Below are 55,496 nucleotides of genomic sequence, written 5' to 3' on the forward strand. Positions count from 1 at the left end.
TGGCGGAATGATAGAGAGGAAGCGGAAGTACCTAGCAACGTCTGATTTGTCTACCACAAATTCCAACACGATTTGAGCAGAGATCGAACCCGGACTTCCTGGATGGAAGATTAACCTCTACCCTTAAGCTACAGACGCTACAATCGTCGCCATTTAAACAGAATCCCAAATTAATGGAGGTGGTGACAGATTGGCCGGAGAAGCACAGATACTTGCTGACAATTCACAGCTACTAGCAAGTGACTGCCCTTCCAGTTTGCTGAATATAGTCCCATTCTGTAGAATAAGTGGTCTTCCTGAGTGAGGTTTATTTCAAGTTTAGGTCCCCATCACTGTATCGTTTGGAGAAAACCGCGATCAGATCGCATGCTGGATAAAGCGGTTTCTTATAGCTGGGGGCAGAAGGCTCTCGAAGGAAATAAAAGAGACCTTTGCCCAGCGGTGGGACAACGGCTGATAATGAGGGATAACAAAAGACAGCATCACGGCATGCATACGATTTCCAATCGCTTTCTACGAAACGTCTCGTCTGTATGTGTTCCGAGACAAGCGTTGACTTTATTGCACAGATAAACAACAGGCCTAACAAATGTTTTGCTCTTTGGGATCAATGGTGGAACAAAACGGAACGTCAAATTTAGAAATAAAAAATAGGACAAATAATAGATGGGAAGTAATTGGAATGCTCAATTTTGTTTTATAAAGCAGTATTATTTTTCGAAGAGGTGGAAAAATACAAATATCTTGGAGTAATAATAACAAATACAGGGATATCATTTTATTTTACTTCAATTTTTATTGTACCTGCGTTTCTAAATGTACTTGACTCCCACCCCTTCTACTAATGTCCTTGCTAACGTCAGTCACACAAACTTACGGCCGCTGCTGCTAGCAGCGAAATAAACAGTACAGAGTACAGTGTGTTTCAGAAATATGTTGCATTTTGTATAGAAGAAAGAGTTTATACTATTGAAGTTTATTTTCACACAAGTATGGTGTGTAGCATAACTGAATTTATCTGTGTGGACTGAGCACAAGTGAAGATTAGAGTTACCGAAAGTACGGTACCCTATAATATAGTACGGTACTTAACAGCATTATTTAAACAAGAGTTTTGTTTTACTGTTTGTAGGTATGAAGGACGACGATGGAAACTGGAATTACAATATAACCGAATGTGAACAACAGTTTTTCTTTTTTTTTTTTTTCCACAATTTCCTGATTATATCATTACGGAATATTTTCGTAGAAATGTCATTAATCTGGTAGATAAATTTAGAGCAACAGAATGTACAGAAAGGAAGAAAAGTGTAAGATGGCCAACAAAGGTGACAGAAGATGTTGTAGAAGATGTTAGAGAAAGGATGCAGCGAGGTCCTAATAAGTCGGTCAAGAAGTTAGCTGTAGAAATTGGGGTTTCTTACGGAAGTGCTCACAAAATTCTCAGGAATAAATTAGGTTAGTAATATGCTGAATAAAGTAGACATTACATAATGAATATAACCGCCTGAAGACTTGAGTTTGAGAAAAAAAAAATTGTTACTATTCTACTGTTTTTTGATAAAATACTGTAAAGTAATGACCAAACTGAAAATCGTAATACTATATTTCCCTGTAACATAAATGGATACACTACTTTTCTCTCCTCCTATAGCTAGTAAAATGATTTGTTTACATATTGCACTAGCAACTCCGAACTCCTGTAATGGAAGGGGGTAACAGTGTTTCCGAGTATAGCCAGGTTAATGTTAAAAATGTTAGTAAAAATAAAGTGATCTCTCTGTATAAATGACACTCGGGAGGAAATTAAACGCAGAATAAATATGGGAAATGCGTGTTATTATTCGGTTGAGAAGCTTTTGTCATCTAGTCTGCTGTCAAAAATCTGAAAGTTAGAATTTGTAAAACAGTTATATTACCGGTTGTTCTGTATTTGTGAAACTTGGACTCTCACTTTGAGAGAGAAACAGAGATTAAGGGTGTTTGAGAATAAGGTTCTTACGAAAATATTTGGGGCTAAAAAGGATGAAGTTACAGGAGAATGGAGAAAGTTACACAACACAGAACTGCTCGCATTGTATTCTTCACCTGACATGATTAGGAACATTACATCCAGACGTTTGAGATGGGCAGGGCATGTAGCACGTATGGGCGAATCAAGAAATGTATATAGAGTGTTAGTTGGGAGGCCGGGGGGAAAAAAGACCTTTGGGGAGCGGAGACATAGATGGGAGGATAATATTAAAATGGATTTGAGGGAGGTGGGATATGATGATAGAGAGTGGGTTAATCTTGCACAGGACAGAGACCGATGGCGGGCTTATGTGAGGACGGCAATGAACCTGCGGGTTCCTGAAAAGCCATTTGTAACTAAGTAAGTAAGAGCAGTATTATTTTAGTCGAAACATAACTATCATTTTAGATCAATAATGCAGATCATGATCTTATGTGGGGCGGAATTGCATGCCACCATCAAGAACATTTTTGTGAAATGCCTATCTAAGTGTTCAGTTATTTACTTTAATATCACCTAACGTTCCACTTTACCAGTGTTAACCCGACGGGAACGTGGCTCGATGCGACCTTATATTATGCTCAGCGTCTGCAAGTGATTGGAGACGTGATAGTTGGCGTTAGAGATTTTCTTCAGCTTCCTACTGATATCTTAATTAAGTCATGGTGTTCTTATTAATGAAAGTAAAGTGACAGATCTTAAATTTAGCTTAGATAGAAAAAGTGATGCTTTTCATAATAACATCAAATGTTTGGGTATTTATATTGAAGGCGGTCTGGCTGGGATAGCCATGTCAATATGATTTCGGGTAAGATATCTAAAGGAATATTTATGTTAAGATGTTTGTCCAAAACTGTGGACACAAAAGTGCTATTAACAGTATATTTTTCATATATTCATAGCCATCTTCAATATGGTGTTTTATTATGGGGGAATCATAGTTCATCTTTTAATATTTTTAAATTGCAGAAGAAAGCAGTGAGAATTGGACCAAAAGAACATTGTAAACCTTTATTTCAATCCTGTAAAATTCTCACTCTTGCATCGCTATATGTATTGCAGTGTTTGTTATATACCAAAGTGAATATAGATAATTTTCCTTTGAACTTGCATTTTCACGAACACCATACGAGAAGTTGTAAATATATAAGACTTGATTTATGCAGATACAAGACTACACAAAGCAGTTTTTATTATATGTCTCTGAAGTTTTATAATAGCTTACCAAATTCAACTAAAAATTTAAATTACGATTCATTCAAATCGTTAATTAAAAGAAAATTATATGAACACAGTTTGTATAGCATTAACGAATATTTTAACTTGGCAAAGAATTTTGTATGATTTTATTTAGGGGCCTATATTGACATTGCAAATGCATAATGTAGGCTATTTATGTCCAAGCAATAAAGTAGCTATCTACCTAAGTTATCTATCTATGTACTCCTTTAAGTTTATTCATTTTTATTCATTCATTTATTCGCTTATTTATTTATTTATTTATTTATTTATTTATTTATGTATTTATTTATTCATTCGTTTTATTAATTTATTCGTTTATTTATTTATTCATTTTTATTAATTCATTTATTCGCTTATTTATTTATTTATTCAGTCGGCCTCGGTAGTGTACTTGGTATAGCGCTGGCCTTCTATGCTCGAGGTTGCGGGTTCGATCCCGGCCCAGGTCGATGGCATTTAAGTGTGTTTAAATGCGACAGGCTCATGTCAGTAGATTTACTGGCATGTAGGCTACAAGAACTCCTGCGGGACAAAATTCCGGCACACAGGCGACGCTGATATAATCTCTGCAGGTGCGAGCGTCGTTAAATAAACCATTTATTTATTTATTTATTTATTTATTTATTTATTCATTTATTTATTTATTCATTTATTTATTCGTTTATTTATTTATTTATTTATTTATTTATTTATTTATTCACTTTTATTCATTCATTTATTTATTCATATATTCGTTTATTTATTTGTTCATTTTTATTCATTCTCTTATTTACTCATTTATTCGTTTATTTATTTTACTCATTTATTTTATTTATTTATTTATTTATTCACTTTTATTCATTCATTTATTTATTCATATATTCGTTTATTTGTTCATTTTTATTCATTCTCTTATTTACTCATTTATTCGTTTATTTATTTTACTCATTTATTTTATTTATTTATCTATTTATTTATTCTTTCCTTTAATTGTTTGCTTATTTATTCATTCATTCATTTATTTATTTACTCATTTATTCGTTTATTTATTTTACTCATTTATTTATTTATTTATTTATTCATTCTTTCCTTTATTTATTTCCTTATTTATTCATTCATTTATTTATTCGTTTATATATTTATTCATTCATCCGTTTATTTATTTCCTCATTTATTCGTTTATTTATTTTACTCATTTATTTATTTATTTATTCATTCTTTCCTTTATTTATTTCCTTATTTATTCATTCATTTATTTATTCGTTTATTTATTTATTCATTCATTCGTTTATTTATTTACTCATTTATTCGTTTATTTATTTAATTTATTTATTCATTCTTTCCTTTATTTATTTGCTTATTTATTCATTCATTTATTTATTCGTTTATTTATTTATTTATTCATTTATTTATCTATTTATTCACTTTTATTCATTCATTTATTTATTCATATATTCGTTTATTTATTTGTTCATTTTTATTCATTCTGTTAATTGTTCATTCATTCGTTTATTTATTTACTCATTTATTCGTTTATTTATTTATCTGTCTGACTGTATGTTTATTTATTTATTTATTTATTTATTTATTTATTTATTCATTCATTCATTCAATCTTTCCTTTATTTATTTGCTTATTCATTCATTCATTCATACATACTTTCTAATGGTTTCTTCACAAGCTGCGTTTCTAAGTAGAGAAATAACAGATTTGCTCAAAGACACGAAACAATAGGCCTAGTATAAAAAACAATTTTGCGGTTAAAAATTTAATTTACACTAAAAAGTTTCCCAGTCTTTCGGCATAATCGATCAAAAACATTGAGCACTATGAGCAGTGGTTGCTCGTGAATTTCAGACATGAAGGTCTGTTGTGAAAAATCAGAATGTCAAATAAAAATGTCGAAAATTTACAATGACAAATTATGCATATAGCAACTCAAGTAATATCATGAAATTCGTCAGGTAAACAACAAGAAAAATATAAGTAGTTTAATTATTTTTACCGAGAGGGTGACGCACCAGATGAGTGTGGTTTGTATAGCCTACCTACTGTTGCTAATTGACGGAACATTATTCATTTCGAGTTGGAACTGCAGTATTAATATCCGTTGATATAAAGCACATTCGCGTATTTGCGTACGGGTACAAATCTACCAAACAACTGATATTAATGGAAATGGACAGCGATGTTGAACACCACGAGGGGGATTACTGTACAACAATAACAGCTTACAATATGAACAGGTAATACCAAACTGAGAAATAGGGCAAATGCGACACTTGGATTTAACATTGGACATATTCAGCACAAATAATCTAAACCAGCGGGTGGCGAAAATGCTATCGTGCGCCGAGCCACTGTGTAAGCTGCAACGTGCATAGCACCTATGGAGGGAGGCGGACACCCGAAGGGGAATTGAAGCAACTGTCTGACATTAACGGTTTTTCATTTTCCTTACGTCAAGCACTTAAATAAAATTATATACAGTACATGGTTACAAACTAATGTTTAGTATGTGTAACGAAGAAAGAAATGAACAAAAAAACATAGGACACATTATCACAACCTAAAATTAATTGTCTTCAGAATGTCTCTGCGGCAGAGTTTCAAAATCAGGAATTATGTCACTTACTGCCAGTCATAGCTGATCACGAAGGTATTTGTCAGTCGTGATCTAAATTTGATTTTTACTATTTTCATTGTTGAAAATAATTTTTCACAAACGTAAGTTGTAGCGAACATGGCTTCAACAGAGCAAGCGAAAGAATGAAGCTTCAAATATTTATTTTTTGCCAAAGATTTGAAAAGTTCAACATTTGTCAAGTCCTTACATCTAGCTTTCTTTTAACATCACATTGTAAATATGTGAATTTAAATTGAAGATCTAACCGCATTATTCGTACATCTGCTGAAAAAAGGATCGACGTACAGCGATGATGATGATAATAATGATAATAATAATAACAACAACAACACTTAACCTTTTAATGTTTCATCAGTAACATGTAGTAACTTATAATGCCGTTTTATGTTATACAACCGTTTTCCTAGTAATATTTGTGAATAAATCATACATTTAATATTTTCATCATATTGTCAGCTAAAAATGAATCCTCCCATCCTACTTGAAACTTTCGTTTTTATAGAGGTACATGGTTTCGAAAGAGACATTGCGACGATACGCCACTCGCAGGTAAGAGACAAATACAAATAGAACGGAGTTTGACTCCAGTGAGTGAGAGGGTGGGGGTTGTAGGTAGAAAGCAAGGGAAATGCACTGCGAGCCACAATGTGCTCGTGAGTCGCATTTTCGCCGCGGCTGATCTAAACTGTAGCTATCCACTTCGTGCAAGACATGAGACACGGTTACGGATAAGGGAGGACGACTTACATTGACTGGGCACGAGATGGACTTGACAGCGTCAAACTGGGCTGCTAGGGGGCGAGTGATATACCCACAGGGGTGAGTCGTGAATAAAATAGACCAGGGACGCTTCGTGAACGTTTATTATTATTATTATTATTATTATTATTATTATTATTATTATTATTATTATTATCCGCTGCTATAGGCGACATACTACTAATCCATAGTTATAAAATACAAAACTGAGTAAGATTCAAGTAACACAATTTTATTATTATTTTAAAAAGTAGAAATAAAGAAGCAGGGCGCTCGCAGATTGCAGAAAAAGTACCGGGACGGCGTCCTGGCACAACTACGCCCTTCCATACCCACCACCTGTTTCATGTCATTGTAAACAATAACAATACGCAATCATGTACGTCGTCCACGCTACACGTGTTCCAAGATGATAAAAATGATTCATATTGTATTGTATTTATTAACATTCCATGGTATTCATACATTGCTTACAGCTAGAATATGGAACAAGTAAAAAAACTGAATACTATTATAAAGTTTTAATTTATAGTCACAGTCTAGATGAAATATATACAGACGAGATTTACAATATAGTCTGCTAGTACAACACAAAGTTTTAGTATCAATTTCATGAAGTGTTATTGAATGTCATGAATTCGCCTACAGAATAGAAGGCGTGAGAAATTAGGTACTTCTTTAATTTGGCCGTAAATAACCTTATGTTTTGAGTTTCATTTTTTATATCGATAGGGAAGCTATTAAAAAATTTTACTGCCATATAACACACTCCTTTTTGATAGCACGATAGACTTGCCGATGGAGTATGAAAGTCATTTTTTGACGTGTATTTATACTATGAACTGTTGAATTAGTTACAAAGTTTTCACGATTACATATGACGAAGATTATTAATGAAAAAATATACTGACAAGCCATGGGCATTATTTGTAGTTTTTTTCAAAATGGTTCTACACGATTCCCTAGATTTGGCACCTACTATTATTCTAATTACTCTTTTTTGTAATAGGAATATATTGTTACTATCTGTGGAATTTCCCCAGAATATTATTCCAGAACTCGTTACCGAGTGGAAGTATGCAAAGTATATTGCTTTTACTATCTTTTGCATAGATGTAATAGCAAAACATGCTGAATTTAGTTTGGGGGTAATTTCTTTAATATGATTTTTCCATTTTAACACATTATCTATTTTTAAGCCAAGAAATTTCGCTGTTGTTGTTGTTGTTTCTAATAGGGACCTATTGTTAATTATTGCGCTTCAAATTTGCGACGTTTAATTTGGACAGGATTTAAATTTAATTATGTTAGTTTTGTTACAATTTTTATACTAATTTATTAATATTTAATATTTATTAATATTTATCGCACGCTAGAGACTCCACAGAATACGAATAGGTAAACTTAAATTTATCAAATTCCTTGCAGACGAAGATTATGACTGACGGAGGACTCTATCGTGCAACAATTCAATGAATGGGCTATTCCATACGAAATCGATCAATAAAAAACCTCGCATTTTTTAATACTCTAATTTTTTCCCTATTTACACAAGGTGCTGAGGACAGTGCATTTTCAAAAATATATTATCGAAAGTCAAACGGTTTTCGTACTATTGAGCGACAAATTTAGCGTATTTTATAAAAACAAGCCTCTTTCAGCACTCAGAACTCTGGAACCATTTACTGCAGAACATTGAACGGGAGCTCATTTTGAAGCTGACATTTGGTAGGTTATGTTAAGAAGTAATCCTTATTTTTATTGTATACAGAGAGACAGATAATCTGATTTTACTTACTTTTAGGCTTTTTGCCCATTTGTAAAAATGTAAAAAATATTGAGAAAAAACCTTGCATTATTAACAGGGATTTCGGCATTGTTTGCTTAGTGGCTCGACAATAAGTTTCGAGGGTATTAAATAAATTATTTTTACACGCCTAGACTTGAACGACGCAGTACCGCACGCAGTGGCCGAGAGCTGAAGATAAGCGAGCACTGGGCATCATTGTACTCCTGTGTTTATGAAAACTTGTGATAAAGCTAGCCCAGCTATGCGCTACTACAATAGACGAAACATCACGTGTTTATGTCTTCTGGCCTTGTTTGTCTCGGCTAGCTCCCGCCTCACAGTCAGCAGGTTAATTCACGCGCGTACCATTTATTTTCTTTATTTGACATTTTCAATATTTTCTTATCAACGGTGCACCAGTAAAAAATATATGTTTATTTGTACTTTCAATGCAGAATGTAACCATATATTTTAAAAATATATTTTCGTGGCCAAAGGCGTCTTAATGAAGAAAAATCTAAATTTCTCCATTTCCATGAAAAGTAAGAAAAATTGTTTACATGTCAATATAAACTTTAACTTCTCAGCATCAAAATAAATCACGATTTTGATCACTGGGTGAAAGGGTTTCGGAGCCACAACCAGGGACGTCGCTAGGGGGGTGCGAAAGGGTGCGCAAGCACCCCATTAAAAAAATCGGAGCACCCCTTTTTGCACCCCAAAGGGCAATTTATTAACAAAATACTAGGCATAAATTATTTTGAAGAACAAACAAAAACAAACAATTTCTTGGATGTGAAAAAATAACTACGTCCCATAGTGTATCGTAATGGATGTGATGAGCAATAATAATAATAATAATAATAATAATAATAGTAATAATAATAATAATAAACAGATGCATAGTATGCGCTCAAGTGCATGAAAGAACATTTTGGATTTTTATGTGCCACATTTTTACAGCTCGCACCCCATCCGCACCCCCCTTGCTCTGATCCTGGCGACGTCATTGGCCACAACAGTTTAAAGTTACTAATTTTATGAAAATACGATAAATTTAAATATTTTAAATTTAAACACTATGAAGTTCTGATGCCTCAAACTTTGCACAAAGCATTCTATCACAGTTGTCAACCGACAGAAAAAGTTTCATTGTATTTAAAACTAGCCGTACCCATGCGCTCCGCTGCACCTGTTAGAAATAAATATAAAGTAATTACATAATTAAAATAGGACGTTTGATCCAGGGAACAACTTTTACAACAGCGCAAGATAATCTGCTTCGCTCATTACCCAATTTTTTTGCATTGCATTTATTGCATATATATTTTATGTATTTTAACACGATTCAATTGACCATAGTTAAAATTTGAATTATAAAATAATGGATTGCTAAGCTAACGTACTATTACTGCATACTAAATCAATACACTCTCGTTGTTCGTTAATTCTCTCAGATTAAAATGACTGTACATAAATATTATTTTAAGAAATACAGAAAACGAATGTACAAAATAGCCTATCAAATTTTCTGTGCATAAGAAGCTATTTTAATCTTACCTGTCCTCGATTTACTTAGACGTTACTGTAATAACATTATAGCATTATATTCATCTAGAGAAACTACACTTTCCAATGGTGAAATAATAATTAATTATACAAATCGGTTCATTTAGCTTCTGATATTACTTCATAAAAACACAGAAACATTCTCTGTAGACTATGTTTAATAGCTTTCGATTGTTGATGTCCAAGGCCCCTTATAGACGAAGTCATTTGTTCTTAATTAATTGCACCGTCTTAGATGGCGTTATTTTAATTTTAAAACTCATTTATCTCATTAAATATCAGTCCTATCAAAATTTTGTAAAGAATAAAACTTATCGGAAATCATTTTTAAAGAAACTTTTGTTATGTAACATTTTTCACAAAACTCAATAATAAGCGAGATATTTCGATTTATTTAATTCAGACCCCCTTATAACCCCCCTTTTAAACAAAGTATTTTGAATGCCATACAGCCTAAAATCTAAGTTAACTTAATTTATGTTCCAATTTTCATATAAATCGGTTCAGCCATTATCGCGTGAAAAGGTAACAAACATACAGACAGACATACAAACAAAAATTTCAAAAATGCGATTTTCGGTTTCAGGGTGGTTAATTATATATGTTAGGACCAATTATTTTTGGAAAATCGAAAATTACCAGAAAAATTTCGGCTACAGATTTATTATTAGTATAAATTGCAAGGTCAATTTTCTCTATATTTCGGTCGATTTGAGATGGAATAGCCCGAATGCATAACAGTGAGCCAGTCAGAGGCTTGTTTGTGTGTTAATAACTGCCGTCATCTATACTGAAAGACTGTTTCTAGTCGCCACTGAAGCTAAACCGATGTCATACGGCTGTTGCATTGTTGCAGACATGTGTACCTGTTGCCGTGGCGCGAGTCTGGAGGAGGACACAGTCTGGTACAACAGGAGGGTGCTGTACGCTGCCGCCGCCACCAACGTGAGGCCCTGCACCAGCCTCTTGAGTCTTGCTACACTCACCATCGTCACAAACACCATCACAACACTCGAACACGCATGTTACATAGCACCAGGACCCCGCGGACCAGCAACGAACCCTTCATCGCTACTGCCGACGGACGACTGACGACAACACAGAGCCATCGACACTCCGTCGCCATCTTGTAAAAACTGCTGTTGTAGTAAACCAACCCCCCTCTCTCTGTCGCGCGGTCTGCGGGCCGTATACATCTATCTCACTCACTTCTTTTCTGCTCTCTTCCTGTATCGGCCGTCTCTTTCTCCGGAGGACGTGAGCAACAGTTGGTTGGGAGAAGCGCGCTGCCTCGCGGCGCGGCAGCACACTAAGCGTGGTATGCATTTGCGCGCGCGAGGTTTTGAAAGAAGACCAGCCTACTCGCAGACCGCTGATCCTCGAACCGTACGAGCTATTCCATCTCAAATCGACCGAAATATAAGAGAAAATTGACCTTACAATTTCTAAATACAATAAAACCTTTTTTGTACGTATAGAACTGTAATAACATCAGTTATTCATAGATTTCAAAAAGGCGTATGACTCGGTTAAGAGAGAAGTTTTATATAATATTCTTATTGAAATTGGTATACCCCAGAAACTAGTTCGATTAATTAAAATGTGTCTTAGTGAAACTTACAGCAGAGTCCGTATAGGTCAGTTTCTATCTGATGCTTTTCCAATTCACTGCGGGCTAAAGCAGGGAGATGCACTATCACCTTTACTTTTTAACTTCGCTCTAGAATATGCCATTAGGAAAGTTCAGGATAACAGACAGGGTTTGGAGTTGAACGGGTTACATCAGCTTCTTGTCTATGCGGATGACGTGAATATGTTAGGAGAAAATTCACAAATGATTAGGAGAAACGCGGAAATTCTAGTTGAAGCAAGTAAAGCGATAGGGTTGGAAGTAAATCCCGAAAAGACTAAGTATATGATTATGTCTCGTGACCAGAATATTGTACGAAATGGAAATATAAAAATTGGAGGTTTATCCTTCGAAGAGGTGGAAAAATTCAAATATCTTGGAGCAACAGTAACAAATATAAATGACACTCAGGAGGAAATTAAACGCAGAATAAATATGGGAAATGCCTGTTATTATTCGGTTCAGAAACTTTTGTCATCTAGTCTGCTGTCAAAAAATCTGAAAGTTAGAATTTATAAAACAGTTATATTACCGGTTGTTCTATATGGCTGTGAAGCTTGGACTCTCACTTTGAGAGAGGAACAGAGTGTTTGAGAATAAGGTTCTTAGGAAAATATTTGGGGCTAAGAGGGATGAAGTTACAGAAGAATGGAGAAAGTTACACAACGCAGAGCTGCATGCATTGTATTCTTCACCTGACATAATTAGGAACATTAAATCCAGACGCTTGAGATGGGCAGGGCATGTAGCACTTATGGGCGAATTCAGAAATGCATATAGAGTGTTAGTTGGGAGGCCGGCGGGAAAAAGACCTTTGGGGAGGCCGAGACGTAGATGGGAAGATAATATTAAAATGGATTTGAGGGAGGTGGGATGTGATGGTAGAGACTGGATTAATCTTGCTCAGGATAGGGACCAATGGCGGGCTTATGTGAGGGCGGCAATGAACCTCCGGGTTCCTTAAAAACCAATAAGTAAGTAAGTAAGACAACTGTGATACAATGCTTTGTGCAAAGTTTGAGGCATCAGAACTTCATAGTGTTTAAATTAAAAATATTTTAATTTATCGTATTTTCATAAAATTAGCAACTTTAAACTGTTGTAGCTCCGAAACCCTTTCGCCCAATGAACAAAATCATGATTTATTTTGATGCTGAGAAATTAACGTTTATATTGACATATAAACAGATTTTCTTACTTTTTATAGAAATGGAGAAATTGAGATTTTTCCTCATTAAGACGCCTTTGCCAAGGAAATAGTAATATGCGTTACAAGAGCGGTATGTTGATGTTTTGATGTTCGAGGAAAAGATTGAAAAAGCGAAACGTAGCTCGTTTATCGTACATTATTTTGTGCGAAGATCGTTTATTACATACCTGAAAGACGAATTTCTAATTAGTTGCAATGAAATCTCCATCTTGGTTTCTGTTCAATGACGGCAACTTTTAAAAACTAAAATATCTATATTCAACATTGTTGCTATAAAATGTTTTCTGTGTTTACTATATTCCAGCAGGCCGTGATATACGTCTGTCTTTTTTTTCCCCCAATCTATAAATGCGAACTTAAAACAAACGGTAGGGTTATGTAATGATTAATTTTTCATTTTAATATTTTAACAATATTATTTATATAACATATTGCAGTAATAACATCGGCATCTGGAATCTTGTTGATTTTTTCACGGCTTCCTTAATGTTACTTGCATTACAAATGCAGTAACTTTTGTGGTGTTGTAGAGTTTACTTAATTTTTGCAAATATTTAAAAACAATAATTAACAGTGCAATTTAGGTGAAATTGCAGTGGTAAGTTTCCAATTTATAATTATTACTATGTTAAACGTCTCTAAAAATAATATGTTAAAAGCCTAAAGCAGTAAAATGAATATGGCGCTTAAGCGGTAAGAAGAGGGAAATTGTTATGTGTGTTATGTTGGGAATACTGAATGTGGTATTTCACACTTACCGCATATTGGTTTTGTGCGGAAAGCAAGCAAATACGCACGATCTCGCACAAAAGTATTTTAAAAATATATAGTTAGATTCCGCATTGAAAGTACAAATAAATATTTTTACTGATGGCACGTTGATAAGAAAGTATTGAAAATATCAAATAAAGAGTCCACATCTGTGGAGTAACGGCTAGAGCGTCTGGCCGCGAAACCAGGTGGCCCAGGTTCGATTCCCGGTCGGGGCAAGTTACCTAGTTGAGGTTTTTTCCGGGGTATTCCCTCAATCCAAAATGAGCTAATGCTAGGTAACTTCGGTGCTGGACCCCGGACTCATTTCACCGGCATTATCACCTTCATCTTATTCAGACGCTAAACAACCTAAGCTGTTGATAAAGCATCGTAAAATAACCTACTTAAAAAAAATAAAAATAAAATAAAATAACTCAACTAAAGAAAATAAATAGTACGCGCGTGAACTAACCAGCTGACTGTGAGACGGGAGCTAGCCGAGACAAGCAAGGCCAGGAGACATAAACACGTGATGTTTCGTCTAGTAGCGCATAGCTGGGCTAGCTTTATCACAAGTTTTCATAAACACAGGAGTAAAATGACACCCAACGCTCGCTTATCTTCAGCTCTCGGCCACTGCGTGCGGTACTGCGTCGTTCAAGTCTAGGCATGTAAAAATAATTTATGTAATACCCTCGAAACTTATTGCCGTACCACTAAGCAAACAATGCCGAAATCCCTCTTAATAATGCAAGGTTTTTTCTCAATATTTTTTTACATTTTTACAAATGAGCAAAAAGCCTAAAAGTAGGTAAAATCAGATTATCTCTCTGTATACAATAAAAAATAAGGATTACTTCTTATCATAACCTACCAAATGTCAGCTTCAAAATGAGCTCCCGTTCAATGTTCTGCAGTAAATGGTTCCAGAGTTCTGAGCGCTGAAAGAGGTTTGTTTTTATAAAATACGATAATTTGTCGTTCAATAGTTCTAAAACCGTTAGACTTTCGATAGTATATTTTTGAAAATGCACTCTCCTCAGCACCTTGTATAAATAGGGAAAAAAATTAGAGTATAAAAAAATGCGAGGTTTTTTACTGATCGATTTCATATGGAATAGCCCATACAGACTACAGTCCGTCAGCCACCTATATGAGTGCATTTTACGTGAAATAGACTGAGAAGGGCAGCTCATGAGAAGTCACTTGAAGAAGGGACGAATCAAGAATGGTATGGGACCACCAGCAAAAGAAACAATTGGGCCGCTTGATTTAAAAATAAAAATTAATAATACAGATGATACTGTACTAACAATTAATGGGGAAAACTAGGATAACACTTATTTAAATGATAGCAATGGAATTAAAGTAGTAAAAAATTTTCTTGACTCTAATCTCCTGTCCTTACACAATAATAAAACTACCTATATTACATTTTCTTTAACAACGAAAGGTTTACCTCCACCTATGAATAATTATCACTTAGTAATACATAATATTTCATGTAATGAATTAACAAATAATTAATATGTAATTGTCCACATCTAACACCTTCCGTACAAGTCAAATATTTAGGAATTGAAGAGTCCACTGCAAGAATGATGGATGTCACTTTCTTGTCGAAAATGAACCGAGACTGTCAATGCATAGCTTAAGACATATAGAATGTACATACAGAGTTATATGACATTAACACTGATAGTCATTGTCCAGTAATGATCGGAAAATCACAGTTAAGCTTTGAGCGCTAAGCATTTCAAACTTTCAATTGCTTCTCCTGCAAAATGTATTCCAAATTACATCCATCATTCTTGCAATGAACTCTTCAATTATTATGGATCAGCATTTACGTTGGGATAAACAAACTGATTTCATGTGTACAAGTATAAGAAAGACAATTTATAAATTCATAATACTTCGAAATTTTATCACCAAGGAGGCATTGAGAATAATATTTTTAGCTTTGGTACATTCATTAATACAATATGGTATAATAAATTGGGGTGGAGTAGCATCATCTCTATTTAATCCATTAATTTTATTACACAGAAGATTAATCAAAATTTGTCTGTCAAAAATATGGATTACCCAACAAATTTAATTTATACAGATTTTAAAGTATTAACTATTGAAAAAAATTATAAATGTGCTTTACTAACTTACTACCACAGAAATCAAATGAAACATAGTAAATCTAATCGACATGAATATCGTACTCGAAGACAAAAGTAGGTATGCTTTCCCATTAATTGAGCCTAAATGTCATACAAGTGCAGCTCTTAAACATGGTGCTAGTTTCGGCCCAAGACTTCCAAATTTGAAATATTTTAAAATTGAAGCTTTTAAAAAAGAAATTTATAAAATTATAATATTAACAAATGTATTTTTTTACCTTTTATTTCTGTCGACTATATTCATGTTCTGTCTGATTGTCAATTTATATTAAATGTGATTTCTTTTTTGTGTGTGTGTGTTATTTATTGGTTTGAATTAAGTTACTTACTGTATTTAGTAAACTGTCCTTGTAAATGTTATGTTATATTATTGGCTAAGACCACACCGTACACGAGCCTGGCTCTTACGGTAGTGGCTAGAAACATTTTTGTTTTATAAATTTAATTTGTATTCACTAGCTAGCTGGCTAGTTAAATAAAACAAAAACATAATAAAATAATAATACTTACTTACTCACTTACAAATGGCTTTTAAGAAACCCGCAGGTTCATTGTCGCCTTCACATAAGCCCGCCATCGGTCCCTATCCTGTGCAAGATTAATCCAGTCTCTATCATCATATCCCACCTCCCTCAAATACATTTTAATATTATCCTCCCATCTACGTCTCGGCATCCCCAAAGGTCTTTTTCTCTTCGGCCTCCCAACTAACACTCTATATGCATTTCTTGATTCGTCCATATGTGCTACATGCACTGTCCATCTCAAACGTCTGGATTCATTGTTCCTAATTATGTCAGATGAATACAATGCGTGCAGTTCTGCGTTGGGTAACAATTAATAGGAAGAATAATGGTAACAACATGTGTCAGAGTAAGAAGACTTACATATTTGTAAACATCTTAAGCCTCATTAAACAATGTGTACAATAGAGGGAGAAGGGAACTGGTCACCCTCGCATTATCTTCTGGCTTAGTTGTCTATGAGAAATGACTTATTGGTGTCACGAGATTCCAACTGTCTTCAAACAGTTGACTAAACAACAAACAATGATAACAGCAATATTACTGTAATAATAATAATAATAATAATAATAATAATAATAATAATAACTAATCTCTTTGATATTGAACACAGGGACCAATTTCACTAACAGTCACACATTTATTAACTCTTATATGTATGTTAGACTCTTAGAAAGGAGAAATTTTCGGTACTTTGAGGAGACAAAATATTGAACTGTGTCTTCATAATCAATCTCCTCCGAATTTCATGTTCAATATTGATAAAACTTAAATTATTTAAGTCTTGTTGTGACATGTGATTTCTTAATTCATCTTTTATTAATTTTAGCTTGGAAAATTAGCGTTCTCCAGATGCGTTGACCACAAATAATGTCAAAAATATTCTCATAGAAATTTGCATGTTAGAGAATGCTGACAAAATATTTTCATTTGTCACATTGTAGCCTAACCGTATAGGTTTTCAATATTGAGATCTTTATAATCCTGATCGTCTCCAGCATATTCTTGCAAAGATTTCATACGGTATTCACTTTCAGAGATGCAGAAAAATGGTGATATTCAAATATCAGCTCAGCAGAAATAACATCTCCATTATAAAAACTTGCAAGGTTTTCACAATAGGCCTACTTCGATATGTCTGAACTGCCCAACATGTCCAGATTAAAAACAAATAAATAATAATAATAATAATAATAATATAATAATAAATAATAATAATAATAATTAATAATAATAATTAATAATAATAATAATTATTATTATTATTATTATTAATAATAATAATATAATAATAATAATAATTAATAATAATAATAAATAATAATAATAATAATATAATAATAATAATCTATATATATATATATATATATATAATTTGAACTGGTAATGGAAATTACGGGAAAACGGCTGAAGAGATTTTAATGAATGACCGTCATTTTGAAGCTTGGCATCCAAGGATTTTCAGGAAAATACTAACTTTCAGTGAAGCGTTAGTTTTGCTACATAATTTTCCTATTGTTTTTTTATTATTAATCTATTTTTTTCGGTTTCTGGTTTAATTATGTAAATCCTACTTAATTGTAATCTAATACTAATATGTATACTAATGTGTTTATTTTTATTTTCACTGTGTACATTTTTTTATTGAATTATAGGCTTCTGTTTTTATGTGATTCGTATTTGATTCTAACAACATTAATATGTATTCCACTATGTTTATTTTTATTTTATGAGGTAAATTTTATGTAACTACCTCTTTTGATCTCATTATGTACCTAAATTGTATCAGTATGTAATTACTTAATTCCGATCCAGTTTTATGTTCAACTGTGTAAGCAAGTTTTAATCCTGGTTGAGTGTAAGAGAAGGCCTTACGGCCTTAACTCTGCCATTATTATTATTATTATTATTATTATTTTTTTTTTTTATTTATTTTTTTTTTCAAAATCCATCTTTCCTCAGTTTTGAAAACTAATCGCATTTCAGAATAAAACAAAACACACACTACAATAAACAATAGGCTATTACACGAAGGCTATGACCTGCAGGATTACTGACATATTTAGAGTCGTTATTGTTATTGTTAGTATCATCTTTTGAGGCCCATTATAACCCTGGCCCTGGTGGCCGCCAGATTCGCTCGTGCTTTAAAACGGTAGGCCTGCTGTATGTTTCGGGACTGAGATTATTAGGCTTAAGCGTCAACATAATTTAAATATGTGGCTGAGAAGGACCAAATGTTGTAACCCTACCTCAACCCACCCCTGATTCCGCCTACGAAACTATTAAATACCTCCCACATGTCTCCAATGTTACTTGGGCTGCCTGAGCAAAAATGAACGGCGAAAGTCAAACATTCTGCGCTATGGATTATTATTATTATTATTATTATTATTATTATTATTATTATTATTATTATTATTATTATTATTATCATTACAGTCTTAGTAGTTTATTATCACATTCTAACTGTACCGTATTACATACGTCAATCAATAATAAGTTATGAGCATTCTCCATTAAATGTTGATGTTGTTTTCTAATGCCAGGCGTTTGACAATAAAGTCATTTGACCTCTTGCACTCCAATATTTTTCAAAGATATTATCATGGTTAGCCGCTGAAGCACAGATTTTGAGGTGTTCCGAATCCATTTCATGATTTGGGTTGCACAATGGGCAGTTAGGGGACTGATATATTCCAATTCTATGCAGGTGTTTGGCCAAACAATCATGGCCTGTTGCCAATCTAAATGCAGCTACAGACGATTTTCGTGGTAAATCGGGAATTAACTGTGGATTATGATGCAGAGAGTTCCATTTTTTCCCTTGGGATTGTGTTATCAAATTTTGTTTGTTGAAGTCTAAGTACGTAGATTTAATAAATGTTTTCACAGAGTAATACGTAGATTTAGAAACAGGTCTGTAAGTAGCAGTGCTGCCCTTCTTTGCTAATGCAGCCACATTCTCTTTTCCCATGATTCCACAATGGGATGGTATCCATTGGAATACAATTCTTTTATCGAGTGGTATTAACTGAGAGAGCATTTTAGTTATTTCTGCTGTTTCAGATAAAGGTGTGTGTTTAGAGACTATTGATAGAATAGCTGCTTTGGAGCCTGACAATATAACTGCATTCTTAAATTTATTGATGTGGCATAGAAGATTCCTGAGACTTCTCCTGTAAATAGAAAGTGACATGTCTTTAACTTTACAACGGAATATGAAAAGTAGGCAGTTCTCTAATACCTAGAACGATACGGAATTGCCTTCCCTTCTCTTTCTTGGAGCGAAAAAGGAATTTTTATTTATTTCTTTCTTTATTTACTTATGTATTTATTTATCTACCTATTTACAAAATATATTTACATACGGTAGTTATATACTAGGGCCCCCGCCGTGGCGTCGTGGTCTAAGGCATCCTGCCTAGGACTCGCTCGCGTTACGAAATGCGCGCTGGTACGAGTCCTCATGGGGGAAGAAATTTTCTCATGATATTTCGACCAGTACATTGGACCGGTGCCCACCCATCATCGTGAAGCACTAGTGGAGCTACGATAGGTAGCGAAATCCTGTTACGAAAACCAGCTATAACGGCTGGGAGGGATCATCGTGCTAACCACACGATACTTCCATTCTGGTTGGATGATCGTCCACCTCTGCTTCGGCATGTGGACGTGAGACCAGCAGCCGGTTTGTCGGTCATGGTCCTTCATAGGCTATCGTGCCTCGAATTATTATTATTATTATTATTATTATTATTATTATTATTACTACTACTACTACTATTATTAATTATATACTAGGCCATTACAATTGTACATTAATTAAACCATCTATATTATAGTACCGGTCAGTGGCGTAGCGTCAATGTAAGCTAAAAAGCTTAGCTTCCCCAGTTAATAATAATTTCATAATAAACCTGCAGTTTATGGAGAAAATTATTTATTAATTTTAATAGAATTTATATTTACGCGTTAAATATTGTGATGCGGCAGCTCAGGATGATTTGTGATGCAGCAGTAAACAAGAAGCCTGCACACACCAGCTTCCAAGCACACCGGTTTCTTCTGTGTAAATCCACCCCGCAGATTTTCCATCCCTTTCTAACTAAACTACCCTAGTCGCAAGGCTCGCAAGAAGCTAGCTTTAACATTTAAAATAAGTAGTTTCCGAGTTATCGCTTTTCGTCAGTTGTGTTCAGTTGAAGTGTTAGTGTGCATTGTGGCTGATATAATAAATAATGAGCGAAATAACAGTTCCTGACACTAATTTACTAGATTTTTTTTTAGGACAATTGTATTATCAAGACTGACTTACGAACAAAAGTGTGATTTAAAAAACAAATGACCGACTCCCTTGCTGTCAATGAAGGACACAACCAAAAGACAGACGCATACTTACGTAATGATACTAATATTTGGATTTCTCTAAGTATGACAGGGAGTGAGCTAATGTTATACGTATACGTGTCTATTTGTTAGAGATATGTGTAAACCGTGAAATCATATTTTATTACGTACCATTTGAGGTCATGCCTTATTGGTGTTACTTACGATGTTCCAACCAATATTCGACTGCTGACTTGAAATTGACTACTATTTATTTTAAGACTGTATTTTTGTAATACGTTTTCTCATATTGCATGAAAGACAACTTGAGTTAGCTTCCCCTGCTCAAAATTTCATGCTACGCCACTGGTACCGGTATGTATTTACATCATATTATACAAGACCACGTGACAATTCAGATCACCAGCAAAAATTACTGGTTCCATTTTATCTACTAATAGGCCTACTAGTGATATGTGTTGCTGTAAATAGGCATTTATGATTGTTAACTACTTTGCATTTCACCACTAACAAGTTTGGTGTTCGAAGTTTTACTCCTATCGAGAGTATACAAGGTAGTACGTAGCTTAGTATTTCACCAGATGGTCTTCGGAGGTTTTCTTGTATTTCCAATGTAAGGCAGCTATAATATCATGGAATCCTAACAACTTTCATTAAGAACGTTTCATTCAATAAAATGATATTTTGTTGAAACAAAGTTATTGTCATCATCATCAATAAGTCTTGGATTAGGCCTCCTGGTCTGTTCCGCTTCCAGAAGAAAGTTTATCTTTCCATCTCTTCCTTGGTCTTCCCGTGTTTCGTTTTCCATGAAGTGTATAGTCCAATAGTCTCTTGGGTAACCTATTGTTGGGCATTCATAATACATGTTCATACCAGTTGTTGCGGTAAGATTCTATAGTATCCGTAATGGCGGTGATATTCAATTCTGCTCGGATGTCAGCGTTCCTTTTATGGTCGTAAAGAGTATATCCTGCAAGAGGTCTTAGCAATCGCATTTCAGCAGCTTCTATTCTTCGAAGTTGTCCTTTCGTTAATGACCATGTCTCTGATCCATATAATAATGCAGGGACTGCCATAACTTTATAGGATTTCAAAATTGTTTCTGGTCGAACTTTCTTTAATAGAGTTGATTTGATTGTTCTTAACAGTTGCTGAAATTTGGCTAGTTTAATATCTACGTCCCTGGAGTTTATATAAGAAAGAGTCCAGCCAAGATAGTTGAATGTGTTAACTTGTTCTATACAATTATTATTGATTGCAATTTTGGATCTTATATGGTTCTTTCCTTGGAAGGCCATGATTCTGGTTTTATTTATAGACATTTCCAAATTATAATTTTTTGCTATCTTGTATAGTGTGTATTGCTTTTTGTAAATTGTCTTCAGAATTTGCTAAGATTATCTGATCATCTGCGTAAAGTAATCTGTTAAGTGGGAAGTTGTCAATCATAAAATATGTGAGCAATTCGTCTTCCCAGTTTTAGGTAATGTTATTTATACAGGGACATCATTTTATTTTTACTTCAATTTTTATTGTACCTGAGTTTCTGAATGTACTTCACTCCCACCCCTTCTACTAATGAAGTTCAACCTTCCTCCACACAGATACAAGACCGCATATAGTCATAGTAAACGGTCATAGTAAACAGTACGTTCCAAAAATATGTTCGCGTTTTCCAGTGACGAAAGAGCTTTCAATATTGCATCATTTTCCATTTGCCTACGTCGCATCCCGGTTTCCCCCACCTGCTTCTATTCGCCTCTCTGTAAATGCTAGTGGCTGGGCTGTCTTAGCTCTTTTCTGAGAACATTAATTTCTGTTAGGAATTGGACGTGTACGTAATATTATACCTATTCAATTATTTAAAATAACTTAAATAAAAGGGCCTCGTTAAGTAATTAACTGTCAAGTGATTTCCTCCCTTTCTACGACGCTGCGACGTAACCACTTGGACGGACAGTAGATAGCATGTCTGAGTAATTTTATCTTTTCGGATCGGGCAGAAGTGAAGATTGAATTTACAGTACGTAAGGTCTCTTTTATAGAGTAGGTACAGAATTATTTCAACATGAGTTACTGATACGAAGTACGAACCTGGTAATTGGAATTAGGTACAATAGTCTATAGTGCGATAATATGCACATTAGAACTGAAGCCTGTATCGAAATGAACGGCCACCATTTTCAAAAATGTGTTTAAATATCCATATTATGATTATTTTTCAATTTAACTTCATTCTCTATATTGTACGCTAATGTGCTGTATACAGTATAATATACACTGCATAATGAATACGTCCGCATGGAAAGCTCAGTTTGTGAGTAAAAACACTCATTGTTAATACTGTACTGTATTTTGATTAAAGAAAAACCTAATGAAAATTATCAAATTCAAAATCGCGATATTTCCTTGTTTACGTAAATGGATGAACTACTTTTCTTCCCTCCTATACCTAGTAAAGTGATTTGTTTTTATATTACGTCAGTGTCAAGGAACTCCAGTCGTGGAAGGGGGTTTCCGGTTCTTAATCGTTGATCCAAAGGTATAGCCAGGTTAATATTAGAAATGTTAGTAAAAATAAAATGATGTCCCTGTATAAATATTAAATAAGGTGGGTGACATTGGGCAACCTTGCTTTACTTCTTGATTTATTGTTCTAGTTTCCTTGCTTAAAGTGTTATTTACTTTTAATTTGATTTTTGTGTTTTTGTACATATTCTTGATACAAATTTATTGAATGAAACTTGTTTAAACAAAAGCCGCCCTAAATAAGGGTTCGATAGATCGCCTACTAATCAATTCATAAAGAATAATAAGTAAACAAAACAATTTTGTGACATTTGGCCTACGTTTTTCAGACCTTCCACAAGCCATACCATTAGGCGGATCATCTCGTTGTCTGTAATGTATTCTGGCATCTTGTTAAACGTGTCTGAAAAATGGAAATTGTTACACTAAAGGCTAATTCATATGGGGGTAGTTTACAGGAGTCAAGTGCTTGGAGCAAGTCGACTTTCCTTCAACTTTCCCCGTGTTATATGGTCGAGACAGTCAAGTTGTGACTTGGCGGTCAAGCAGAATTTGAGTTGACGACTCGTCAACTTTTGTGTCAACTTTCCCGTCATGTGATCAACTTGACTCCACCACTTCCCGCGTGTAAATGCGAACTTGTAGCAACTTGGCAAGTAGAAAGTTTGTAGTTTTAGGCCTATTGTCGAAGTAAATTAATAATTATTAATAATGAGCGCACCTAAGTGGAATTCCAACGATATCATAAAGTTTTTGGAAGTGTATGAGAAGTATGAACTTGTATGGAATACCTTAATAAAAACAAGCGGGAATTATTATTCCAGAAACTAGTCAGTGAACTCATGGAACAAGGTTTCGAAAACATAGACATAGAAGTGGTTCGAAAAAAAGGTTAAAACCCCTTAAAACAGAACTCATTCTGAGATGCTTCCTGTATTCTACAGGACCTTCTTCAGCTAATTCTTTCAACAAGGTATTAGATGCACCGTGCATAATTCTTCTACGAATCCATTTCTTAACCCATGTTCTCTTTTCCTTTTTTTCAAGAATATTTTGTAATTCATACAATAACAAGGCGCCAATTAGCTGCACACATGCTTGAATATGTGCTGGTGGCATCTTCAGTTTCACCAAACTAAAAATGCCAGTTCACTATTGATTTTTATTAACTATAACAGAATACAAGAATTCAAACACCACTACGAATACAAGATTCAGCGCGCGCTTTTTTTCAAGCATGGTTTCAAGTTTAATGTCTCCGAGTGATCACAAATATAGCATCAAGTTTAGAGGCTTCAAGCACATGACTCCTGTAAACTATCCCCGTGTGACTCGGGTTTAACACTCCCTCTGACTAGTTCTAGAATTCTTAAGTCTCTCGAGCTCTCCAAAAGGTATGCCGACTTTGAAGGAATTATAATACCCTATGGATAGCAGTTGCTCGGACTCTATTAATTCGGAAATATTCCTTCTTCCTAGAGAGAACTTCACCCGTTTCACTATGGTTTTTATATGTAGCTTCTCTAAGTATAGCCAAGTGAACCGGAGACTCGTCTAGAGCTCTGGATCAGAGGTTAAACCTATTTCTCTAGTTTCATCCCATCTTGTTCGCTCCTGTTGATCTACTGCATCCATTCCTCCCGCTCACCTTCAGTCCTTCATCCTCATCTAGCTCCTTATTTTCGTAGGGTAGTGTTAGTGTAAATGTTCCCATTTTCTTTAGTTGGATGTCTATATCGGCAATGAGAGGCTCAGCCGTAGTATCTAGTTTATTTAAATTCGCTGCCATAACTTCATGCTTGTTCTGTTGCTTCTCTTGTTTTTTGTTGGTAACTATGTTCCATAATGTTTTTTTATTATTATTTGACTCCTTTTTTATTTCTCCATAATCGCTGTTTTCTCTGCCATCTGACTTTCAATCATCTTCGTAACTGAAACCTCTATCCATTTTTTTTTTTTTTTTGGCTCTACATGTAAGAATTACATGTTGGAATCTATTCTTTGCAACGTCCTAGAACATGTCATCGCATAGCCCATTTAGCTTGTATGTATTCCAAATCTTAATGTCGAATTTCTCCTGGGTAATGTAGAAACCAGAGAGTTATACAAGGTCTTTAGCTTTGATATGCACTGATAGAAATAAAGTTACATAAATTTGAACATCTGACTTTCTATCAATTGTTCAATTTCATTCACGTAGGAGCCTAATATAAATTTTTATAGGCTACAATTAGGTTAAGTTACCTGAGGGAGCTGGAATTACGTAGCCATGTTTTCAAAAATTCACTAGCCGACCAATGTCAGCTATGCCTTATTTCGAGCGTTACTTCGTGCTAAAGGAAAGCATTTTCCATAGCTCGAACAGGCCTATTGGATACCTTTCGTGTTGTCTCTGTATGGTGCCTTACACGCTCCGCATGGATCTTCGTCTTATTCCATTCTCTCTGAAAGCATTAGCTTCTTTGGTTTGGGTTTCTAACCTCAAATCGCTCGTTCCACACGTGAAGAAATATATTATTCCTCTCTATTCATGTTAAAGCTGATAAAACTAACATTCGTGTCAGTCTCACTGAGAATTCTTTGCCTCGTAACGCGCCATAATTCTATTTACTTTATTAATCAACACTCACTTCACTTGTCTAGGTTCCACGCTATACTACCATCACAATCACTGAACAGTAGAAACTACGTAGTACATGTGTGTGCAACAGGACGAACCATGAAATTGTTTTCAACTTAACAACTCCAATTAATACTACAAAGTATATGCTTAGACGAAAAGAATTACTTATATTAAATTATTTCAATTTTGTCAGGTTTTCATATTATCATATATTCTAGTTATTTCAATTATGTGACACACTATAATTTGGTTAACCCTGATCTATTGTACCACTGCCACACTCTCTGCCATCTCTTGGTATAGGTCAGTATTGTAACTTCAATCAAAATAACAATGAGATGTGTTGGTTTTTCAGTATGAGCGATTCTACAAAAACATTTAATTTACTTTAGAGGTAAGATTACTTGAGATTAATTGTATGTTCATGGAAAAGTTTGTGTAACATATGGTTGTTCTATTGCATATTGTCATAATGTTACTGCTTTGTTACGTTTAAGCAACTAACATAAAATAGGGTTAGGATTAACCAGAGAAATAAGTTTTTAAATAAAGTAGCATAGTATTTATGAAATTTGGTACTAAATTGTACGCTACTACAATATACATGTTACATTTAATTTTAATCGATATTGTGTTACATTTTAATAAACATATTTACTGATTTAATAGATATGGTTGTCCAGCGAGGCACGTCAACTTGGACTGTGGCATCTGCTGATACACAGCATCAGCAAACACAGCAGTCAACACATTTAATGAAGCATGGTCAAGAATATGATACAAATTCTATGAGAGCAACTTCTGTTGTTGTTACGGATTCGAATAGGACTTCTCCTGCTCTTCGTTGCAATGTTGTTGTACCGTCCGGCGCATCAGTCGAGTCACAAGCATTTGTTGAATGGGTACGTGCTTCAAAAACATGCGAATTAATTTTTTTTGTTTATTTATAAATTTATTATTTTGTTATAGGTACGGCCTAATTAAACTGCACTGACATACACCAATTTTAGAACTACTGATATGCTCCATTAATTTAAATCACTTATGTTGCCGATTTATATAATTTTGACAAGTGAGGTTCCCGGATAGTGTTTTAATTATATTGTAATTTCGGCACACAGAAATTTCTAATAATAATGTCTGTGTTACTAAATTGTATTTACATTTATTGTGAACCAATTTGGTTAGTTACATCGATTATAAATTAGGCCTACTATACATATGCCTTATTTTGTAGAAATATAGGCTAGTGTAACACACAAAAATTGAAAAATGTGTGAAATAGTATGTAGGCATCTGAAAATATTGTAATCGGATTATAAACCTGTTTAGTTCCATTTTGTTTGAAGCTTTTTAAAGGGTGACATAACCCCATTTGACAACCAAGTATAATTAGGGTAAATCGAATTTATTTTTGTTTTCTAATCTAAGAGATAAAATTATGAAAACGGACTTACTGTAAAACCGAATCAAGATTTGAACTAGGCCTATTTAACCGTAGATATTATTTAGAATCGTGCATAAATACTATATCTAGCCGATGACGGAACATGACGGCCTTTCCTCATACCACTTCATTAGACCCTCATCCATGATTTCACTCGCAATTTACTTCGACGTACAGTATATGAGTGCAATAAGAAGGGGGTGTCGCTCACAGTGAAAATGTTTACAGAAATAATGCAGGGGTGAGTAGGCTATTTATGACCTTCCTTCCAGGATAGAAGGCGTTATGTTTTGTTACGACGTTTTGGTAATTTTAAAGATACGATGCTTTTAAACTAGTATAGACAGTATTATTATGATGTACCGAAGTATAGACGGTGCTTTTCTTTTCTTGTCCCTGCTTACTTCGAAATTTCTTACTGTAACGGAAATTAAGTTAACATTTTCAGAGCTCTGATTCACAGAATAAAACTGATATAGCCATTTACAAATGTATAAAAAATATAAGGTAGATTATTCTGAAATAATTTCAGTTACAGCATAGGAGTGGGTGACAGTTGTGTGTTTTTGTTATGAAATAAAGATTCTTCGGTTTTAAATATTGTCATATTGTGTATCATCCATTTACTCGTGGATATTGAATATGAACAAAACCAATTTTTCGCTATCAAGAATGATGATGTTCCGTGAAAATCTCGAATTTTTTCCTTCGTTTTTTACAACAGTTCTAGCATATATATACTCTCCCTGTAAGATGCATAATCTGCTGACAATTGAAAATAATCTTAGAGATAGGAAAAAAACTTACGTCATCGGTATTAGAATATTAGAATGTATAGAATATAAATGGTCAAAACCACAAGCCTGACATCATTGCAAACAACTTTTCCCCGTATTTTTAAAGATATTCTGTATATCGGAGGTAAAGGGTACAATGTCCATTTTTTACGAAATTGAGGTTTTTGCATATTCCTATTTAATTTTTCGCTTTCTTTTAGTGGTGCAAAGCACTAACTTCTACGTGTAACAATAAGCGAATTAGCCTATTGGAAAGGCTACTATGTGTCATAAGGTACGATGTTAAAGAGCACTTTCATTTAGCTCTCCTGTAAAATTCGGTATTTGTGACATAGTGTTCTTTACCTCCGACGTAGAGCTATATGATTTCTATTTGTTTTTTTTGTATGAATTGCATTTTTCATTGCCCTACATTCTCGCACTCATCCCAGTCTACTTTTTTCCGTTTTTTGATCAATTTTCGACAGTTCATTTGCACGCTTTCTTTCACGCCATGCTCTCGTTTGTTCAGCCCCTGAGTTCTCAACAATATAATTTCGCTCACTAGTTTCGACAGTATAACATCACGACACTATGCAGAAGACGCACTCCCAGTGATTTATGCACTAATTTGTGGAAAACTACAAATATCAACAACTTATTTACGAAAAAGCATAGCAACATACACTATCACTGACTACATTGTTACTTCTTTCTTTAGACATCATCCTGATAGTGCTGTATTTTCAAAATTGTTTCATAATAATCTCTTTCTATTATCTAATATTATTTGAATTATATTAACATTCTATGTATTTTAGCTTAATTCTGCTACACAGTTTATTTCAGTATTTAATTAATAGTTCATAGTATTTTGTTGTTTAATTCGTAAATAATTCTTGTATACATGTAACTCTCATCTAAATCAAATTGTTGAATTCTTTTAAGTTCATGCATATGTTATATATACTTTTTGCTGGTTGAGTGGAAAAGAAGGCCTTATGGCCTTAACTCTGCCAGTTAAAATAAATCATTATTATTATTATTATTATTATTATTATTATTATTATTATTATTATTATTATTATTATAAACACAATCACATAGCAATAATACACAAAACCCCCTTAAACACCTGTCAAAGGATTTCGTTTCATAGCATTTGACTTTTACCCAGCCTACTTGAAAAATCTGGGACAACCAGATGATGTAGAGGTCATTGTTAAATCTGGATCCCCTAATACCTAGGCATTTGACAATGACATCATTTGTCATCTTGCACTCCAGTATTTTTGTTGTTGTTGTTTTCTAATGCCAGGCATTTGACAATAAAGTCATTTGACCTCTTGCACTCCAATATTTTTCAAAGATATTATCATGGTCAGCTATTGAAGCACAGCATTTTTTTACAATGTTATCTCCTTGTAGCAATGCTGTGCTTCTTTTAATGTATTTCTTTTAATGTGTTTCATTTGCATCACACAATACACAGGCAGATGTATGGGAAATTCCTATCCGTGCAGGTGGCTTGTCAAACAGTCTCGCAACAGCAGATTTACGTGGCTCTGGGGAGATTATCTCGGGGTTCGTCAATAAAATTTCCCAGGTTTTATCATTTGCTCCATCCGAATTTTCTTGTTTTTGGGCTGATCTGAGCTATTTACTCTTTATTAGTTACTAGCCGTACCCGTGCGCTCTGCTGCACCTGTTAAAAATAAATATAAAGTAATTACATAATTAAAATAGGACATTTGATCCAGGGAACAACTTTTACAACAGCGCAAGATAATCTGCTTCGCTCATTACCCAATTTTTTTGCATTGCATTTATTGCATATATATTTTATGTATTTGAACACGATTCAATTGAGCATAGTTAAAATTTGAATTATAAAATAATGGATTGCTAAGCTAACGTACTATTACTGCATACTAAATCAATACACTCTCTTTGTTCGTTAATTCTCTGAGATTAAAATGAGTGTACATAAATATTATTTTAAGAAATACAGAAAACGAATGTACAAAATAGCCTATCAAATTTTCTGTTCATAAGAAGCTATTTTAATCTTACCTGTCCTCGGTTTACTCAGACGTTACTGTAATAACATTATAGCATTATGTCCATCTAGAGAAACTACACTTTCCAATGGTGAAATAATAATTAATTATACAAATCGATTAATTTAGCTTCTGATATTACTTCATACAAACACAGAAACATTCTCTGTAGGCTATGTTTAATAGCTTTCGATTGTTGATGTCCAAGGCTCCTTATAGACGAAGTCATTTGTTCTTAATTAATTGCACCGTCTTAGATGGCAGTTATTTTAATTTTAAAAACTCCGTTATCTCATTAAATATCAGTCCTATCAAAATTTTGTAAAGAATATAACTTATCGGAAATCATTTTTAAAGAAATTTTTGTTATGTAACATTTTTCACAAAAATCAATAATAAGCGAGATATTTCGATTTATTTAATTCAGGCCCCCTTATAACCCCCCTTTTAAATAAAGTATTTTGAATGCCATATAGCCTAAAATCTAAGTTACAACGAACTTAATTTATATTCCAATTTTCATATAAATCAGTTCAGCCATTATCGCATGAAAAGGTAACAAACATCCAGACAGACAGACATACAAACAAAAATTTCAAAAAAGCTATTTTCGGTTTCAGGATGGTTAATTATACATGTTAACACCAATTATTTTTGGAAAATCGAAAATTACTAGAAATATTTTGGCTACAGATTTATTATTAGTATAGATTTACAGAATAAACTGGAAGTCCGTTATTAAGTGGTTGTAAAATTTTTTAACGAAAAAGTCTGCTGTTTTTCAGTTCCCTTTATATCATAATGGTGGTCCTGTACGCATGGATTTATGGATTTACTGTGGTGGTTACAGCATGCGGGCATATTACTCAAAATTTGCTCTCAGACTTTATCCCAGATATTGTCTTATATAAATAACTAGCTGAAATCATCCTTAGTTGCCTATGTTTTGTTTTCTGCTTCTATTTTTAATTAAACTGCTTGTTAGACTTTTCGGAAATCCAACTACAGACAACCAAAACGAATTGTCTTTACTAAGCTTTCCTCACCCCTAAAAGATGAATCTTTCTGTAGCGTTCACGTACATGAATTAATGAACTTCTTAGCCAAATGCCTGCCAGGGTTACTGTAACTCAGTTTAATCACCTGTAGATCAGGCATCGAAAAGAAAACATTTCGTCATGTGCCTTACGTTCAACTGTTTTTAATATATATTTATTTGTTTTTATTTATTTATTTATTCTGACGTAGTTAAGACCATTAGGCCTTCTTCCACACCGCCAGAAATACGAATAAAATAATAGAAAATCAAACTATAAACAAAGTAAAATCAAACGAAAATATATACAGGCTACAGTCACACAACCTAGATTATCTAGATTTTGGCCTTCATGATGTATCAACAATGTTATTTCATGTCCTGTTATTTTTCCATGGCCTCATGGAAGTCGATGTTGAATACAACAGACAATAATAAATAACAATTGACTGTATAAGATTGCATTTTAATATTATACATGAATGTTTGATCGTATTTATTTTTATCATTTATCTTTTTAATTAATTTAACGTCCATTTGTCCGATTTTAATGTAGCCTATGTTGTTCTCCTGGTTATGAAGGTTAAATGTGGTAACTTTGGCAAGTATTGGTCAAAGCGTGTAAATTTGTATAGAGTACATACATACATATATAGCCGCGCTGACTTTTATATATAAGATGTTGAATATAATTATGTAGGTTATCCAGGGACTCATCTGGTGAATATGTGGCTGGCAACCACGAGATCCCTAGCTGAAACTGACATTATTTCTACTTATGTCAATCTCCTCTCCTTTTCTTCTTTTTGGTCTTATTTGGTCAACTCTTCTTTGATCCCGATGCTATTAGGTTTTGAGATCTAAGATATCATTCATTCCTTTTTTATATCCTTCTTATAACTACACTGGCTTGTCACACTGTAACAATACGTCCGACAGTGGCGAAAATGGAAGAAGTCTCTGGACTTAAATCCTTCTTGCTAGGTCCAATAGACTTGATAACCAAAGACAGGTGATCTCATTCAATTGGGTATATGACTACAGAGCGAACATGATCTTCAATTGGTGCATGCATGAGGCACGGGTGGTGTGGCGAACATTTTGGGTGTGGGTGAACATTTCCATGCAGTGTATCTAAGCAATTCTGTTGTGCTAGCATGCTGATTTTGATGCCAAACAAAAGCTCGTGTCTAGCTCTGTCGATTTAGGAAACTGGCGGCCATTTTGGGCATAGACGAAAATTTCCGGGCAGTATATCTCGCAACTCCGAATAGCTAGTACGCTGATTTTGGTGCCGAACGAAAAATCTCGTCTAGATCTATCGATTTAAGCCATAACAAGTGAACTTCGTAAAATATTTGTTGGTGACAAAAAATTTCAGAAATCGCCTTATACTCACTGAAAAGCCCAGAGGAAATACAAGCAATGCATCTCATTGGAAAGGGCGTCTCGTGGCGACTGGCGGCCATTTTGGGCATGGGCGAAAATTTCCGGGCAGTATATCTCGCGACTCTGATATGCTAGCACACTGATTTTGGTGCCAAACGAAAAATCTCGTCTATATCTGTCGATTTAAGTCAGATGTATTCACTCAAACTCCACGGCCATGTTCCCGACACAACCACTCCCACTTTTTCTTTATCTTTTCTTGTAAGGATTTTTTTATTTTTATTTTAGTAGGTTATTTTACGATGCTTTATCAACATCTTAGGTTATTTAACGTCTGAATGAGATGAAGGTGATAATGCCGATGAAATGATGTTAGAAATGTTATGTTTTATTTAACGACGCTCGCAACTGCAGAGGTTATATCAGCATCGCCGGATGTGCCGGAATTTTGTCCCGCAGGAGTTCTTTTACATGCCAGTAAATCTACTGACATGAACCTGTCGCATTTAAGCGCACTTAAATGCCATCGACCTGGCCCAGGATCGAACCCGCAACCTTGGGCATAGAAGGCCAGTGCTATACCAACTTGCCAACCAGGTCGATGCCGATGAAATGAGTCCGGTGTCCAGCACCAATAGTACCCAGCATTTGCTTATATTAGGTTGAGGGAAAACCCCAGTAACTTGCCCCAGCCGGGAATCGAACCCGGTCCACCTGGTCTTGTAAGGACTATGATACATAACTGTGATGATCTTTACCTATTCTCTTTGTTCAATAACCATAATTTTCACATTTTCTTCCTATTGTGGGCTTCTTCTATCTACCCTACATAAATTTTTAAATAGTATCACGTAAATTCTTTGAAGTAACTAAAATGTAAGTCATATTGTATGAAACTACTTCAATATTCCGTTCTGTTCGAAAATTTGCGGACTCCCTGTTATGTAAACAGAATAACCACCACACTAACTAAAAAATAAGTATTTTCACCTTGCTTGAGTTGCTTTCTCTTGAAACATACAAAGGAAGCATTCTAATGTGTAAGAGAGAGTAGAATCTTTGAGAAAATTGCTCTATAACCCATCTATAGTCACGACGCTGTTATTCCCGGCGTGACTCCTCCTCTTTGCTTACGTCTTAGGAAGTGAAGGCTGTATAAAGTCTAGGTAGATAGTATCGTTCGCCATTTTTGCTCTTTCGTTGCCGAGCTACCAGAAGAGGGATCTTGACACACTGTTAAACATTATCATGTCGTAGCTCCTATGATAATAAATCAAATGCACTGTAATTCAGCAAATAATTGAGCGGCAAATAACGTCTTCGTGTGCTTTCTGCGAACGCCAACGAAAGAGCCAAAATGGCGGGCGATTATATTAAGTATTTATCGAGCCTTAAGAAATGAATAACATCTTCATCAGCGAATCACAAGATGCACACGTTTAAATGTAGCCGACCTGCAACGCGATTGGCTGCCAGAAATTAGAGCGACAGGACTATAGTTCTTCCACTTAAAAATTATTTCTCTAACATAACATTTTTGGGGATAAGTCTTATATGATGTACAGTGTTTTATTTTACACTATCTCCTTTTGGGGGGGGGGGAAATTGTTAGAGCTAGATCTTGGTTTTCTTAAGGATTTCAAATATCCTTCCATTATGTCTGTAGCAAAAATTCTAACATTCCGTATGTATATGAATCAGAAAGATTAACTCGTAAATCTTGAATACAAACGAAGTGTCTGATATCTTAAGTGTGTTTCATTGAGTGGTGAATTTTGAGTTTGTTTTGTTACAGAAAAATACATTTAATATGAGACAAGTAACTCTGTCAAATCTGGCTGTGAGTCAGCTGGGGCTGCGCCCCTCCTTCAGGCCGCAGATTCCAGACAACAGGCTGCGAGGGAGATGCATGACCAGCACAGCCAAGTCCCTGGACATCCTGCGGCAGAACATACAGTCCGCCATCAACAAGGAGATCGACTCCATCATCAAGAAATACTTAGAGGTGAGCCATTGTATGAGTCCACTTCATGAAATAGTACTGATTTTTTCGACATTTAAGAATAAGAATGAAGGATACATACGAACTGGAAGAAGTGTGTAAGAAGTACGGGGTCCATCAGAAACAATGAACATGTTTTGATCTTACACTGTTTTGAATATGGCGGGTTTATTGTTCTGTATGTGTGGCTAGCCTGTACTGTTGCCCTTGGAGATTAGTTTATTTAGTTTCAGTGTGTTAGCAAGCCATGGAATGTTGGACAGTGTGCCCAGTGAATAGGGATTATAAAGAATGGACACTTCGCGTCGGTACCTTTGATGTAGCCAGACTGATTTCAATGACTTCAAGTCAGGTAGAGCGTGAGATTCTGCTTTCTCCCTAGAGTTGGCGCTGACATCACACCAGCTAGCAGTCGACACAGCGGAAATATAACACATATAATTAATACGTCTAGGTACATTATGTACTCAAATAAAATAAATTGGATCCATAAAATAATAAATCCGTTACTAACTGTAATGTCTAGACTCTAGAGTTCCTTTATAATGAGAGTTGAGACGTTGACCCCCAACAACAATTAAAATATGTAATGATTTGATAGCGCTGAAAATGGAAAAACAAAACTCTTATGAGAAGTAAAACCATATACCTATATTATATTATATACAGGCTTCGAGACTTCGGATCCAATAAAGCAGTTCAGTGGGAAATCTGCATAACGGCGTACTGAGTATAGTGGTAAAGCGTACAGTAGGTGGGGTACTGTAGAATGAATGCCAACAAATACGCAAAGGAAAACGCTCTGGATTTGAAGGTTCTGACGAATAATTTGGTTTCCACACAAACTGTGTCTCAAACTATTACACGGTTAGAAAAGTCAGATCATGAGATCCCGGAAGCCCTCAAATTAATTGAGGAAATGAGAATTAATGAGACACCAAGTACACCGGTTACTGAACGTGTAAAACAGAAGTGGAAATCAATTTTATGTAAAAATAACGGATATGGAACATTGTGTAACATAAACAGCAAATTAGTGGACATAGAGTCACCCGAGAATAAAGGACTGTCTCTTAGAGACTGCAATGATGTTAGGTTTTTTCGTTTTGCTCCTATCACGTCATGCGACGTAGAGCGCAGCTTTCTACAGTACAAACTTTGGCAGATAACCGAAAGAGATTTACGTTTGAGACGTTGAGAATGTATCTTGTAGTAGGTATATTGCAATTCGGTACTGTAACTGCACTTCCTCAAGACGACCAATAGGATAAATTAAAAAAAAAATAAAATAAAATTGCTACATGCTACATTAACACTGTGTACAATTAAACACAAATGCTTATAAAAGACAGAATGCTTTTCACATTCTTTTGACATTATCATTGTGTAATGTATATTTACTTTCAGAATGTAGGCCTACATATGTGTGTTTCCCCATACTACTGTACTCTACTCTAAATAGCAACGTTGTTACCTCAACACATCTCTATCTACCTGCAGCGAGTCAACAACCTACAGTGCATGCACAGTAAACTTATTGTATCGGGTCCGAAGTCTCGAAGCCTGATTATATACAAATATTAAACGAATTTGATACATAATTTTATAATGTATTATATTATTTTATAATATAATTTATTATATCTGATATATAAAAAAATATTATTACAACTAGTTTGTCACTGAGAAATAAGGAAAAGCTGTTAACTTGAATTTATTTGAAGCAAAGCGTTACTGGATTATGCAATAAGGTAGGCGATGTTTGGATCCTGTGCCTTAACTCTATTCTCAATTATTATCTTAGCGTATGCTCGATTACACTAACCTCTAGCGCTTGAAAGTGGAACTAAACGCTGGCGCACAGAGAAACAAAACACAGGAAAATTCGCTCAGTGTCCATTCTATATAATCCCTATTCGCTGGTGTGCCGTTGAGAATTTCATTAGAACTGGTTGTCATGGAAACCAAGAGATTGTTTTGAAGACAGTTGAATCGAGGTGACGCTCCTTCGCATGTTGCTATTCATAGGTGGGTGTGACAATGGTGTGAGGAAGAAAGTGTAAAAAACAAATTTCCACGCATTCAGTGTGCACTGCAGAAAACGTAGCACGAGTACGGGAATCTGTGCAGCGGAGTTCACACAGATCAGCAAACAAGCACGCCATTGTGCTGCAAATTTCAGACAGAAGCATGTGGTGGTGGTGGATTTTGCATCAAGATCTTAAATTCCATCCCTATAAGATGCAAGTTGTGCCATGGCCACCTCGTTCTCCAGACCTAACAGCCCCTGACTTCTACCTCTGGTATCTCAAAGAGAAAGTCAGTGTCATCAGACCTGCGAACTTGGGAGACCTAAAGGAGCGAATTCAGGAGGGAATAAACAGGCTACAGCTGGAGCCATTAGGAAGGGTAATGGACAACTTCCGCCACTGCATACAGCATGCATTGACAGTGATGGTTCTCATCTAACAGATGTCGTCTTCAAAAAATGAATAATGCTTCTGAATGTCCGAGAAGTGCAGTTTCAGGTTAAGTGAATACATTTTGATCATGTTCTATGAATTAAAATATTTTCCACTTTAAAATGTTATATTGTCATACTCCAAAGCAGCTATTCTATCAATAGTTTCTAAACACACACCTTCATCTCAAACAGCAGAAATAACTAAAATGCTCTCTCAATTAATATCACTCAATAAAAGAATTGTATTCCAATGGATACCATTCCATTGTGGAATCCTGGAAACGAGAATGCGGATGCTTTAGCAAAGAAGGGCAGCACTGCTACTTACAGACCTGTTACTAAATCTACGTATTACTCTGTGAAGAGATTTATTAAATCTACATACTTAGACTTCAACAAACAAAATTTGATAACACAATCTCAAGGGAAAAAATGGAACTCTCCGCATCATAATCCACAGTTGATTCCCGATTTACCACGAAAATCGTCTGTAGCTGCATTTAGATTGGCAACAGGCCATGATTGTTTGGCCAAACACCTGCATAGAATTGGAATATATCAGTCCCCTAACTGCCCATTGTGCAACTCAAACCAAGAAATGGATTCGGAACACCTCAAAATCTGTGCTTCAGTGGCTGACCATGACAATATCTTTGAAAAATATTGGAGTGCAAGAGGTCAAATGACTTTATTGTCGAACGCCTGGCATTAGAAAACAACAACTTTAAAATGTATCCATTATTTCTGGCAGACTCTATGTAAAACAGTATCTCGTTCGCTTCAGGTAGATTTTCTTAAAGACATGTACACTGCAGCCTAGAAATTTATCATGTTCTACATTCCTCTGAATTTAACCGCCATGGTGGTCAAGTGGCTAGAGCGCTAGACTTATAATCTTGTGGACTTGAGTTCGATCCCTGGCATAGTCCCAGTTTATAGCTTGTTTTGGGAAAGCCCGTGGTTCAGATAACACAGGGGTTTACTCCAGGAGCTTCGGTTCCCCTGTGGCATCCCAACAACTCTCCATCATCTCATTGTGGCTATAGCGTAGACCAGCCTACTATGCCGCACCCTGGGCAATAACTCTTATCAGTAAATTAGTCTACATAACACGAGTGAATGACGATCTGTCAAGTACTCGCCATTAGTAAAAAGAATTAATAATTGTGATCTAAATGAGGGGTTGGAAAGCAATGGTGGATCATTAATGTTTAGGTGAGGGGTTTGGACTTTTTCCATTGCTGGTTGTCACAATCAAAAAATTAAGACACAACGTTTCGAAGGGTGGTTCTCCCTTCGTCTTCAGGTGGAAGGAAGGAGAGAAAGGAAAAAAACCTACTGTTGGGATCGTTACGTACAGCTATTCCAGCGTCCGGCAGATGCTGCAGTTGTGACGTAAGAGCCAATCAGATCACAAGAGCTTGGGAGAGCGACCAGTTGAGTCTGTCTACAGTATGTCACCCAATTACAGACACGAATAAGAATGTACAAATATTAGAAGAACTGAGTCAGGAATTTGATTGCAGATTTCAAGAGTTTGCAAATCTTCAATCTGATATTTCCATATTTGCGACAACATTTTCAGTGAATATTGACAGTGCTCCATCATCATTGCAACTGGAAGTCATTGATTTGCAAAGTGATATTGAAATGAAAGACCGCTTTGAAAACAAAAAGGATCTATCTACATTTTATAGAAGATTTCCCCAGGCAAGATTCCCTCGATTGCATAGATTTGCTGCTAGGATGTTGAGCATATTCGGATCTACGTATGTATGTGAACAGTTCTTTTCTTGTATGAAGATCTGCAAACCACAACATAGAAACCACCTGTCTGATCTGAACTTGAAACATATTCTTCGCTTGTGTGTTAGCCAGATTATGACTCCAAATATTGCAAAATTAGTGCGCGAAAAAAGAGGAAAAAAATCTCGACAAAGCGTTTAGCTTGGGCACGGTAGTGACACGAAGTGATGGTGTGTTTCAAAAGTTGAAATATACTTTGCATACTACTCACCAAGATAGGGCCTATGTAGTTTAATCTGTATATTATGTAGAGAAATGTGTGTTAAAAAACACTTGAACTGTTTTCAAGTTTCCGAGTAGACAAAGTGTTGCAGTACTACTTAAAGTATTTATTTATATGCTTGTATGTTTATAGCATTTTCGGAATTTCATTTATATATGCAAACGCTTCTGCAAGTGGCTGTATTATGAGTTATGAGTTACATTATAAAATTGTAAGTACATTAAATTTGATTACAAACCAAAATATTTTGTTGCATTGATTTATCACGGATGTACAGTTTTGTTTTCGTACAAATGTATTGTAATTGTGCTGTTCCCATACTACCTCAGAAGAATGGATCGCGCTCTGTCAAGGCATAGACGCCGCACCACCACTGTTCAGTTGAGCCTTCTCTGCACGCTGTGATCAGTATGCAGAGATTGCCGAGCAAAGAGCAAGGCGGCTACGTTGTATGACGTCACAGAGCACGGAACATGCCGGTCACTGAGCTATTCTGTATGACTGGTCGATTGATTCCTCGAAAAATCGAAAGAGAATTGGGAGGACAAATTTAAAAGGTACGCAAAACGCGTCCTTGCAAGGGGTTGGGGGCCGTACAAAACTAAGTATGTGAGCTCCAAGCCTGTTGGCCACTAATCTCACTCCGGGTTATGCTGCTCCACTGAAGGAGCTCTAGAAAATTTTGAAGGGGAAGCCGAAATTGGACGTAACCTCTTAGGTACCACATACGCGAGGGGGACTGAGATTTGATCAAATGATCACGGAACGGGGCGAGGAGGAGATGGCTGGCGAGACGCTGTCATCTGTTGTTCGATGACAAAGCATGTGAAGGCCGTCGGAAGAAGCGCCGTGAAATCTAAATCTGCAATTTGATAGGTCCTTATCCTTTCAAATTGCGACTATTTGAGTGACCTCGTATATTTAATAGACAATTTATAGGTCCTGAATTAGGGCATACGTCGTTTATAATAAAGGGGAATATACATGGGGAAGGGCATATAGGTCCGTGGCCCATTTCTTATACGGCTCATCCCGACATTTGTCTTACGCCTTAGGAAAACCACGGAGTACCTTAGGCAGGATGAGTTGTCTCATATATAAGAGACTAGCCAATTTGGCTATTATGTAGGAGGTGACTGTTGTCATGAGCCTTGTTGAATCGTCTCAATTTTGAGACCAGCCATTTGGCTATATGATGGCTCAATTACGAAGAGGGGGGAGAGATGTAATTGTTAATTAATTTAGAGTAATTGATGGGGATATGAGTGCAGGTCTGTGGCCCATTTCTTTTAGGGCTCATCCCGACATTTGTCTTAGCGCCTTAGGAAAACCACGGAAAAACCCTAGGCAGGATGAGATGAGATTGATTCCTGGCTTCGGTGGAGATTATAATTAAGAAAAACCCGAAGTCATTAGCAGAATGTTGGCACTAAAACAAACAGAATAAAAAAGATGGACGTGAAGTGGCTAAAAAATTGATGAAAGACACACAAAAGGAGGGGGCAGGGAACTAAAAAATGTGAACAAGTGTTGTGATACCTCGATAGAAAATAAAAGAAGGTAAAAAAGGAAAAAGCTAGTAACAAGGACATGATAAAAACTGCTACTGCCACCTAGCGGTAGCAGACATTAGCCACTTCACGTCCATCTTTTTTATTCCGTTTGGCTTAGTGCCAACATACTGCTAATGACTTCGGGTTTTTCTTAATTAGAATCTCCACCGAAGCCAGGAATCAATCGATCAGTCATACAGAATAGCTGTACGTAACGATCCCAACAGTAGGTTTTTTTTCCTTTCTCTCCTTCCTTCCACCTGAAGACGAAGGGAGAACCACCCTTCGAAACGTTGTGTCTTAATTTTTTGATTGTGACAACCAGCAATGGAAAAAGTCCAAACCCCTCACCTAAACATTAATGAATAATGATGCTGAATGCCAGTGTGGTGGTGATGGGTATAATATGATTCTATATTGCTTTCAGAAGTTTTTCCAGCCAGCAGTGGACAACATCAGGAATAACCTGGGAGCCGGCAGTGTGTCGGAAGAGCACGTGCGAGATGTGTGTCGGCAGATCCTGGAGGATGCAAAGCAGATGTACTGCAGCAGTTCTCAGTCCAGGGGCAGCTCGCCCTTCAACGAACTCAGTGACTCTGAAACTGGCAGTATTGGGGAGTATCGCTTTGGGAGGCCAAATGCACGTGTAAGTAATTTCATTAAAGAACAAAGTTATATGTGTGCTGTATGGAATTTTCTCAGATTGAAGTTTGTCATCCATATTTCATTAGTCTTATGTTCAGAGTTCCCACAGATCTTGAAGGTCAGGGAATGTCAGGGAAGTTAAAATTGGTCAGGAAAAGTCAGGGAATTTGTTTTTATAATGTCGTGAGTTTCTGTGAACTTCACTAAGAGTTAGGTGCACAAAAATTTTTGATATTTTAGGTAATAGTTTAATTCTGTTAAATGTAATGAAGGTAATTTTAGATTACTTTATTTATGAAAAATATGAATATTGGATGATCGTCTCAAGATATTGGAGGAAAAAAGGAAAATTATTAGATTAGAGACGCAGAAGGAAGAAAAAGCTATTGCATCTCATCAGAGTGCTGTATTGGAGTTAAATCGCTCACTTGAACTCGGTCGAGTGTCGCACCCTCGAGTGAGATACGATCGGTCGTGATACGCTCGTAATAAATAGAAGCACAGTACAAGGTCATCTCACCGACATGTCTTATCTTGTATGGAAGGCGACAGATAAGATACACATATGTTTTGCTCACACGGTAAAAATAAGGCTTTATTTTCTGCGTTTATTACAATGTTTAATGGAACAGTCAATGGAACGTACCAAAACAGGAACATGAAGTTATAAATAAAATAGTATGAAAAACTTCGATATACAGTTATTATTGCTAATTAATAATTATTCAATATTTGATTTACCACATATATAATATGATAGGTCCATACATAGTGTTCCGTCTATATACTGCGACACTGTAGAATCGTTTTACAAAATATTATTGATATAGCAGTAGATTAATAACAATATTAGTACAGAGATAACGTCACAGAATATAATAAAACGAATAATCATGCTGCACAACTGTTACTGACGCAGAGATTGATACACTAATTATTAGAGATTATTATTATTATTATTATTACTAGAAAACTCGATACAGTTCTTGCATTATCGTGATTGTGTTCTCCGTTTATAATAATTACAATTACATCCAATAACATCTATCAGATGTGGCAAAAACAAAATCACTCCTGTGTGGGGGGAGGGAATTTACCTACAACAATTATATTACATTTTAAAGCAAGTTTTGTAGTTGTACTATGGAGAGGTTAGTTAAACACTGCAAAGTTTTGAAATGATAAACATCTATGATGTTACTACACAGTTCATCACTGTAACAAGAACGAATGTCTAACGCTCGGCTTATACCGTTCAAGGATTTATTGCTCGCGACAATTTTACCCATCATGCATGTGCGCTACCTATCGGATTATGCTATGAACTACTTGGCGCTCGAGCGAAAAAGTCCGATGCAGACCTCTGCAACTCATATTAACTTATTGCAGAAGAAAACAAAAGACTAGAAAGAGAACAGAGCTATTGCTAATATTAGTTATAAAATTTATAGCTTATATAATTTTATATTATTTTCTTTTCTTTTTTTTCTGGCCATTAGTTAATGTTTTCCAAAGTATGTTACTGATTATAGCTTGTATAGTTTCATAGTTTTTCCTAATTACAATTTTTATCCTTAACAATGTACAGTAATGTTTTCAGTGTATATTACTGATGTTACAATTATATCAACTTTGTTAATTTTTCATTATTCCGTGTTTTTTATTTAAATATAAATAAAAACTACAAAAAAGTAAAGTCAAAGATAAGAATAAAGGAGAGACCTGGACAGCTATGGGGATGTTGGAGCCCATTTAATTTTTTTAACACGAAAAAATTGATGTAAGCATATGTGCCGTGGTCAGGGAAATGTTGGGAAATTAGTCTTGAAAGTCAGGGAGATTAATTTCCTTATTTCTGTAGAAACCCTGAATGATTCTCTTACGATATGTTAATGAATTCCTGAATATATACAGGAAATGTTATATTACTAGTTACTGATACTCATGTTTACATGACACCCCTGTCAGAATTGAGAAAATTTAAGGCTGACATGAGAATAGCTCCTTACTCCAGTAGCCTGTGTGTTGCCAGACAGCGTTGTAACACATCTTCTGGCATATTAGCAGAACATTCATATCTGATCAGTGAGTTGAGCTGAAAACAGAGAAATGTGCCAATATAAATTCTCAAGTTCAGTGGTTTACCAGGTCAGTGTTGTCCTTGAAATCAGCTTTACTCCCTTTGAGTGTTAACTTGTAGCCATTGTTAATCAGAGTCCATTGTTCCGAAAGAGGAAAGAATCTGATACAGATTCAGAAGCCAGCCAGTCCGCACGCAGGAAGAGAAGCAAGCCCCGTCCGCCTGGAGGAGGAAACTTCGCGTCGGGTCGCTCCACGCCTCTGAAGCTCAGCAGAGGAGAACCCATCCGTCGGGAAGGACCGAAGTGGGACCCTTCCAGGATCGTCAAAGAAACTCTCTTTGTTATGGGAGCAAGGTGTGTTGTATTCCAGTTGTTTGATGTATGTCACACTACACTGTCTGTTACCATCAATCACTATTTGTACTACATCTTTTTAAGTAATTGATTAACTAGCGGACTTACTCGTGTTAACTATGTAAGTCTGTGCGGTTTACAGCTGTTTCGGTGCTTCATCACACCATCCTCAGAGCCTACTAGATCTCTGCGTCATCTCGAACTTCTCTGACTGTTGTGTGGGTGCATTTGATTGTTGAAAAGTGGAGTCAAATAATGTGTATGTACTGAAATTGACTGTGTGTTGAGAATTTGATTGGGGTGTGTTTTAGTGTGTTTGTATATTTCATATTGTTCTAGTGTGTTGAGTTTTTGGTTCTTGGGTTGTATGTGTAGGATTTCCATGTCCGCATTTATTGTATGTATGGTCAACACACTAGAACAATATGAAATATACAGACACACTAAAACACACCCTGATCAAATTCTCAACACACAGATCAATTTCAGAACACACACACTATTTGACTCCACTTTTCAACAATCAAATGCACCCACACAACAGGCAGAGAAGTTCGAGATGACGCCGAGATCTAGTAGGCTCTGAGGATGGTGTGATGAAGCACCGAAACAGCTGTAAGCTGCACAGACTTACATAATTAACAAGAGTAAGTCCGCTAGTTAATCAATTACTTATATTCAAGTGTTAAAAGTAGTGTACGCAAGATTCAAAATGGACATCTTTTTAATTCGCGAGTTCTATCCATTCATTTTGGTTTTTTTTAAAGATATCACTGACCTGAAAGTTTTTATCATAGTCTATATTGCATATAAAATTATTATTAGAAATACGTTTCTCATGTATTTTTCTCTTGCATGTCAGACTTTGAGATTATTGTACAAAACTTTTACGTGAAACTAGCTTCGATTGACCCTTTTCCCTGATGTGTAAGGTTTCTAATGACATTAGTACATTAATGTGCACGAATGTGATACTATTTCTTGACAATCTAATACAGCGTCTTTCATTGAAATAATTTGTTTTAGGGCGAATAAAGTGCTAGGATTTGGTCAGACACGAGGGCGCTTGTACATCAAACACCCAGGTCTGTTCAAGTACTCTGGTGATCAGGAGGACAAGGAGTGGTTGTCTAGACACAACTTGATGCCACCCACAGGTGGTAAAGCCTACCTGATGGTCCTTGAAGATATACGGGAACTTGCTGAAACAGATGAATACAGGTATTTAAAACAGAGAAAGTATCCATGTAATGTCTTGATTCCTTTCTCTTTGCCAGCCTGCCCAGCCTTACCCTACTCTTCCTCCACCACCAGCCAACATACCTATGATGAGTTGCTATCAGTTATTTCATTCTACAAGAAGAGTCAATATCACTTTCAAATATTGGCCCATAAGTTTGAATTGGCAACTTAATTTAAATCGGGGCTAACAATTTGCCAGTATTTTTTTGTAACAGTGAATCTTAAGTTTTATTTTCGAAACTATGTTTCGAACATAGAAAGAAACTATTATTAGTAGTACTATTACTACTACCCTAGGTATGATGACCACCACTACCACCATCACCATCACCATTACTATCTATCTCACTGCTGCTCTTCATTGCGACGTAAATGATGTGAAACATTTAGATCTGTTAATTTGGCTCATTGTGTGCTCCATCCAGAGGAATTAATCAGACAACCAAGTAGACGAATTTAATATTCTTATTCATTCATTCATTCATTCATTCATTCATTCATTCATTCATTCATTCATTTTATTCCATAGATCTTACATGAGCAATGAAGCTTTATGATGTGGAAGAAGTCAGAATTTTACAATATTACAATTACAATTTTTACAAATTTTTACAGTTTTACAATTTAGTAATTTTCTATAATTTTTACAATTTTGTGCAATTTTTTACAATATTTTGGCGAGATGTAGTGAGATGAGGTGAGGTCCAAGGATTCGCCAAAAGATTACCCGGCATTTGCCTTTTGGTTGGGGAAAACCTCGGAAAAACCCAACCAGGTAATCAAACCAAAGGGGTTGATGTTGAGGACTCGCCATAGACCATCCAGCTTCAGTCCCACGGCTGGGGAAAACCTCGGAAGAAACCATTGAGACCAAAGGGGGATCCAACCCAAGCTCGAATGCAGCTCCGGAAGCCTGAACACAGCTCTTATATGTCAAAAACCAGTTCCAAAGATATGTATAGTTGACTCCATCAAATTCAGAGTATTGGAACAGGGCATGTGAGGAAGTTCCTTTTTCTCACTTTACAAAAAGAAGCTTAATCTGAAGCGATAATTGACTAACGGTAAGAGTTTGTGTTTCTTGTCAACATGCTGTCCTTCATATTTGAAGATACTGCTGAATCTAGTGGATTCAGGTGTACAACTTGATGTTATTTTTACTACCAGAAGGCCTGTAAATGCTGAGAGGTCGTACTTGTTTTAAATCTTGTGTTGATATCAGTACCAAGAAAACCAAACACTTGTACTTCAATTGAGAAATCAGATTTCATATTTTGCAACTAAGTTCATAACTCCAATACAGTGGGCTAATTGAAGACAACATAATAGCACAGTCTAGTATATACAGCAGCGTTGCCAACCGTGGCCGAATTCGGTTAAACGTAGCTTGATTTTTAGTCATGTAGCTTGTAGCAGAATGGTCGTAGCCGAATTGAGATTCGATCGAGCGACCATCTGTGAATACTCAAATTTTATGTGTACACACTTTTAACAAATTTATTTTCTCATATTAATACCCACCAGAATTTCCTCACTTCCTCATTAAAGTTATGAAAACATACCGGTAGAAACTTTGTGTCACAGATTGAATTCTGAACAATGTGATCCGCATTTATGGCAAGGATAGCATTGTTATTTTCAGTTTTATTTTCCTATTATGTGAATAGCGCCTATTAACCTAACAGACAATTTCTGTACTTGTGAATTTGCAGACACCCGTCAGGCGGTTTATTAGGGGTCGCCTACCCAACAAAAGTAACCTGACAGTTCCTCTGTTTGTGAACTTCCCGGCACACAGCAGAGTTTTTATTAGGGGTCGCCTAGTCCGCAAAAATAACCGTACTCCGACTTCAAATAACAATAAAACATATACGCAAATTCTTAAAGTTTTGAGCGTAGCTTAATTTCAGTCTTTGTAGCTGAATTTCGGGATGTTTGTAGCCGACGCTCTCGTGTTCAGGTTGGCAACGCTGATATACAGTCACGAAGCTCAATACGTAGTAAATATCCAAACATTAGATAGTTGCTCACCACTAGGATCGCTAATATTGCCTCATTACAGACAATGCGAAATAATACCGGCACAGTCTATTGTTTCTAGCATCCTCAAAACTCAAGCTTCGTGACTGTATATAGTAGAATGTGATAATAGCGTATAATATTGTCAGGAAATTGCCTGCACGTATATATGTATGCTTTTCTTTATTCCACAGGAACAACCCAAACCTTCTGTTGCACGAGTTGAAAGGTTTTGAAGCACCTGAATTCATGTTAAGGAAAATCCGTGCCTACGTATGCGACATGCGCACAGACGGCCTTCCGGATACGAAAAAAGTGAGACAGCACAGCGACCTGTGTGAAGGAACTGAGGCAAGGCTTTCGTTGTTTATGGTTCTGCTGTAAGAGTATGGTATCATGTCTTAGATATGACAGTGAATATTTTCTACACAAAGTAAGCTACATTTATAAAACAGTTATGGAACTATGAATGGAAACATATTTGTTTGTTATTCTCCACAATAAGTAATAGTAGTATTCATTATTAAGTTAAATTTCTAGATTCAAATCACGAGCTAATAATCTATATATATATATATATATATATATATATATACACTGGTGGCCATAATTCTGGAAACTTTTTGTTTTTGTACTGAATTATTATAACATTTGTATTAATTCATAGATTTATACAATTGAAAATGTTATTCATGACTGAATCGTTAATTATGGGGTTAGTGTAAAGGTATTATATTAAATCCTGAATATTTTAATAATAAATAATCATTATTATGTGGGAAATTATGTTCTTGTCGTTTAAGTTCTAAATATTAATTTCAGATTTAATTATAATTTCCCATTACTTACTGTAATAAAATCTGGTTCATTGTTGAGTTTAAGATTATTGTTAATCATTAGAAGCATTGTTGAGCACTGCTGTGGAGAACTTCCTATTTCTCTTTAGAAGATTTCCTTCGATCTTTCAATGCTAATCCACAAATCTGCCTCACATCTCTTGGACTTACTTTAGGTTTTCTACCAGTCCTAGGTGTCGTTTTACAAGATTTTGTGCATTTGTACCTCTGCCATACCTTCTGGAACGCCATACACTGTAGCACCATTACCAAGTTTTCCTGTAATTTCCTTGATTGTGTAGCCTTCTTCTCGAATTGTGACTGCCCTAGAAGGTGTCCAGTCTTTTCGTGGAGCCATTGTGATAAAATGATCAATAAAGTTTGTTGTAAAGCAATCAGGTGTTAGCCTAACGAAATCTTAAGTCAGACTAATGATAGAAATACATTAATAATGTCCATAATGTATGCTAACAGTACTCAACAATGCTTCTACTGATCAACAATAATCTTAAAATCAACAATGGACCAGTTTTTAGTACAGTAAATAATGGGAAATTATAATGAAATATGAAACTAATATTTGGAACTTAAACAACAAGAACATAATTTCCCACATAGTAATGATTATTTATTGTTAAAATATTCAGAATTTAATATTATCATAACCCCATAATTAACGAATCAGTCACGAATAATATTTTCAATTGTATAAATCTGTGATTCAATGCAGATGTTATAATAATCAGGTACAAAACCAAAAAGTTTCCAGAATTATGGCCACCAGTATATATATAATTTGAACTGGTAAAGGAAACTACGGGACAACAGCTGAACGGATTTTAATAAATGACCCCTCATTTCGAAGCTTGGAACTCAAAGTTTTTTAGAGAAATAGTAGTTTTCAGTGAAATGTTGATTTTTCAACATAATTTTCCTATTTTCCAAAATCCATCTGTCGTCAGTTTTGAGAACTAGCTAATTGCATTTCAGAATAAAACAAAACACACACTACAGTAAACAATATTACACGAAGGCCATGATCTACAAGAATGCTGACATATTTAGAGCTCAAATTAAATTGGTTATTAAAAACTTAACTTACTAAAAATAGTTTACAGGTTCGATTCTGTGGTGTGTAATTTTCTGGGTACAGCTGTGTACTGGATATTAAAAACTACAAAACTTGAGGTGGTTTGATGACATTATTACCATTAGAAATGAAATATTATTGTAGTTAATGCCATGATGTGACTATTTTTCATTAATTATAGATATTAATGCTATATTGATGATATGAAAGTGAAACATAGATGTAGAGAATAACTTAAATTAGATTTTGATTTCTATATTTTCTGAGTGGCAGCTATGTAGTATATGTTACTGAAAGCTATAAAACTTAAGTAAGATAATAATATTATTAAAAATCAAATATTTTTATAGTTATTAATCAAGTGGGGTTGGGTCTTTTTCATATATTTAATGGCAGTGTGGTGTAGATATTTATATGCGTGGTTCTCTTCAGTATTTGGTCGAGAGAGAGTATGTTTCATTATTATGGAAGCAAATAACTTTCAGAATGTCTGGTATTCTTCATTGAAAATAAATCTGAAAAATTTTATTTCAACGTCTAATGAACTTAGTTTGCAGTATTTGCTGCACAAGCCACTAGTTAACTTATAAATGTAAGATAAATTCGTTTGAAAGCAGTAGATATTTAGAATCTTCTTCAAGTAGAAAGAAAACTTTTCGTTTCAGCAGCTGTACTGATACTTAATAAAATTTAAGTACAGTATATTTGAAGACGTGTTTAGAATTATTGTCAGCATGCCAGCCACCTTACACTTTCATTGTGTTCTTCATGTACAGATGCAGGGAAGACTGGGACTTCCAGTGGACTGTGTATCATCAGCCATGACACCACCAGCTACTGTATTGGACTCAGGTAAGTATGTATGTTATGCTTACTTGTATTATTAACATTTTCATATGTATTATTAAATTTCTGAAAAAGCTCGTAAAAGATTCTCCCTTCTAAAAAGACTAGCAGGAAAGAAATGGGGATGCTCTAGGAATACTTTGAACACTACATACAAAATGTTTATACAGCCAGTGCTGACATACTGCGGAGAAATTTTAATTACTTCACCTTTCATAAACGAAATAGAATATGTTCAAAACCAAGCTCTCAGACTCATTACTGGTGGAATCAAAACAACTCCAATAGATTCTATGAGATTCCTCACTAATATTAACAGCATCAAAATGACAATAGAAGAAAAAGCACTGATTCAGTATGAAAAACTTATCAGATTACCAGGAAACAATTGGCATTCATACAGTCCTCTCCGTAGATTGAAAACTCAAAAAAAGTTTCATATCCATGGTTCAAGAATTAAAACAGAAAATCAACATCCCGAATTTAAAAGAAAACTTACAAATTAAACCAAACACTTTAACTCTATTAAATATAGAATATAATCTAAATTTAACAGAAGAAATACTGAAATCAGAAGTAAACACTGAAATACTGAAACAATTGTCTTTAGAGACAATTAATATCAGGTACCCTCCACAAAACTGGCTTCATTTATACACCGACGGATCCTTGATCTCCAGAGAACAAGGTGCCGGTGCAGGTGTTACGTGCTGTCTCTTCTCACTTTATAGATCTCTTGGGTATAGAACAACAAGTTTTGATGGAGAAATCATTGCAATAAGTGAAAGTCTCAGGAATATTCTATTTCACATCAATAAATTTAAGAATGCAGTTATATTGTCAGACTCCAAAGCAGCTATTCTATCAATAGTCTCTAAACACACACCTTCATCTCAAACAGCAGAAATAACTAAAATGCTCTCTCAATTAATATCACTCAATAAAAGAATTGTATTCCAATGGATACCATCCCATTGTGGAATCCTGGGAAACGAGAATGCGGATGCTTTAGCAAAGAAGGGCAGCACTGCTACTTACAGACCTGTTACTAAATCTACGTATTACTCTGAAAATATTTATTAAATCTACATACTTAGACTTCAACAAACAAAATTTGAGAACACAATCCCAAGGGAAAAAATGGAAACTCTCTGCATCATGATCCACAGTTAATTCCCGATTTACCACGAAAATCGTCTGTAGCTGCATTTAGATTGGTAACAGGCTATGATTGTTTGGCCAAACACCTGCATAGAATTGGAGAAAAGTTTCTTTCCACCCATAAGCAGTGCTAAGATCAGACGCTATGGACAGTACTCTATAACAGAGTCGCCAGTATGAAAGGATAATTCCAAGCCTTTGGCGTGAGACGAACTCGATAGATCAGTGGTAGAGCGCCTGACTGGAGAACAGGAAGTCGCAGGTTCGATTCCTGCTCGAAGTTGTGAAATTTTTCTTTCATACCATGGAATGATTGTGACTATAATAGTATTTAATTCATGGAATATATCAGTCCCCTAACTGCCCATTGTGCAACTCAAACCAAGAAATGGATTCGGAACACCTCAAAATCTGTGCTTCAGTGGCTGGCCATGATAATATCTTTGAAAAATATTGGAGTGCAAGAGGTCAAATGACTTTATTGTCAAACGCCTGGCATTAGAAAACAACAACAACACTTCCTCTATCATGTCTGCTGATAAATAATGCAATTAATTGATGACCAGTTAATGAGATAAACTAGATTAGATTTTTTTTTTATTTTAGTAGGTTATTTTACTGCGCTTTATCAACATCTAAGATTATTTAGCGTCTGAATGAGATGAAGGTGATAATGCCGGTGAAATGAGTCCGGGGTCCAGCACCGAAAGTTACCCAGCATTTGAGGGAAAACCCCGGAAAAAACCTCAACCAGGTAACTTGCCCTGACCGGGAATCGAACCCGGGCCACCTGGTTTCGCGGTGAACTAGATTAAAAAACCAAAACCTTATTGAAAAAGGAATCCATATTAGTGATCTAAATATCTTCGTCCATAAGTTAATTTTTTTTTACTGTTTTGACAGGACCACCAACTCCATCAGAAACTGCCCTGGAGTTGCTGGAATGCCCAACAACGATGACTATGTTGGCTTCACAGAACTCGGATGGATCTCCATACATGAACCTGCAGGAAGTGAGTCCTGATGGACCGCACCACAACCTCAGTTCGATGCCTGCAACATATGCCCACGTGGACACCATGACGCTGCACACAACTGCCCCAGGGACGACCTCGATGTCTGCTTCCCACGCCACGCTGTCAGCCCTGTTGGCTGGCCACATCACCAGTGACAACTCGCAAGAAGGTGTGGAGTAGCAGTACTGTTCTCATTGCCAAGTTTTGCTGTGCCTTGGGAAAGAAAAGAGCAGAAATAAGTTACTGCAGTTTGCCCTTTTCCTTACCTACAGCTCAACTTTTGGACGACACAGTAATTCCAAAACCTTCCTGAATTATATTTCCCTCACCATATCCTGAATGCTCTATTTGGTACACGACCATATCGTGCCAGATAAGAGCACCTACGAAATTGCATTTATTTTTTAACAGAACCACATCTTTCGAGTCTTGGAGAAGAGCACAGTGAGTGTGATCAGATATACGTTTACTATTGAGTGAGCTCATTGTGAAGAACTGTCTGATGCCAAAGTCCAGTACGAACTCAGTTCATCTGACTGTTTTGTTAAAGTGTTCATGAAAAAAAAAAAAAAAAAGAAGGTTAATCTGTACAAATTTTGAAATACCAAAGTCCAGAGTTAAGTGTACAAAGAGCTGTTTAAATTTGTCCTATTAAAAGTGTTCATGTCAGGTTAACATCATTGGCTTTCTCAGGACATAGACATTTCACGTCTTCAATAGTTAGTTAGTCACGTCTTCACACTGTCAGTGAAAACGTATGAACATCTTAATATTTTCAAGATAACTGTAGATAGGGAAAAAGTTGCAGATTTTTAATTGCGATATTTGAATCAGAAAATTTAGAAATCTGTAACAAAAATCTAGACAATAATTTTGAAAGCCTTTATCGATTAGAAGACATCCGAGGATAATGAAACAGAGTGTTGTATTAACGAGAAATCTTAATCATAGCTTACTTTTGCATTATATTGTTGGTAATGTAGAGTTAAGGCTGGTTCACAATAAACCGGAAACGAGAATCAGAACAAAAATGAAAACGGTAAAATTGTTAAAATGTGTACATTTAAATGTGAGCATTCACAATTAACGAAAAGCTTGCCAGAGCCCGGGATAGGGAACGGAGAGTTGGCCAAGTTTCAACTTCGGCGTTCATGTTTCCGATCACAGCCCACTAGATCCATTCTATTGCCATCTTAAAGCTATTTTGTCGTCGTATATTTTGTAGCAAGAAGACCGTGACATAACCTATGCATTATTTTGTTCTGTGCTGTACATCATGGAGCAAGTTTTATTTGATGAGATTCTAATATTGAGTGTTGAGGAAAATCCTCACGTTTACGATGAGCGGTGCGCCTCGTATAAAGATGAGAAAATGAAGGAGAATACGTGGCTTTCAATGGCTGCATCTTTGAACACCGATCGTAAGCGAATCATATTTTATTACTGTATTGGTTGTATTACACACTACATATTCACACTTCAATTCAATAACTACTGTTGTGTTCATTTTTATTCTATTACAAAATGTTTCTTCTCTAATTATTTTACGTTATGGTAGACTTAAAATAGGTTGTGATAATAAAGATGCATGGGCATATTTATAGTACCGTACCTAATGAAATGTTTCAGTTGAAATTTCGAAGTTGGTTAACCTGTGTTTATGTTGGCTGCCTTGTACTCATGAGAGAACACCATTGGTCAATTATACACAAATAACATCAGAATGCGTAATATCGACTTTACATATCGTTATTGACATACATATCGATATGCTTAGTCGTCTACGTTCTTGGTTTATTGTGAATCAAAAATTTTCATATTCACGTCCTCTGCTTCTCGTTTTCATTCTGGTTCTCGTTCCCGGTTTATTGTGAACCAGCCTTTACTGTGCTTGCCTCTAAACTCAGATATCGTGAATTCAAAATTACTTGAAGCAATGGACGAAAAAATCCGAAGTAAGATTTTCTTTGAAAGGAATTAATGCTGGCAGCTATGTCACATTTTAAGTTTGTGGCATTCGACTGATTAATATGATCAAAATGGTTTTTGTATTGTCTAGATCCTTATAGTTTCTATTTTGAGGTACAGATGGTTCTGTCAGGTGAAAGTAGAATCATGTGAAAATTCGTCTAGTCATCCTCGGTTGTCATCCTATCAATGGGGTAATGAATAAACCTTGTACATGCTCCCACCTTGAAATGGAATTAAATTCTGCCAGACTAGCAGAATTTCAGAAAAGTACATACAATCAAAGTTTTTGACAAGTTCATTAGTTTGCGCCTCAAAACATTTGTTTTGCAACAACATAAATAGTTTGTCAGTAACAGTAATTTTTAACTGATCAATAATAATAATGCATAATTCTGTTTTACGAAGATGGTTCCCGAAAAAGATAATACAGACATCAGAGTGTTGCATTGGAGTTAAATCGCTCGCTTGAACTCGGTCGAGTGTCGCATCCTCGAGTGAGATACGATCAGTCGTGATACGCTTGTAATAAATAGAAGCACAGTACAAGGTCATCTCACCGACATGTTTTATCTTGTATGGAAGGTGACAGATAAGATACACATATGTTTTGCTCACACGGTAAAAATAAGGCTTTATTTTCTGCGTTTATGACAAACGTTTAATGGAACGTACCAAAACAGGAACATGAAGTTATATATAAAATAGTATGAAAAACTTCGATATACAGTATTATTGTTAATAATTATTCTATATCTGATTTACCACATATATAATATGATAGGTCCATACATAGTGTTCCGCCTATATACTACGACAATGTAGAAACATTTTACAAAATATTATTGATATAGCAATAGATTAATAACAATATTAATACAGAGATAACGTCACAGAAAATATAATAAAACGAATAATCATGCTGCACAACTGTTACAGACGCAAAGATTGATACAATAATTATTAGATATTATTATTATTACTAGAAAACTTGATTTGGTTCTTGCATTATCGTGATTGTGTTCTCCGTTTGTAATAATTACATTTACATCCAATAACATCTATCAGATGTGGCAAAAACAAAATCACTCCTGTGTGGAAAAAAGAAAAACATTTACCTACAACATTTATATTACATTTTAAAGCAAGTTTTGTAGTTGTACTATGGAGAGGTTAATGAAACACTGCAAAGTTTTGAAATGATAAACATCTATGATGTTACTACACAGTTCATCACTGTAACAAGAACGAATGTCTAACGCTCGGCTTATACCGTTCGAGGATTTATCGCTCGTGACAATTTTACCCATCATGGATGTGCGCTATCTATCGGATTATGCTATGAACTACTTGGCGCTCGAGCGAAAACGTCCGATGCAGACCTCTGACAGACTGTTTGTAACACAGGGACAATGCATAGCATGAATAAAACGAAAGCTGCATGTATCAGAGTAATACATTTTCTGTTACTGCAGTTTACCATACTTACCATTAGTTCCAAGGTTTACAAGTTCAAACCCAGTCAAGATCGATGAATTTGTTAAGTGATAAAAATTCTTAGAAGGGAAGTACCTAAACTTGAGGTTCCATGTTGTAGTGTAGATTCATGACACAAAAAAAAATCTCATTCTTGAATAAGAGGGCTCCAGATGAAATTTGCTGGCCATTTCTCACTTATGCCAAAATC

General features: G+C 35.3%; 2 protein-coding genes across 4 annotated transcripts in view; one reads left to right on the forward strand and one right to left on the reverse strand.

Annotated features, from left to right (window-relative positions):
- fng (Fringe glycosyltransferase) overlaps window positions 1-11,146 on the reverse strand; it is a 408,217-nt gene extending 397,071 nt beyond the window's left edge. Inside the window, exon 1 of the mRNA XM_069838872.1 lies at window positions 10,866-11,146. Within this exon, the coding sequence (XP_069694973.1) occupies window positions 10,866-11,003 (138 nt within the window). The 5' untranslated portion in view covers window positions 11,004-11,146. The remainder of the gene's footprint in view (window positions 1-10,865) is intronic.
- Window positions 11,147-26,038: 14,892 nt separating this feature from the next.
- Window positions 26,039-52,471, forward strand: LOC138708743 (uncharacterized). 3 transcript variants are annotated; one of them, XM_069838874.1, is made up of 9 exons: window positions 26,039-26,189; window positions 26,465-26,697; window positions 34,299-34,508; window positions 40,979-41,197; window positions 43,411-43,631; window positions 44,658-44,852; window positions 47,087-47,243; window positions 49,595-49,670; window positions 51,729-52,471. In XM_069838874.1, exons 2-9 carry the CDS (start codon window positions 26,467-26,469, stop codon window positions 52,019-52,021), a joined length of 1,602 nt encoding a protein of 533 aa, XP_069694975.1. In that variant the 5' UTR covers window positions 26,039-26,189; window positions 26,465-26,466; the 3' UTR covers window positions 52,022-52,471. The 3 variants fall into 3 exon arrangements, with proteins under 3 accessions (XP_069694975.1, XP_069694977.1, XP_069694976.1); XM_069838876.1 differs by having other exon boundaries at window positions 43,429-43,631; XM_069838875.1 differs by having other exon boundaries at window positions 40,982-41,197.
- Window positions 52,472-55,496: the final 3,025 nt, after the last annotated feature.

Source organism: Periplaneta americana, chromosome 11, assembly GCF_040183065.1.
Source record: "Periplaneta americana isolate PAMFEO1 chromosome 11, P.americana_PAMFEO1_priV1, whole genome shotgun sequence".
Taxonomy (NCBI): domain Eukaryota; kingdom Metazoa; phylum Arthropoda; class Insecta; order Blattodea; family Blattidae; genus Periplaneta; species Periplaneta americana.

Coding starts and splice junctions, on each gene's coding strand:
- LOC138708743 (XM_069838874.1), top strand. CDS start 26,467: ATGGTTGTCCAGCGAGGCACGTCAACTTGGACTGTGGCATCTGCTGAT. Junction 41,198..43,410: donor TTGGGAGGCCAAATGCACGT/GTAAGTAATTTC, acceptor ATTGTTAATCAG/AGTCCATTGTTCCGAAAGAG. Junction 43,632..44,657: donor CTCTTTGTTATGGGAGCAAG/GTGTGTTGTATT, acceptor AATTTGTTTTAG/GGCGAATAAAGTGCTAGGAT.